This window comes from Castor canadensis, chromosome 7 (assembly GCF_047511655.1).
Source record: "Castor canadensis chromosome 7, mCasCan1.hap1v2, whole genome shotgun sequence".
In the NCBI taxonomy this organism is placed as follows: domain Eukaryota; kingdom Metazoa; phylum Chordata; class Mammalia; order Rodentia; family Castoridae; genus Castor; species Castor canadensis.
The window spans coordinates 148,211,801-148,282,656 of NC_133392.1; the positions used below are offsets into that span (position 1 = coordinate 148,211,801).

At 49.2% G+C, this 70,856-nt stretch overlaps 1 protein-coding gene across 1 annotated transcript; it reads right to left on the reverse strand.

Annotated features, from left to right (window-relative positions):
- Window positions 1-3,447: 3,447 nt before the first annotated feature.
- Window positions 3,448-58,506, reverse strand: Vwa5b1 (von Willebrand factor A domain containing 5B1). The gene is made up of 22 exons (XM_074081141.1): window positions 57,646-58,506; window positions 42,336-42,498; window positions 40,539-40,691; window positions 39,231-39,501; window positions 37,467-37,612; window positions 36,459-36,590; window positions 35,555-35,679; window positions 31,653-31,829; window positions 27,713-27,823; window positions 25,918-26,120; window positions 25,406-25,520; window positions 23,949-24,134; window positions 19,955-20,138; window positions 19,035-19,225; window positions 15,228-15,429; window positions 14,528-14,842; window positions 12,471-12,608; window positions 8,388-8,519; window positions 6,473-6,547; window positions 5,881-5,950; window positions 5,308-5,425; window positions 3,448-3,955 (listed from the first exon to the last, which is right to left on the reverse strand). Exons 2-22 carry the CDS (start codon window positions 42,472-42,474, stop codon window positions 3,449-3,451), a joined length of 3,690 nt encoding a protein of 1,229 aa, XP_073937242.1. The 5' UTR covers window positions 42,475-42,498; window positions 57,646-58,506; the 3' UTR covers window position 3,448.
- Window positions 58,507-70,856: the final 12,350 nt, after the last annotated feature.

Consider the following 70,856-nt stretch of genomic DNA (forward strand, 5'->3'; position numbering starts at 1 on the left):
AAGTGTGGTGTGCACCTGCTTTGAGTGTGGGGAGGTCAGCTTTCTTGGGATCTGAAGTTGGTCTTTTCAGCTGAGGGATCTCGGAGACAGACTCTGCATCTGTTGGGGGGTGGGCAGGAGGTAGATCCCTCAGGGCACCCTGTTGCAGGGAGTCCTGGACCTGGACCAGGTAGCACAATTCCATGAGCTACTGTGGCCAGTTGTAGACAGGCCATCAATGAGCATCCAAGAGCTCAGGAGTGGCTGTTAGAGTCAATGGTGCTCAGGTAGTGCTGATCTCAGGCCACACCCACACATGACAGGACCGCGGGGTTGGGACCGTAGCCAGTCAAGACAAACCCACCTGCCAACCAGGGAGTGAGAAAATGGTTCGTGGAAGACTCTTCAAATGTCTGGTGCCATGCTTCAGAGGGATTGGGTAGCACCTCTGGTATATTCTCAGCAGTACCCCATATGCCTGAAAGGTTTTTGGATGCTAGTGCCCAAAGAACCCTGGGGAAAATGCTAGACCAACATTTTCTTACTGAATAAACCAGGAAGAGTTGCATGCTGGTCACCTTCTTGGAGGGCGACAGTACACGTTAACATATTAATATCCTAACCCAGAGGAGTTTCCCCAACATACAGAACAGTTTCTCATGGGTGGCTTATTCACATCTCACCCGCCACATGGTTAGAAATGCTGATCTAGTGTAAGCCCTTCATTTTGCAAAAGATGAGCCAACCTCAGAGGAAGCAAGTGATTTGCCAAAAGTCACACAGCACACTTCTGGTGGGGTTGGGACCAACTGGGGCTCCCCAACTCTTGGGGAGTTTTTTTTGTTTTCTTTTTTTGGCCACTGAAGGCAGCTTAGAAGCTGGTTGGCTGGTACTGCACACATTTCTTCAGTTAGTGTAGGGTCCCTTCGGATGACTGGGAACACAAGGGCTGGTTTAACAAATAAAGCCAGATTAATCCAAATTCACCTGGATCACAGGAGCAGCATTTTACCCATGAGGACCTTTGCATAACCTTAGCTTGGGTGCAAGTGCTCATTACCTAAGGCTCTTATCTTTTCCTCAAAACTAGTCTATCCCCTGGTCCTCTGCTTGGCAACCTTGATGCCAGGTTTCTCAGGCTGTGAGTCAACTCAGTATCACTGGGGTTCTTTTACAAATATCTCTTGTCCAGATGTGCCCTCCAGCCCCTGGGTTATGAGAAACCAAGGGGGATTTGTTCCTTGGCACTATGGTGCTGGTAGGAGAGTCAGGAGTCGGTGGGGGTTGTGGAGAGCAGCACTTTGTATCAAATTTTTACAGAGCGAAGGGTTTTGGGACAAAGCATCTCATAGTTCTAGTTCTACACCAGGCAGGGGCTGGGTTGTTTTCAGCTCTGGTCATTGTCCATACCAAGGCCTGGAGGCCCAGAATCAGGGTGGACATCCCAATCCCACCTGATCATGTTAGAGGAAAGAGCCCCTGCGTGAACACGTGGGTTGTTCAAGGTAATACAGAGCATCAGAGTTGTTCACTAAAAGGGAAACATCTTGGAGACAAGTCTGGGAGTGTTCCCAAACACCCAGAGAGGGGGAGCCACTGCCCAAACCAGTATCAAGGCTGAGACCTGAGTCCAGGTGTTCTGACTTCAAACTCGACAATTTTCCCGTTGGTGGTGGGCCAGAAAGTGGACCATCCATGCCATCCTTGCCTCATTGGGCCTCAAGCAAGACAACCTAAAGTCCTTGTCCCCTTCAGTGGCCCTGATGTTGAACCAATGCCCTAGACCTCATCCTACCCCACACCTGGAGTCACGAGGGCCCAGTGTCAGGAACTGCTGGGCTGGGTCCCTCTCACAGGGTGACCGAAGCACAGCCAGCCAGTGACGCAGCAAAGGGACTTTACCTAAATATTTGAAAGATCTGCTTGGGCGGCAAGGGTCCCCCCTGGGAGATGGCAGATGGACAGGGCAGAGTAGGACAATGGATGAGGGCTGGGCTGGGAGCAGGGCACCACATTCTCTTAGGCCTCCTCTTCTTCCTTCTCACTGCAGGTTCTCTGTTCGAGTCCCTGCCTCCCTTCAGCCACTGCTGCAGACTGGACAAGAATTTCTTGACTCTTCATGAGTCTGGGCCTTTGGCCAGAGTCCTCAAGGTCCCCACTGGTTGGTTTGATCAAGGTTTTCCTGAAGAGGGACACATGTGGGGATCACACCAGGGTCCTGGGAACCATTCTTGGGAGAGGAATTTCATGAGGAGAGGCTAAGGCCTTGGAGAGAGGGGGTTTGGGGAGTGTATAGATTCAGCCTGGGGTCCCAAACTTGTGTGGCTCCTTGGTGAGGTCCAGACCCACCTCCAAGGAAGTCTGTGGAACAGTGGTGATTGGGCAGTTTGATACCAGCCATGAAGGAAACTGAGGCTGGGGCCCACCAATCCACAGGGTTTGTGTGGTGAGCTTGGGGTAGGGAAGTTTCAAGATGCTTTCATTTTAAGAAACAAATTGTGTACCGCCCCTCGCAAGTTACCATTCCCAAATGTACAGCAAGCAGTTTTCTGTTGCAAAGAAGTTCTCTCTTCCCTACAATGTGTGTGTTGGAGAGGGACACCGCTATCCCAGAATGCAATGCACAGAGGTGCCTCTCTAGCCCTTTACCATAGTGGGGAGAGTTGGCTTTATCCAACTTCTGAAAGTGTGTAAATTATTGCAGGCGTCATCTGGTTTCTCCACTGACTCCTGTGGGCATGTCAGTTTTCTGGATTATTCTGCACAGACTGCAGCTTCAGTCTAATACTTGGGCTCACAGGGTACCTATCTTCCCTGCTCCTGCCCTCCACCTCGTCTCAGGCCACAAATGCTCTGCAAACCAGTACTAAAATGTACTAAGGGTGCTAGAATGCCCAAAGAAAAGGCTCATTGGGAAGGAAGTTCTCCAGTTGGGTCCTAGACTGTCACCATGGAGACAAGAGTCTACCCCACAATGCAACAGGCAGAGGAGGTCTCTCAGTGCCTAGTACGAGCTTATGGATCTGGTTACTCATTGCTTGGTTCTCTCATCTACCCTTTTATTAGAGGGGGCATGGCTGTTTCTGCCCCATGCCCACAGTCTTCCTCCAGGGAAAACTTGGGCTCGATTCTATTTTCTCTGTCCCCCTCCCCGCCCCCCCCACCCCCAGTAGCAGTAAGCCTCAGGTCTGCCTTTTGGATCCAAAGCAGGATAAGAACCATTTAAAGATCTAGTCTGACTGCCTCACCTTACCCTCTTTTTTTATAGATAAGGAAACTGAGGCCCAGACAGGGGCTGAGACTGGCTTTAAGTTACACAGCTAGGCGGTAGCAAAGTTGGGATTGAATTCAGGCCTCCCGACTGCTAGTCCAGGGCTCTTTCTAGGAACCAGTATATTGTCTACAGTTTCAAAAAGTTTCCCCACCAGGCCAAAGCGGCCCCTCCCCTGCCCCCCACTCAGCCCTCCTTCTACACATAATTCGGGTTATAGCACAGCATGTTGAACTCTAAGTTCTCGTCCCAGTGCCGCAGGAGCACGAACAGCTGGCGGGCGGCAGCCTTGAGCGTGCCCCTCGTGCGGCCCTCGGGCACCTCCTGCTGCTCCAGCCACGAGTTGGCCTTGGCTGCCACCAGCTCCCACTCGATGAAGTAGGAGGCTGAGCTGTGCTCCAGCCAGGCCAGGGCCACCACAGTGGCCCACAGCTTGCCGGTGTGCTCCACCAGCACTCTGGGCTCCAAGCCTGACCTGCCCTCGGCTGCAGACTCCAGGGAGACGCTGTCACAGGATAGGTGCCGAGGCGAAGGGAGGATGCACAGCTGGGGACTCGAGGTCTTAGAATCAGGTTGGCGGGTGGTGAAGGACACTCGGTGGCAGGTGAAGGGTGAGGTCCACTTGAGCTTCTCCATGGGGATGTGGATAGCCTCGCAGAAGGCTTGGTTGAGCAGGAAGGCTCCGGAGGCCAGCTGCAGTGACACCTGTGTGTGTGGGAGCCCCTCAGTGCACCTCAAACTTCTCAGCCCCTGGAGCTCCAGGTCATGCAATAGTTCAGATTCACACAACCACGTGTTCATCTCCTCCTGCACACCTGGCCTGCCTGGGGGATTTTCAGGATACCCAGGCCAAATGAGCATCCCTATGCTCCAAAACTGACTTATCTGGACAAGCCCAGCTTGGCTACATGACTGTCCAGGGCTGCCCAGCACCCTGGCCTGCTCTCCCCCTCCCTGCGCACTTAAGTCCCAAAAGGTCTACTGGACAGCGTTCCACTGTCTGCCTCCTCATGCTCCCCTCGCCCTCTTCCTCCCTCTGCCCCTCTCCATCCATTGGCCCACACCCAGGGGTATCTCCGTACGGCATAGGTCACGTACTTTCCAAAAACTCACTTCTAGGACTTCACTTTTCTATTAGAGTAAGTCCAGAAAATGATTTATAAAGCCCTCTTTGTCCTGGCCTTTCACCCCCTCAAACTATTCTCCAGCCACCAAGCTGTCTTTCCTCACTAGGCCCTTGGCCATGACTCTTCATCCTTCAAGTCCTGGTTCACTCATTACCTTCCTTGGGAAGCTATCACCCCCAGTCCTGGGTTAAGTGTCACCCCTATATTCCCCCCCCAAACAGACCTCTCCTCTCACAACTCCCAAGGGTTCCAATCCTCTGGATTCCACTGGACACTTAGCAACTACATCTGTCTAGTTCAAGGTTGTCTTCTCAGGGTCTGGCACTGAGCCTGACTCAAATACGGGCTAAGTGAATCTGTGCACAGTGCTCTGCTGCCCTGGATATTTGCGGATCAAAGTGACACTGTGCACTCTTGTGCAGGGACAGGGATGTGCAGTGAAATGCAAACTGGGCCCCTCCTTCAAGCACCCTGTGTTCTCTACCAAGCCTGTCTGCCTTGCTCCTCAATTCAGAGGAGCCCACTCCAGCTCTGGGCTTCCCACCCCACCACAGTGTGCTGGGGTGCCTACAGGGCCACTTGCTAAACACAGTGCATGTCCTTGTGGTGTGAATTTTACTTGCTTGTGAGTCATTTCAAGGCTTATTTTTATGTACTGAAAACAGACATACAGAGATGGTGCCATAGAATACAAATTCCTGTGAATTTTTAAGGTAAAGACACCAGATTGCAGAGAAGTTTCCCAATGCTGGTGTTGACTTCTAGCCACACCCCAAGGTCCCTGGGCTCGTGCCAGCTCTCTCTGCCCTGCTGGGTTACTAGGGTGGGAAGCCCTAGGAAGCTCCAGACAAGATCTTTTTCCTTTTGGGAAGGGTGGGGTGGGCGGGGGCTGAGTTGGGTGGGAAGGGGTCTGAGGTCTAGGGCACTCACCAGTGGTAAGTAGTCCAAGTTCTGGCTCCCCGAGGTTGACTCAGGAGCCTTGACTAGTGGCTTGCTGAGGAAACCCTTGGCTGCTCGCGACAGCAGTCTGGACTTGCTGAGACTCAGCCTGTGAGGGTAGAGTCAGGAATCCCCGGTCATCCAGTGCCCCAGTGCCCACCAGAAGCCTCTGAAAGTCAGGGCCAGAAGGATCCAGCAGATGCCCTCCCAACCACCTCACTTGACATCTGGGGAGATGGAGGCCTGGAGAGATGGGGAAGTTTCTGCCCCCAGGTCCCTCTGTAAGTTAGCAGCACCAGGGCACAGAGCAGGCCAATGATCCTGTATGAACCTCTTGTGCTACAGTGTCCTGTTCCGTCCAGTGATCAGAGGAGTCCCAGGCCAGCCTACCCAAGGGCACTCCCACTTGAAAAGACATGAAAATGTGTTAGCTAACCACAAGAAAGGGACTTTAGGCAGCTTGAGACCCAGAAGACAGTGGTGCTTCTGGACAGGAGGACCTTCATTTCCTCAGGAAAATGGGAGGCAGCAGAGCACCATGTACTCATGGGAAATTCCACTTACCTGGATCCAAAGAGAGTCTCTGAAGCTTTCATGGAGGACAGGACATTGGTGGGCAGACTGCGCAGGGGACCTAGAGAGTCACAGAATGACAGATCGAGGTCTGACAGGTGACCTGTCCAATTGCTCACTGTCTAGCTGGGGAGAGAGAGGCCAGAGCAGGACAGGGGCTTGTCCTAGGGGTCCGAGCTAGCCACAAGGCGGAAGGCTGTTTCTGAGCCAGGTGGTATGGGCAAGGGTGAAATAGGTAAGGAACAGGTGAGGAATCCAAGGGTCCTCCAGCCAGCCTCATGCTCCCAAATGGAGACAATGAGTTGACCCCCGGGCACATTGTTGGAAGGCAGAATGGGTGGGACGATGGCCCAGTTGGAATCAGGAAGCCTGACTCTGGGCCTGACTTGCTGTGTGACCTTGACAAATCACTTGTCCCTTTTGAACCTTTAAATTGGGGATAATCCTCTTTACCTCTCACAGGCTGTTCTGGGGGATCGGTGAAGTCCTGAGCACTCTGCTGGTGCTGAGACAGCCCCTGGCCCCAGGACCACTCACTTATCTCCATTTTAATAAGAAAAGGACAGTCCTGCTGCCTGCTCACCTTCTGAGACAGCACGCTTCTCGTGGCCGAGGGACGGGACCTCACAGAAGGGCATGGTGGAACTTTCCTCCATGGCTACAACACAGGAAGTCAGTGAGGCCTGACCCATCCTGACCCTCCTTCCTCCCCTCCCATGCTTGCTTCAAATCCCAATTACTCTGCTGACTAGCTGTGGAATCTTGGTAATGTGGTTTCTTTATAAATACCATTTGCAAGTTGGAGTTAATGGCACCTATCTCACAGCATCACTGTAAGGATTCAGTACACAGGTAATCCAGCTAAGAGCTCAATAACCATAGACCTGTAGGGAAGCAGGAACAAGTCAGGGATTTCGGGTGAAGGGTGTGTGGAGAGGCATTTCATCCTCCTCAGGTCTGTGTTCAATGAGGAGGTGCTCCTGCCAGCTCTCTGAGGCACCAGGGCATGGCCCTGACCTATCAGAGGGTTCTGAGCTTCAGTTTTCCCATCTGTACAATGGGAATAATAATCTACATCTACCATGTTCAAAATTCTTAACCAAGGTGATTACTCTATGACTGCCTTTTCAAGAGTCAGACAGACAGGACAATCCACTATAAGGGACTATTCAGATTTTAGAAAAGACTTCATGTACAAATATATTCAGCAAAGTCTGTCTCCCAACAGGAGACCATTAGCTTTGGGAGGACCAAGATGCAGCTGAGCTTGTGGCCTTGAGTACAAGAGGGAACTATAGACTCAGTAATTGAACAACTGAGGCATCCAGGAGACACATGGGGAGGCTATATCTTGTGGCCTCTGAGCCAAACAAGGGGTTCAAACCTTGGCTCCATCACACATCAGCTGTGTGACTTTGACTGAGTCACTTGACCTCTCTGAGCCCCAGTTTCCTCATCTCTTAATCGGGAAACATAAACTCTCTCAAGATGGTTGTGAGGACTCCTGAGTCATTAGAACAGTGCTGAGCACAGAGAAAACAGTCAGGTTTAGCTATCTTTCGTCTTCCTGAGGGAGGGAAAGGGTGTGGGGTAGTGGGGAAGAGTAAGCGTTTAGAAGCAGGAGACACTTGAGCGTGAATATAGGGCAGTAGAAAGGAAATGATTTCCGTGGAAGCCATGGCCACTGACAGCCGAGCTGCAGAGAAGGACAGGACTGATGGGAAACCCCCTAGAAGGCAGAGCAGGTTCCCTGGGGCTGGAGGCCAAGGGGACAAGAGATTAGAGAGGCTTTAATTCTCTGTGTGACTCTGGGGGTCCACACCCCCATGATGTTTCTTTTTTTGACCCATCAATGACCATGAGCACATTCTTTCTTCTCAGATCGAACATTTTTACAGCCTGGTGGCCGCGTAGGACCTCTGCCATCCTCTGCATGCCCGGTGGCAGGCAGCGCATCTCCCTCTGCGCATGCAGGGCAGCAGGAAGGGGTTAGGACTAGTGCAGCTTTTATGCTGTCTGTAGAGAGCCGGCAAGACAGCCATCCTGTAAACCAGGGCAAGGTCACACAAGGCCACATCACGGCTCTTGGAGGTGACAGGCTGCAGGCGCAATGAAATCGGGTGAAGGTTGAAAGGAAGCTGGAGAGAAACAGATGGTGGGACCTGAACAGACGGAACAGCCCCTCTGCTCTTCCCTGTGCCCTGTGTATGAAGTTTCCTGGTATCTGGAGCCTGGGTGGACCCAGAGGCCAGAAGGGCGGCTGAGGGGGACAGGGCAGCCATGCGGGGAGGTCAGAAAGAGAAGCTACTCCCAGCCCCTCTGCAAAGGCTATGTTAATGACACTATGCTCGAGCATGGACACTATGTCCTCTTTAGGCTTCAGAGAGCCTGGGAGGCCTGGCCTCACCCTGTCCCTGCCTGAGGGCTTGGAGAGAAGGACATAAGGATGCCATCACATCAGGGGCCCAGGCTTCTGACCACACCAAAGTGACTCTTACTTAGGGTCTGAAATTTGCCATCTCCCGCAGCTGAGTCTTCTCTGAGCATGGTCTGCGGCCGTCCGAAGCCAGTAGAGGTGCCCCTCCACTGCCGGGTCAGAACCCGGGAGCTGAGCATCCGAAATGTGGCACCTTTATGGACACAAGGACAAGGGGTCAGATGGGTGCACACACCAGTCCTTGCCCCCTTCCCAAGGCTGATGGGAATGACTGACTTTCATTTTTCAATTAGCCCAAGACAGGAAAGCATGGTACAAGGTAAGACCATGAGGTTTGCAGTCAAAACAACCTCGATTCGTGTTCCAGTCCCAGCTCTTACAAACTGGATGAGAGGTAAACCACTCTGTGCCTCCGTTTCCCTATCTGGAGATGGGTAGATAGCACTGTGCAGGAAGCAGCAATATTTCCCAGTTGGACACTGCTTTTCTCAGAAACACCCTGCCCCCTGCTGCTCTGCCCCCTACTGTCACAGAGACCCATGTCCTGTGCTCCTCTCACAGGCAGAACCTAAAAGTCCTGGACATTGCCTGTGGAGGCTGGATGGAAGAAGGATAAGACCAGAGCCCCCGAGGGGGTTTAGGGAAGTCTGCTCTCAGAGAACACTAGTCTGCAAGTTGTTCCTTAAAAAAGTAAGTTTGGAGGAGCCTTGGGTCATAGTCATTCCCTTAGCTTCCTCACGTGTACATGTGTACTGACATCCGGGCCTCTGAGCACTCCTCAGCTTTATTTAATCCAGGGGTCCTAACCTTGTGTTTCCTGGTGTGTATGTGTGTTGGGACAGCCAGCCATTCACAGGACAGGAAACTAGAGTGGAGTTTCTTAGCATCCATGTGGGTCCGTTCTGGTCCAGATCACAGGGGCCTTTGGGACGAGGGGTGAGACATTGGCCAGGTCCTTGATGCCCACCCCAAGGCTGTGCTACAGATCCTGGCATTGTGGTCAAAGATGTGCAGGAGAGGGGGACATCCTGCGTCCTAGCAGTGGGAATGAGAACGTGCAGTAGTACATGGCTAGGGTTTGTGGACTGCTGGCCCAAGCTGGAAATGATGGCACTGGAGGTGGGGGGTGAGTGGCAGGATGAATGGTTGATCCTTTTGGTGCCACAAATAAAAAAGGGGGACAGGAGGATGAAGAAGGGCAGTATGTTTCTGGACACATTCTTTTTTTGAAAGCCTGATTTTTAAAAAAAGGAACTGTAAAGGACAAGAAAATGTAATTCAGACAAGGAAAAGCAGACTTCAAAAACATAAGTAGCTCACAAAAAAATTTAAAGAAATGCCCTCCAGGCACCGGTGGCTCACTCCGGTAATCCTAGCTAACCAGGAGGTGGAGATCAGTAGGATCATGGTTCAAAGCCAGCCCAGGCAAAATAGTTCGCAAGACCCTATCTCGGAAAAAAAAAATCACAAAAAAAATAGGACTGGCGGAGTGGCTCAAGGTGAAGACTCAGTTCAAACCTCAGTACCACAAAAAAAAAAAAAAAAAAGCCCCCATGAGATTCTTTCCTTCCTCGTCAGGATGAGCAGAGTTGAGAAAGACATAGAGTAATGGGTTGAGGGTGTAGCTCAGTGGTAGAGCTCTTGCCTAGAAAGAGAAACAATATTCAGTGTTGGGGAAGACAGGTGTGGACTAACCTTTGGGGTGGGGAAGTTTGGAATGTGCACCGCAATTTTAAAAGGGCACATCCTTGATATGGCAGTCCTACTTGTCAGATTTAATTAATTCAGCAGAAAACCAGGCAGGTGCACAGAGATAGATGTTTTTTACAGTGCAATTACCAATAAACAACTGGTAAAAAAACCTAAATGTCCAAAAGGCACAAATGGTTGCCATAAATATTGAGACTGAAGAAAGCTGGGAGAGAACTCAGGCTCCGGAGCCTGCCTGTCGACTATTTTCTGGACAGGCTTCCAAGAGCTCAGGAAACAAGAGCAAGAATTGACAAAAAGGATTGCTTCAAATGAAAAAGCTTCTGCACATCAAAAGAGACACTTATCAGAATAAAGGGACAGCCCACAGAATAGGAGGAAATCTTTGCAAACTATTCATCTGACAAGGGGTCAGTATCCAGAAAACATATAGAGCTCAGAAAAGTAAACACAAATTAATAAATGAGCAAGTGAATTAAACAGTTTTCAAAAAGGCCAATAAACACATGAAGAAGTGCTTATCATCCTTATCCATTAAGAAGTAGAAATCAAAACAACAGTGAGCTTCTACCTCACTGCAGTCAGAATCACTGTCCTCAAGAAAACAACAGGGCTTGCCTAGCAAGCTCAATGCCGTGAGTTCAAACCTCGGTATTGTCAAAAAAAAAAAAGAAGGAAGGGAGGGAGAGAGGAGGGAAGAAAGAAATGAATGAATGAATAAATAAATAAATGCTGGCAAGGATGGGGGCCAGGGGGAAGAGGGAAAGGAACTCATATACATCCTTATACACTGTTGGTGGGGATGTAAATTTGCCCAGCCATTATGGAAATCAGCATGGTGATTCCCCAAAAACTAAGACTAGAACTAGACCATACGGATCCTCCCACCCCACTCCTGGGTGTACATGCACCTGAAGGAATGCAAATCAGCATGCACTAGTGACACCTGCACATCCATGTTCACTGTGGCACAATTCACAATAGCCAAGTTACAGAATCAGGCCAGATATTATTCAGCAATAAAGAAGAACGAAATTGTGTTATATGCAGGGAAATGGATGGAGCTGGAGACCATAATATTAAGTGAAATAATCCAGACTCAGAAAGATATACAGCGCATGTTTCCTCTCATATGTGAAATCTAGATCTATAAATACAAACAAATAAAAGACATGAGCCTAAATAGAGGACTATTTGTGGGGGAAGGCAGTGGGAATGAGGGGAGAAGGACAAGAGAGGCTGCTGGGAGTGAATAAGATCAAAGTGCATTATATGCACGCGTGGAAATATTGTAACAAAAACCGTTATTTTGTATGATAAATGAATCTTTAAAAGCCTGCCTGTGCTTGACTTGCTGTGTGACCTTAGGCAAGTTACTTAACGCCCTCTGCTTCTGAGTTCCATCTGTAAAATGGAACGATGATATATCAACTTTGCAGAGCTGTTTTGAGGGTCAAATGATTTAAAATATAGACACAGTACTTTGGAACACCATTTGATTGGCTATTGTGAGGACGGACTCTCCTTGCACTGGAATACACCAGTGATTAAATTGTGCATATAATGCTCCTTGCTCCTTTGTGGATACATTTTTCATACCCATATTTTGAAAAGTATAGCACAGCTGGGCATGGTGGCACATGCCAGTAATCCCAGCTACTTGGGAGGCAGAAACAGAAGGATTGCTGTTGGAGACCAACCTGTAAAAAGTAAGTGAGAACCCTCCCCCGCCCGTATCAACGAACTGCACATGGTGGCCCTTGCCTGTGATCCCAGGTACATGGGAGGCCGTAAGTAGGAAGATCATGGTCCTAGGCTGTCCTAGGCAACTACAAGAACCTATCTGCAAAATGGCCTAAGACAAAAAGGGTTAGAGGTATGGTTCAAGCACAAGGCTCTGAATTCAAATCCTAGTTCCATCAAAAGAAAGAAAGAAGAAAAGAAGAAAAGGAGAAAAGAAAGAAAGAAAGGAAGGAAGGAAGGAAGGAAGGAAGGAAGGAAGGAAGAAAGAAAAAGAAAAGAAAGAAAGAAAGAAAAGAAAGAAAGAAAGAAAAGAAAGAAAGAAAGAAAGTAGACATCAAGAGAAATCTGGAAGGATGGACACACCAGTGTGGCACCTACTCCTCATTCCAGGGTGACTGTCAGTCCCAGTCATTCATATTTATTTTGTATCATTCTACATTTTGGAAATTTCTATAAGGAGCACATGTCATTGTCTCTCAGGGAAAAAATTCAGTAAAATCATTTTCTTTTGGTGAGGAAAAGGAACTGGGATGGGCACCCTATGGTGGTCAAACCTTCTGCCTGGGCCTTTCTGCTTCTAGGCCCTACCTTCACCTCTCCCTGCAGGGCTGAGCACCCTGTATCTCAGCCTCTCCCCCAGTCCATGGGCTGTGTGACCCTCAGGGGCAACCCAGCTACCTGCACGCCTTACCGGAGTTGGGGTATTCCACCACCATGGGCAAGTACCGGCTCTTTCTCATGTCCACAGGCACGAAGGCTGTGTACTTGCTTATGATGTTGCAGGCCTTGCTGGTGTGCACTGCGTTCACCTGGTAACGCCGACTGGACCCTGAGGGGTGGGAGTGGGAGGGGTACTGGGGTCACCATTTGGTCTTGGAAAGTCCTACTTTGATCCGGAAGCTCTGGAAGCTAAAAGCAGGGCTCAAACAGCTATCCTTATCTTTGGAATTAAATAGGCCTTAAAATCAAGGGACTGTTTTTTGCCAATTACAGACATTAAGAAAAAAAATCATCATTTGACATCATTATTTCCCAAAATAGAGGATATTTTAATGTAAAAAAGTTAGGGGAGGTAGAGGCAGGAGGCTCACAAGTGTGAGGCCAGCCCAGGCAAAATTATCAAGACCCTATCCCAAAGCAAAGTACAAACAAAGGGGTAGGGGGATAGAGCTCTTGCCTAGCATGAGCCACCAAAAAGAAAAAAAAAAGTTAAAAGTCATTATCTTAGAATAAAAGATAGCTAACTCCCTTAAATCACTTCAGTTTTTAAAAACTATGTTATGTGTATTTTATATTTTAATTTTGCAGATGTCTAATGGGAACCTTGCTGCAGGATTTCATAGGTTCCTTGACTGATCTGACCTATTAAACTGCCTACCATGAAGACTGAAAATCACAGAGGGAGAGTGGAAGTGCAGGAGTCACACAGCGAGTTGTAATGGACTTGAGATGAGGACTCAAAATGAGGGGACTCAAAGCCCAAGCCATTTTCACTGAATGGGGCAGGATCTGTGGCTTGCTGCCTCCAGAGAGGATAAGGTACTTTATAAACTAAAAGGGGAAGAAAAAAACCCCATGCATTCCTCCCAAATACAGATAAGATATAAACAATATAACATGTAAATAAAACATAAACCTAAAACAAAGACATCATATAGTGCTTCTCTATTTTTATCTCTACCTATTCTCCAAGATCTCACTATCGTTTTCTGGGGGAAGTCTGCCCCAATTCCTGGACTAAATTAGTTTCCCCAACATCTTTGTTATACAAGGATCCCTGTTTCTTCTTGACGGCTCTTAGGACAAATGCACTCAATTATGAGTAATTGTTTGATTAATCTGGCTTCTCTGTTAAGTCTGTGTCAAGACTCATGGATGAGGAAGGAGAGGATAGATGTTCAGTTACATCGGCTCCTAGCTGGGACCCCAGCCCGAAGTCAATGGCACTGATGAGAGTGGTGGATCTGTGACAGGTCTAGGTACCCGGGGGGGGGAAAGGTGCTGTCCCAGAGGAGCAATCGCCATTGTTCCATCTCTGGAGTCCTACATGGGAGAAGGGGAGAAGCACTGGCAAGTGGGCGTGGGGACCGTAGGAGAGGGGAAAAGAGGCTGGAGAGAGGATGGATCAGACCTTGGGGGTGGGAGAAGCGAGGAGACCAAGGGCTCGGGGAGGCAGGGAGACCCAGGCTGTGTCTAGGCGTGTAAGGGAGAAGGGTGCACCTGGGGGCAACGGTGATGGTAGTGGTGGGGGATGGAGCACTGGCCAAGGGATGGGCTGTGGGGAGGTGGGAGGGGCTGGAGGCAGGGGAGGAAGGACTGGGATCTTGAGCAAAATGGAGAGAAGGTGGGGCAGGAGGCGAGGCTAGTGGGCGGGGTCGTGAGAAGGGGGTGGGCCGGAAGGAGGCAGGTTTGGGGGCGGATGGATCATAGAGGAGAATAGGGGGGCAGGGCAGGGCTGGGGATGGTTCTTTAGAGTGGGCGGGGCACTAGCAGCACTGCGGGGAGGGCTTAGGGAGTGAGCAAGGACTGGCAGGGCCGCGGGGAGGGGCTGGGGATGGACTGAGGAGTGGGCGGGGCACCGGCAGGGCCGCGGGGAGGGGCTGGGGAATGGACTGAGGAGTGGGCGGGGCACTGGCAGGGCCGCGGGGAGGGGCTGGGGATGGACCTGAGGAGTGGGCGGGGCACCGGCAGGGCCGCGGGGAGGGGCTGGGGATGGACTGAGGAGTGGGCGGGGCAGGTGGCGCTCACCTTGCTCTATCTCCCCCTCGCGCTCCGCCAGCTGCTCGAAGTCTCGGATGATGGCGCGGGCCGCCAGATGGTGGAAGGTCTCACTCCACAGGTCGACATCGCGCGCGCTGCCTTGCTCCGGTCCGGGGGGCCCCAGCTCGAAGCTCACCTCCCACTGCAGGTGCTGGCTGTCGCGCAGGCCTTTCACCAGGGCCTTGCCCAGCACAGGGCCTGGGGTGGTAGGCCTCCCCGGACTGGCCCCCGCCTCGGACTCGGCCATGGGCTCCCAGTCTGAGGATGTCTCTGTCTCGAAGACGGACGGGTGATGGGATGGCTCTGTGGATGGAGGAACAAGAGCCAAGCCCTGAGCTGGGGGACAGATGACCACTCCCCATAATCATCCCTCCCCAGGGCGCAGTCACCCCTAGCAAGTACTAGCCCTTCTTTCCGAGGATAGCTGGGGTGACATGGGCTTGTCCCCAAGGGAGGGACAGATCCACATTCTAGGAAGCCTGTACCTGAAGGGTCCAGATAGAATGGAATGGGGCACTTGGGCAGGAAGGATGGAGATGCTGCCCAGGGGCCAGGTTGAGTGGAAGATGGTGGGATTGGCAGGTCCTCAGGGAAAGGACGCAAACACAGGCATTAACCCTCTGGGTCTGTCGTCTGAAGTTAGGTTACATCCAAGGATTCCTCCTTGTCGTGGACCTCTGGCACTTACCCAGGTCCCCAGGGCTGCGGCTGTCCAGAGCAGGCTTCAGGCTGGACCCAGGCTCTAACTCCCTCATGGAGCTCCAGGTCTGGGTCTCCTGGCCAGAAAGCAGGAAGGGCTGGCAGCCTTGAGGCAGTAGGGAGGGTCTGCGGGCCCCTGGGCCATGGAGTTTGGGACCCTGGCACGGGTCCTGGCCACTGTTCACCAAGGGCTAGTGGTACAAGAAGAGGAGGAGGAAAAGGAGGAGGAGGAGGAGGAGGAGGCAGAGCCCATGGTGACAGGAACTTCCTTCCCCTGTCCCAGCCATAACTCCTTCTGGGTCACTGCCCCTCCTGATCTAGTCTCCCTTACCCAGGAGAAATTTCAACAAGAATAATCCCAAAACCATGGGTAAATTCCAAGCCATGACAAACCATGGAAAATTCACACACCATGAAGAATTCTAAACCTACTTTTTTTTTTTGGCTTAAAGTTTAAAACTTTTTTGTGTGTAGTTAAAATTATCAACCTTTTTCCTTATGTCTTCCCATATGTTGTGCTTAAAAGGTCTTTCCCACTCAAAAATATTCTAGAATTTTTGTGATTTTATTTTTGTTTGTGTGTTTAAATCTTTGATTCACATGAAATTTATTTTACTGTAAGGAGATAGGAAGCAGCTTTTCTTTGATTTTCCAAATGTTACAGACCTCAACATTTTTTATTGGATACAGTTTATCCATTTGGCTTTGTCTATGGACTTTCTGTTGATTCAATCTATCTGTACTTGGGCTGGTGCAAACAAACATCAAAAGACAAGGGATAAACTGGGAATTATATTTGCAACATGCAGGGCACTGGAGGGAAAAGATCAAATTAGTAGAATAGTCCATTAAGGATATTCACAAGCAGTCTATAGCAAAAGTATTCAATAAACCCATGAAAAAAAAAGCTCAGTCTCAGGAAAAATTAGAGCAATGAAAATTAAAACAAACTACATTCCCCCCCCACCCCATTTTTCAGACTGGCAAATATTTAAATATTTGATGACATCGATTCTGGTCAATGAGGAGACAGGGTCTCTCACGGACTATAGGTGGGAGTGTAAACTGGCACATGTTTGTGGGAAAATAATTTAGCAATGCACTATCTAGTTACAATTACAATTCACAAGCCCCTTTGATCCAGCAGTTCTATTTTTAGAAATTCAACTCTGTAGAAGCCCATGGGAGAGGGGAGGGGAGTGCAACCCCTGTACTCTTGTTGCAGTATTATTTGTAAAGTAAAAATCTGGAAATTGTACATTTGTCAGTAGGGGAGGGTGAATAAGTTATGGTATATCCATACAATGGAACATTAAACAACACTGAACAGAAAGATTTATTTAAACCAATACAAGAAGATGTCCAAGATAAAACTTTTTTTTTAAATCAGCCATGACTTCTGCATCTTAACTGTAGCAAAGATTGCATGACTATATAGGCATTTGTCAAATCCTATAGAGCTGTTCACCAGAATACTGAGTGAGGTGATGCCTGTATGCAATCCCAGTGCTCAGGAGGCAGAGGCGGGAGGATCGTGAGTTCAAGACCAGTTTGTGTTATATAGCAATACCTTGTCTCAAACAAAACAAAATGAAGTGAAACAAAACCATTTGCCAGAAAGAGTAATTTTACTGAATATAAAAAGTGAATTAAAGAGATGTTAAGAGAGTTGGAGAGCAGCTCATATATTCAATTATTTAAAAATAGGTGTGCACACGTGTGTGTTTATGTGTAGTATTTTTAGAAAGAAACACTCAAAATCAAGTGGGCTTTGGCACAGGGGAGGAGAACTTTTATTTGTACTTTGTACCCAACTGAACTGTATGAGAGGTTTACTGCAAACACTAAGTATGTATTCTTCTCTACCTGAAGAATATTAAATTACTTAAAAATGAATTTCAAGCTCCTGGGACCACATACATTCCTTGATGGGGAAGGGATAAGGAAACAAAGGCAGGTATGAGGTGTAGCAGAATTTTTAGGCCAACAGCTAACCTTGGGGGCTTTGAAAATCCCTATTTATTGGGAGGGGGAGTGTGTCTCTGCATTGATGAGGTCTACTACCTTCCTGTCTCTGGGCCAGAGGTCCTAGGAATGAGACAAGGGTGTGGGAGGAGACTTGTCACTTTTAGTAAGGCCTCCAAAGGAGCTGGTATGCAACCATGGCTGCTGGGTCCCAGGCAATCATTAACAGCTCCCCCCTCATCAGAGACTAGGATTCCCTCAACTCTGACCTTACATCACCATACTATGTCAGAGAGAGAGAGAGAGAGAGAGAGAAACTGAAGCTGCTACAGTTTCCATGGTAACAGATGAGTCTAAGATCCATCTCTTCATCCATGAAGAGGCTCCAGGGGGTGGGAGGTGGGAGGGGAGGGAGAGAGAGAGAGAGAGAGAGAGAGAATGAATAGTGTATTTTGGACTTTTGGGTACAAGTATGTTGGGAGAACCAGGGCAGGAAGCCAGGCAGGAGACAGGGAAGAGATGCACAAAGATGGGCAGGAAGGGTTGAGAAGCAAGCAGAAGAGAAGGGGAACCAGTGTGCCAAGCAGAGCTGCCACTGAAGGACACCTGCTGTGCTGTGTCAGGGAACTGGGCCAGCACTTTGTCTCCCATCACCCAAAACTTGGAAGAATCCTCCCCTAGAGCTGGATCCCAATATATATCCACTGATGGACAGCAGCTCAACTGCCGCATATGCTGTATTCCCCATAGATGGGGTGGCTGGGGCTCAGAGAGATTAAGAAACAGGGTGAGGAACAGTCTGCATCACTCCAAGGCTAATACCTTCCAATTACATCAGAGGATCCATGGCTAAATGCAGAGGAGCGCCCCAGGGTCAAGGTGGCCATACTGGCCTGTGTGCGTGTGTGTGTGAGTGTGTGTGTGTGCATGTAGGCAGATCGGAATGAGGTTGGGGGAGGGGTATTGGGGAGAGGAAAAAAGCCCTTTCTTAACAAATGAGTTAAATCACAAACTACTTTAGGATCATGGCTTGCAATTGAGTGATTTTGCCTCTTGTGGGACATTTGGCCATGTCTGAGAACATTTTGGTTGTCATTACTAGGGATCTTGACACGATTGGCCTCCAGTGGACAGGGGCCAGGAGTGCTGTCAAAATCGATGATGCCCAGGACAGACCCCCTGCGGGGAGGAATGATCAGGGCATGGCACTGGGTCTGAGAAGCCCTGGTTGGCAGAACGCTGGTGACCCTTCTGTTGTGGCTCTGGTTCTCACATCATCCTATCGACTGGCAGGAAAAGCAGTGTGATAGAGAAGAAGCAAGGGCTTTGAAGGCAGAGGATCCTGGTCACAGCCCCCTGACTCACTCTGTGACTCTTGGGTACATTGCTTTTGTTTTCTGGTCCCCAGTTTCCAAATCTGTACCAAGTGGGGATCATGGTCCCTAAACTCCCTCCTCTCTCAGGGTGCTGTAAAGTCTAATGACAGTAGATACAGATGCTCCTTTCCAATTGGGAAGTGTGATGTTCAGGCAGTGGTGACCTCATGGACCAGTGAGTATCATGATTAGGAAGGTGTCACTGGGGTCAGGCACTTGAAGGCACAGAAAAGGGAGGAGGGAGTGGTTTACTTTTGTGATCTAGGGCTACCTACAATGGAAACCAGAAGCATCTAGAGGCCTGGCATCATCACACAGGCCTGGACTCTGTGTCTTACCTAGTACTCAGCCTACCTGCATAAGTGGTGGACAGGCCTGTCCTCATTGTTGACACATGAAATGCAGCTTCCCCCACCTCTCAGCTCTTCCCCAACTGATTGGCTCTGCTTCAGTACCTGCAAGTCAATCTGCCACGGTGGGCTGTCCAGGCTGGTGTGATTGGTGAGGTCCTGCAGCCTGGCTTTTCGCAGTGGGTGTCTCCTAGCAGACACAGTAGGGTCGCTGGCTGTGGTGGTCCATGGGCAGGGCTTGTGGTTGGTGATCTGGTTGGTACTGTATGCCCTTCGTCTCTGGGAGAGGTCCAGACCTGGGCAGGGGAAGTGAGAGGAGAGTTGTCAGGTGGAGGATAGTGGGGCAAGAGAGAGGAGTGCATACCCTCTTCCTGCTTGGAATTTTGCCTGCTAAAATATGTGCAGGTGCCTCCCCTGGCATCAGATGCCTTGCCAGACCTGGCCCTAGTTTGTCTTCCCAGCCATCCTCCCTTCTCCCCTTTTAAAAGGTCCGGGGTGCTCCAAACAAACTAGTGCAGCCAATTGTGCAGGTGCTGCCTAAGTGTCACACATCCACTCCTTTGCCTGGGTGCTTTCTGCTGCCTGGAACTCCTCTCCCTTTCCAGTTCTAAGAATCAGACCCTGTGTGAAGTCTGTTGATATTCTCAAGCAGACATCACAGTGTGGCCTCCATCACCCTGCTTCTAACAGACTTAAGATCAATTGTATCTTTCCCACCAGATGGAAAGCTCCTGAAGGGCAGGTGCCAGGTAGGCCTCATCTTTGCTTCCCACACGGTACTCAGTACCTAGCCTTACTGAGTAATCAGTGGGTGCCCTTTGAAGATGGAAAGGAACACTGTAAAGAGGCAGATAGGTCTAGACTCTTCATGTGTACTCTACCTCTTTCAGGAATATAGCTCCAAGAACATAGACAGTTGCTTAAATTCTCTGAGTCTCAGTTTCCTCATCTGTACAATGGGTATAATAGCATTCACCATGGCTTCCTTGCAAAAGGGAGCAGAACTAAAAGCTCAGAGGACCAACCGTGATTGGTGGTGGAGTCACCGCTCAACAGCCGGGCATCTTTGGCCTGCCCCAGGCTGAAGGACGCTCCCATGCTCTTGGTACAGTCCCCACTGTCTGGGCCAAGTTCCTTGTCCTGAGAGGGGTAGAAGACAGAACTGCCAGACTCCTGAGATTGCAGCATGCCGTACCTTCGCCTCTTGTCCTGGAGGGAGAAGAGGAAAGTGTTGGAGTGAAGCCTGATGTCAGCAAGGACTTCCATGGGGCAGTGGGGGTGGTGGGTGTTCCACCCTGAAGAACTAGCAGAGTAAGAAAGTGTTATTGTTTGCCTAGGGAATTTAGGCAAACTTCTGTTCAAGAGATGGTGGATGCAAGAGGCCACGAAAGCCAAGGCAATACTCAGTCAAAAGAACAATGCAGGAGGTATCACAATGCCTGACTTCAAACTATATTACAAAGCAGTAACAATAAAAACAGCATGGTACTGGCACAAAAACAGACATGAAGACCAGTGGAACAGAATAGAGGACCCAGATATGAAGCCACACAACTATAAGCAACTTATCTTTGACAAAGGAGCTAAAAATATACGATGGAGAAATAGCAGCCTCTTCAACAAAAACTGCTGGGAAAACTGGTTAGCAGTCTGCACAAAACTGAAACTAGATCCATGTATATCACCCTATATACCAAGATTAACTCAAAATGGATCAAGGATCTTAATATCAGACCCCAAACTCTAAAGTTGATACAGGAAAGAGTAGGAAATACTCTGGAGTTAATAGGTATAGGTAAGAACTTTCTCAATGAAACCCCAGCAGCACAGCAAGTAAGAGATAGCATAGATAAATGGGACCTCATAAAGCTAAAAAGCTTCTGTTCATCAAAAGAAATGGTCTCTAAACTGAAGAGAACACCCACAGAGTGGGAGAAAATATTTGCCAACTATACATCAGACAAAGGACTGATAACCAGAATATATAGGGAACTTAAAAAACTAAATTCTCCCAAAACTAATGAACCAATAAAGAAATGGGCACGTGAACTAAACAGAACTTTCTCAAAAGAAGAAATTCAAATGGCCAAAAAACACATGAAAAAATGCTCACCATCTCTAGCAATAAAGGAAATGCAAATTAAAACCACACTAAGATTCCACCTCACCCCTGTTAGAATAGCCATCATCAGCAACACCACCACCAACAGGTGTTGGCAAGGATGCGGGGAAAAAGGAACCCTCTTACACTGCTGGTGGGAATGTAGACTAGTACAACCACTCTGGAAAAAAATTTGGAGGCTACTTAAAAAGCTAGACATCGATCTACCATTTGATCCAGCAATACCACTCTTGGGGATATACCCAAAAGACTGTACTCTAGAGGCACCTGCACATCCATGTTTATTGTGACACTATTCACAATAGCCAAGTTATGGAAACAGCCAAGATGCCCCACCACCAACAAATGGATTAAGAAAATGTGGTATCTATACACAATGGAATTCTATGCAGCCATGAAGAAGAACGAAATGTTATCATTCGCTGGTAAATGGATGGAATTGGGGGACATCATTCTGAGTGAGGTTAGCCTGGCCCAAAAGACCAAAAATCGTATGTTCTCCCTCATATGTGGACATTAGATCAAGGGCAAGCACAACAAGGGGATTGGACTATGAGCACATGATAAAAGCGAGAGCACACAAGGGAGGGGTGAGGATAGGTAAGACACCTAAAAAATTAGCTAGCATTTGTTGCCCTCAACACAGAGAAACTAAAGCAGATACCTTAAAAGCAACTGAGGCCAATAGGAAAAGGGAAACAGGTGCTAGAGAAAAGGTTAGATCAAAAAGAATTAACCTAGAAGATAACACCCACGCACAGGAAATCAATGTGAGTCAATTCCCTGTATAGCTATCCTTATCTCAACCAGCAAAAACCCTTGTTCCTTCCTATTATTGCTTATACTCTCGCTACAACAAAATTAGAAATAAGGGCAAAATAGTTTCTGCTGGGTATTGGGGGGGGGAGAGGGAGGGGGCAGACTGGGTGGTAAGGGAGGGGGTGGGGGCAGGGGGGAGAAATGAACCAAGCCTTGTATGCACATATGAATAATAAAAGAAAAAGGAAAAAAAAAAGAGATGGTGGATGGAAATTTCTTATCACTTAACGTTGATATTTTTAATCATTGACCTCATTCATTAAAATTTTTTTAAAAAATGTAATTCTACTTGCCATTTCTGTCTCCAAATAGGTAACCAGAATGAACTAGCTGTGCCTTCGTTTCATTCCTCATGTTATGCCACACACACTAGACACCTTGGAATCCTGCGTGTCAGCCATTCTCTTTAACACTCGACCTTACAGTGTTCCACAACCTCTTACTGCTAAGCACTCTCTCTGTGGCTGTTGATTTTTGCCACCACAAAATGTTTGGTAATAAATCTATTACTTTTATTTCTCTGGGTCAGAGTCCTAGAAGTGGGATTTCTGGGTTGAAAGATTTATGCATCTCTAATTTTATTGGTTATTTCTAGATTGCTTTCTAGGAGGGCAGTGGAAAGTCATGTTTGCACCAACAATATATAAAGGTGCTATTTATCCAACACCTCTGCCAGTAGCAGGAGAAAACTGGCCAGTCTTGTGGGTAAGAAAGGGAGAATGCATCTGATGACTTCTTGGGTCCCTTCTAGTGGGAAGGTCTGTTGATGACCTGGTAGCTTCCATACCTTCAAGGGGGGGGGGAATCTGTGCTGAAGAAAGATCTGGTCAGTATTTTGTTTAGCTTTTCTCCCACTCTACCCCCCGCCCAGTTGAGCAATCCTCTCTCCACAATATATTAACATTACTCTGACCATGGTTCTTAAGAAATTCCATAGCTTAAAAAATTTGGAGATTTCACATATAATTCCAGTTTGTTTGGAAACATTTAACTCAGGGCCACAGCCCTGCATGGTGACAGTTTGTTAGTGCTGAGTAAGGGCTGCCAGCTTAGCTAGGGCAATTTGCCGTATTCCCCACTACTCCTAATTGCCTCTCCAACTCTGAGCTCAGTGATGGCTGCTATCCATCATGGCTTTTGCTTTTTTTTTTTTTTTTTGGTGGGACTGGGGTTTGAACTCAGGGTTTCATGCTTGCAAAGCAGGTGCTCTACTGCTTGAGCCACATGTCCTGGCCATTTTGCTGTGGTTATTTTGGAGATGGAGTCTTGCCCACTGTTTGCCTGGGCTGGATGTGAACCATGATCTTCCCGATCTCAGCCTCACAAGTAGCTAGGATTATTAGGCATGAGCCACCGGCGCCCGGCCCTTTTCATTTTTATAGCAAGTCTACTTATTCCTGCCCGGTCACTTTAGGCAGAGTTTGTGACTCTTGCTTAGAAACAAGATAGGGCTGGAGGTGTGGCTGAAGTGGTAGAGTATTTGTTAGCAAGGCCTTGTGTTCAAACCCCACGTGAAACAAGATGAGAACTCATTAAAGAGGAAACAGAGAGCCACACTGAGGAGGAAGGAGGGGTGAAACAGATCCTAGGCCATCTCCTACATTTTATCATGAATTTCACCTTCCTTTGAGAGGTTCTCTGCTTTATCCCACTTCTGCCACCAAGTATGAGGAAATTATCCATGTAAATAAATAAAACACAAACTCAAGGAGATATGGTTGACAAGAGTGTTCAGAGAAAGAAGTCTGAATTCAATTGTGCATTTTATCATTCAGGGGAAATTACACAAAAGGCAGATTCCTGGGGCGTATCCTCAGGGACTCTTGTTCAACAGACTTGGGTTGAAGCTATGGCTCCACATTTAAAATAAGAGTCCTGAGAGGCTCTTCTGCAGAAGATGGTGGCATCCACACCGTAGTGTCACCATTATCAAATGCCCATGGCCTGGCCACTCTATCCACAACTGTAACCCAGTTCCAATGAGTTCCTGGCTGCCATGAGCAGTCGTTCCAGCTAAGGATGACTTTTAGGTGTGGATCTGGACCCTCACTGGCTCCTGGGGTTTCCAGGATACTTACAGATCTAGGATTGGAGATGTACAAGGAGGCATCACACACAATACCATATCCCACCAGCCGTTCTCCAGGGAAGAGGGAGCTGGTGCTGACTGGTGAGATCAGGACCTCGGTGGTCTCTGGGAAGACCCACTCCACAGTCACATCGCTCAGGACTGGGGCCATGGCCTTCTTCAAGGATTTGACCATCTGTTGGGGAGTTAGATGGGTGTGTGAGCAGGGGTGTTTAGAGGAGGCACATAAAGACTTTACGGGTATGAACTTAAGGGGTATGAGCAGGAAGGAAGAGAATACAGGCCTTAGGTGGCTTCTCCAGCAGTGGACACACCTCTGTTTCTTCAACTCCTGGACTATCAGAGTTGGAATGGGTCTTTGCTGTCATCTTCTCTAAGCATAGCATTTTATACATATGACTGTGGCTAGCTCAAGGGCACATGGAGGGTTTGGGTCAAAGAGTAGTGCATGCCTATGATCTGAGCACTTAGAAAATGCTGAGGGAGGAGGATAGTGAGTTTAAGGCCAGTTTGGGCTACATAGCAAGACCCTGCCTCAAAAAAAGATTGAAGATTTGTGAAGGTTAATTTGCCTTTCTGGGCCTCAGTTTCCCCTTCTGTTAAAGTGAGAGGGTGTAGTTGGAGGAGTATATGAGACACAAATTTGAAGTATCAGCCATGTGATTGGTGTTCAATAAATCCCAGCCGTGGGTTACCATCTTCTTGACTGACCGTACACTTGGATGTACGTGAAGCCTGTGAAAAGGATCTGGGGATTGTGGGGCCGGCCATAGAGATACACTTTTGAATCTTTCAAGAAAGACCATGCCTTTTTGCTGCAAAGGACACAGCTGGGTGACAGCTTCCAGAGGCAGAGCCCAGCTTTGGAGCCAAGACCATTCCTCTCCCTGGACACCTGCAGCCACTGAAGAACATGGCTGAGGTCCCAGTGCTTACCATGTCAGCCCAATGCAGACTCTCTTGCAGGCCATCTTTGTGTCAGTTGAGACTTTGCTGGGCATTGAAGTTGGAGGCTCCCTGCAAAATCTGCTTCCTTTTCTTTCACAGGGGTTGGACCCGCCTCATGGCCTGAAGAGCTTTCCTTCTGCTTCTTCCTCTTCTCTTTCCCAGATGCTTCCCCTCCCCCAGAAACCTCTTGCCTCTAACCCCAGGCCTGTTTCTCTCCTAGAAGGCCTGGAATTTCTAAGGATTGGGTTATTTTGTCAATTGTGCGGGAAGGGAGAGAAGACAGTCTGTGATCCAGCAGCTGGAGAGCGGGAGCTGAAGTGTCCTGGCATTGCTCCAAGAGTTGCCTGCTCAGGGGCCTCCTCCTCTCTGGTTCCAGCTGCAGCCCAGTGCAGAGCTCACACGTGGGATAAAATCTCAGCTCTGCCGCTGAGTTGCTGCCTGACCTGACTGGGCTTCTGAGGCTCCAGCACGAAGAGAATGGGAGGCCCTTCCACCTACCTTGGGTTGCAGCCGTTCTCCCTCCACCAGGAACTCAGCGCTACCCTTGGACACAGATGCCAGCCCTTTCACCAGTCGGTGGCAGACATTGGGTCCAATTCCAAAGCTATAGCACCTGAGGGATGGCGACAGAGAGGCTGCTGTTTGCCAGTGTCTCTACAACTTTGCCTGGGTTAGGGAAAGAGAGCATGGTCCAGCAGAGACAGCTCAGAGCTGGCTCTGTGTTTAGGCACAGGGTTGGGGAGAAGGAGGAAGGGCCATCTATGGGGCTCTCTTTGTCTCTGTCCCTGTCTCTCTCTCTCTCTCTTACACACACACATACACACACACACACAATCATAGCCTCTCAGCCAGCACAGAGTCACAGCCACCTGGGCTGGAAGCATAGCCCTCTGGGAATTGGTGGTGCTGTACTCTCCCTGTGGCATTTTGCACATATTGCTCTGATTCTGGTGTCCCCAGTCCTGGGCATCTTGGGACAGCCAGGCTCTATATCTCCAACTTGGGCTGACCTGGTAGAGAAGGCATGGTTCCGCAGTATCTCCAGCACCTTCCCGGTGTTGCCTACGGCACCATCTGTGATCAGGAAGAGGAGACGTGGGTGGCCCTGGTGAACTGGCTGCCTGACGATCCACTTGAGAGGGGAGAGGATGTTAGTGCTACCCATGTCAGCCCGCATTCTCTGGATGTTATCACAGGCCACGGCCAAGCTCTCCTGCAGGGAAGGACAGTGGCAGGGATAGACAGTCCCTCAGGGTGAGCCCTTTGTTTCTCTGGCTGTTAGTTCAGCCCCATCCCTGACCTCACCCAAGGGAAGACTAGGTGGCTAGTAGTAATTGATCCCCTACAGATGCCTGGAATACTAACATCTGCAGTATAGTGACTTAATGCTATTCTTCCTGGGTTCCTGTAAAAACAACAAACAAAAAGAAACAAAACCAAAACCAAAAAACCAAGCACTCCTGGAAAAGATGGCATGTTAAACCCTTAATCCCTCAGCACAGATGCCATTCCCTTTTCTTATGGGGAGACAGGGGATGTGGAAGAAAGACACTAGGCTGGGGATCTTAAATGTGAGCCCCAAGCCTGATTCTGGCACCAACTCCCTGTGACACTTTGAAAAAGAGATTGTTTCCCCAGTCTGGGCTTCAGATTTCCTCCCTCTTGGACCATCAACTCTGTGGGACTCCACTGGTCAAGGATTACTGGCATCGGGTGAATGTCATTGTAACAAGAGTTGGTTCCTTCTGCACACAGTCCTCCTGCCCCTGACATCCATGCGTGGAGGGGACTTAGAAGTAATGGCCTATATCAGAAGTCTTATGATGCATATGTAGCTTTTGAACCATCAGGACCAGGAATTTACCCCAAGGGAACAAGTAAGGATGCACGCAAAATCTATTATACAAAGATGGCTAAATAAGAAAAAAATGGCAACAGCTTAAATGTGTAACTGTGAAGGGTTATGAAATAAACCCCAATCTATCTGAGTGGTAAAATACTAGGCAGCCATTAAAATTATGATATGGATTAATATTCTAATCCTGTCTTGATTGAAAATGTGTATAATGCGTAAAGTCTGGACCAATTTATACCAAGCTCTTAACAGGGATTTTTTTTTTTTCTTCTTCTTCTTTTGCCTGACTGATGTGATTATGGGAGATTTAATTTTTTTCTTTATGATTAACTAGATTTAAAATTTATGGGGCAGTAAATGTTTATTACTCTTGCATTATAAAAATTCTTAAATTTACTTTTAGTAGAAAAGTAGGCAACATGTCCTTCTCTCCCTCCCTTCTTCCTTGCCTTCCTCTTCTTAGATGTGGTTAGGATGCTCTAATTTTGAATGTGCTGCTGGGACCACAGCCCTCCTGTTTCAAACTGCAGATTAGCCTTGAGCTCCTCTGTGGCCGCTTCCATTACCACTAATACGTATCCTCTGTCCTGCTCCTCATCATCCATTTCTTTACCTCTACCTTGTATGAGTCCATAGTCCTTGTGAGACAGAGGCTACAGTGAGTGGCAGGCCATGGACATGTCCCCTCTCCCCTCTCCCTGTTCCTTATTTATCTCTTGCACTCACATACTTCACCCAATGTATTATTTTATTGTCAAGAGGGAAGATGTCAGAAGACTGAGATATCAGGAGCTGCCTAAGAAAACATGGCTTCTCTTTAGTTTTCAGCTCCCCAGGGGTGGACAGCTTCTTAGGTGAGCCCCAGGGTCATCCCTTCTTTTCTTTTTCCTTCTTTCCTCTACTATCCACTGCCTACTACCCTCCTGGTCCCAGACTTGCTCTCTCCTTACCTCATTGTAGGTCTGGCTGGAAGGGAAGAGAGTCTTAAACGTGGACCCAAAACCAATGATGTTGAAGAGGCAGGCTGGCATGAGGCTCTTAAGGACCACTAGCATGGCATCCTGGCAGACGAGAAACGCACTTTCAGGATTCAGGCACCTGCCACCACACACCACTATTATCACTCCAGCAAGAAGCCACTTCCGAAAGGACCTGGCACCCTCCATCTTTAGCCAGCACTACTTTCTCCCTTCACTCACAGATCACAAAATCTGTGGAGGCTAGACCAAAGCCATCATCCTAAGACTTGTCATCCATACAAAAAGTTTGACTTGTCAAAGCCACTCTATGATGGCTAGCCAGTTCCATTTCACTTCTTGCCTACCCCAAGAGGCAGAGAGAGCAGGGAACACCCATCACTCCCTTATAGCCAAAGCAAAATAGACATCTAGGGGAGGAAAGTGGCAGGTCCAGGTCACATTACTGCCAACAGAGTGGGTTCTGACCCTCATCTAGGGCTTCTGCATTAGACTCAACCTCAGATCCCTAGGGACAGTCTCTTTAGCTCTTATTTTTTGGGTGCAAAGGAAGTACTTAATGTACGTTACCTCACTAATCTTCACAGATTCACTGTCCAGGAGGCAGATAGGTAGGGCTGCATTTATTATCCCATTTTAAAGAAGAGAAGATTGAGGCATAGAGAGGTAAGCTGAATTGTTGGTGAGCCTGAGGTTAGTAAGTAGCAGATCCAGAATTCAGACGTGTGTCACTTTACCTCCAAAGTCTGTGAAAGTTAGTGTCTTAACCTACGTAATTAGATGCCACCAGGGGTCCTTGGCAAAAGTATATTGAAAAATAATAGAAAAAAAACAAGGTGGTGGGGTTGAGCAAAAGTAATGATAATGATGGTGCAATGATAGATATCAAGCAATTACTGTCAATCGTCGTGCACTTTAAATGAATAAGCTCCTTGCTCTCCATAGTACATATTATAGTACAGGGGGTAAGATGGTACACCTTGAAATTAAATCTATCCGGGTATAAGTGCAACCTTTACTAACTCGACCTTGGGCTAGTATGACATGTCTCTGAGCTTCAGCCTAGACAAAGGAAACAGTCAGTAAATGGTTATTATTACCAACCAAATGAGGTGTATATTAGCATTAATATCCCTATTTTACAGGTAAGGAAACGAGGCTCAGGAGAACTAAGGAATTGCACTGGATGACAAAACTGAAGAACCTTGACTTTCAAAAGACAGCTCGGAAGTCTTTATTTATGTTGGCTCTGCCTTGGCACAGAGCTCAGGATTGAAGATCTCCTCTTCACCCCCCATATAGTTTATTGATGGCACCCTTGGGATCTCAGCATGGTTTCAGGGAAACAAACTGTCATCTCTAAATCAAGAAGGAAAGAGTTGCCAGTGGATTGCAGCAATTTCATACCATATGACCTTCCAGGTTCCGCAGAGCCACGGCCCCCTCCCATCCCCCACACACATTAACATGAAACATTCACATCAGCTATTCTCTGTCTCTCTCCATTGCTTGTGTCAATACATTCTGTGCCTTCACAAAAGAAGTCAATATCTGCTTTTTTCATTAGCCACTAATGCATATTCCCGCTGGCAGGAGACTCTGTTGGTCCATCCAGGTCCTCTCTGCTCACACCTATTAGAATTTTTAAAGACATGTTTTTGGCAGCAGAAGAATGAGACCAGCTGCAGGAAATTAAATTGGCTGCACTTTCCCCTCTGGCATGGGCTGTTTGGATTTCTATTCTCTCCCTCCTCTCTCAGCCTAATTTTTCCTAAAACTTCAACCCAATGAACCATAATGAATAACTCAAGCAATCTCTGCAGTTGCCTTATTGCCAGCAGGGGAAAGGTGCGTAAGAGGACTGAGTAATTTTTCTGTCCTGTTCTCTGAAAAGGTCCTGTTCAGCAGGATGGATTGCACCTATGCAAAGCCATTTGTGAAGGGATGACCTTGAGCTCAATGAGCTGAACTGGAGAAGAGCAAAGGAGACTCCAAAGGAAAGGTGGAGAGACTTACTGTCAGAGAATTCTAGAGTGCAAAGGTTGGAGAGCACTTTAGTTCAGGAAGTGAATTTTCACTCAATTCCATTTAACTGATAGGAACTGCCTGTAAGACTAGCATGAGAAGGATATAGGCTGAGTTCAGGCTTAGCAGGAAAAGCTGCCTGTGCTTGGAAGAAAGTAGTAGAGGGACAGGTGACATATATTTGCCCTCCCTGAATTAATCCTTCTTTTTCATTTTACAGAAAGGACAAATGACACCCAGAATGGAGAATCAATTTGTTCAAAGCCACAAGGCAATTCAATGGCAGAATTGATCCTGGACCCCAGGACTGCTCTTTCTACAATGCCATGCTGCAGAAACGACATAAACAGAAAATGGGAGTGTATGCATAATTCCCCATAAGTAATGTGAAGAAAATGAACACTGAGGCCAGACATGGAAGGCCCAGGCTCCCTCGCCAGCCCTGCGATGCTGGGGAAGGCATGTAGCCTCTTGGGGGCTCAGGTTCCTTACCTGGGAAATGGAGGGAAAATGGATGAAATGCTTCCTAAGGGATATTTTAGGTTTATGATCCTATGATGTTCTAGAGTAACTGAGGGGAAGTTTTACAGATCAATATGGCTGTGAAATGGAACATGGAGACTCCATAGGCGTGGGGTATTCTTCGCACTCCAGCACCACGGACAGCTGCCCACTCTCCTCACCTTTGGTGGTGGGCAGGGGTGGAAGAAGGTAACAAACAGCCCTGCATCCCAGGATCAAGGTGTCTCATGTACGATCTTGGGACTCGTCTCTGTTTACTATGTTGTGCTTCAAGACAGAACCCCGTCCCAGCATGCCTGAGGAGATACCTGGCCTCTCAGATCCCCTTGCTGAGCTTGTTGCCCTGGAAACAAGAGCTTGCTCCAAGGACAAACTGGAGGTGGGGGGTTGTGAAACTTCAGGTGACAGAGGAGCCTCATTTACTTCTTGTTCCCTCACCTCTCATTCTCCTGAACTCTAACCTGTTACCCAGTTCAATCAACAGACTGTCATTTCTTATAAGAGTCCATAACTCCAGAGGGGAGACACACACCTGCAGAAGTCAAAATACAAGGGAGCATTGGATAATATCATGATCAAGATGGGGAGGAATGGTCTGGATGGGCGGGGAGGGTTTCATTGCTCTTTCTTCCACGCTCATGGAGCACTCTCCTTGGAAGGGAGCCTACCCCTCGGCATTCTGATTGGCCAGCAGGCCTGTGTCCCACACTTGACTGTGAGCTCTTTGAAGGGAGCAACTGCCTTTGCATCCTGTTGTTTCACCAAAGGCCACACACAGGGCTCTGCTCACATTAGGCATTTAGGAAGAAGAACCAAATCTTTTCTACTAGATTCTATCCATCCCTTGAGGGCAGGGGACATGTCCAGTGAATCTCTGATGTCAGGTAGTGGGGGCAGTCAGGAAGACATGGGTTCAACTATATACCACCCTAGTTGTGTGACCTTGGGTGACTGCAACTCTCAGGATCAGGTTGCCTATATAAGAAGTGGTGACAATAAGAGGAACCTCCTCAGATAAATGTGCACACTGAGTGGCTGGCACCATATCTGGCACATACCAGCCTCTCAGCACAAGCTAGTCTCCTCCCTCTCTCCTTTGCACTCCTTTCCACTCAGGACCCAGTGAGGTGCTTAAGGAGAGCAGGCAGGCAACAAAAGTTTGTGGAACGCCAAGGATGGCTACTGATAACTTCCTCCCTTGTAAATGGTCCACTGTCCTGCCTCTGCTCCCATCACTTGAAGGTTTTATTTTGGGAGCAAACTGAGTTTGGGTGTCTCTGCTTAAATTGATTTTTTGAAAAGTTGTTTCTTGGAACAGATTTACACTGGATCCCCGGCCCATGGGGAGGGGCTCCTCAGCAGGTACCTTGACACGGTGGATGTTGGTCCCACTCATGCTGCCGCTTCTGTCGATGAGGAAGATGAACTCCCCATGGGTCTTTCTCAAGTTCGGCTGCACAGACTGGAGGTCAGGACAGAAGTTGAGCATGATGACCGAATGGTGGGGAATGTCTTTGTGGAGGCGTTTCCGGATGATTTCTGTCTGGAGGAGAAAGGAAGACTCTTTGACTTGGGCAATGGAGGAGTTCTGAGATACCTCTGGAGGCTCGTGCTGGTCTCCTGCCACTCACCAAGCATTATCTAGATCCCACTTGTACTCTGTACCAAGGACTTCCAGGCTGCCTGTCCTTGGCTTCTGTTGGCTAGATATTCACAGATTGCAAAATAAATACGACTTTGCAGGCAGCAAGACCTGGGTTTGAATTCCAGCTCTGTCACCATGCAACTGTGTTATCTTGGACAAGTCCCTCCTCTTTGTGCAATGGCACAAAACTCTCCACTTCTCAGGGTAGCTGTGAAGATGGACTACATAGTGCACAGATGGCAATTCCCCCACCAGTTGAATAAAATTTCCCTTTCACATTCGGTGTGCAAGCCATTCTCTGGCTCATCTTGGCCATGAACTTGGTTTTCCTGGTTCACTAATTCTCTCTTACTGACAAATTTCTACTCATCCTTCAAAATTTACCTGTTTGGGAAGCCTTCCCCAGCCTTCCAGGTGGACTTACTCACTTAGTTTCCTCATTCTTGACATGAAGTCAAGAGTGTCTACATCATGGAGTTGTTGTATGGGTTAAATGCATACTTATGAGGACCACTGCCTGACAGGGAGTCATTGTTGACTTTGCTGTTGCTTTGGATGCTATTGATGGTTATGGGGCCCAGGCACTTTTCATACCAAATGCAGCTTGTGCTCCTGGCTCTGCTTGCCCTTCGGCTACTTGAAGGTGGGCCATGCCTTAGTCTCTTCTGCTTCTCCAGGACTAATTTGGAGATGGATCAGTAAATGTTAAAGGAAGGACAATGCTTTTGTCATCTTATGTGGCATCATGAGGGGCTCTGAGGTCACATGCTGCTGCAGACCCCTCTCACCGTCACTCCACTCCCAATCTCATCTCCTCTTAGTCTATCTATCTATCTTCTATCTATCATCTATCATCTATGTGTCTATCTATCATCTATGCATGTATGTATGTATCTATATCTACTATCTATCTCTGTCTTCCATCACTATCTATCTGGCTGAATCTGTGGGTGCACACGTCTGCCTTGTCTCCTCTCAGCTTCTGTCTGTTTGGGTCCCCTCCTCATCTCCACCAATGACATCACCCACTGGGTTGCTCAAATCAAAGGCCTAGCAGTTGTCCTTGATGTTTTCTCTTCCTCATCCCCACATCCAGCCTTAAGCAAAGGACAACAGTCCTGCAGCTAAAAGACATCTGAATTTGTCCACTGCTTGCTGTCTCCCTGCACCACCCACGTTCAGGACGGCTCGTCTCTTGTTGGACCTTTGCAATCGTTTCTTATTACTTGCCTGTTTCTTCTACTGTTACCTCCCTGTGGCCCATTGTGCACACAGCAGCCAGTGATCATTCCTGCCATCTTCTTGTTTAAGCAATAGCTTCCCTTTGTCCTCTGCACCATGCTTTACGAAGCCCTAGCTGGTCTGTCCCTTCCCACCTGTCCACCTCATCTCTACCACACAACTCCAAACATTTCAGCCACATTAGCCTTCTGTTTTCCAAACAGCTCACTATTAGTCTGCCAACAGTTCTTTGCCATATCGTGCTCTCTGCCGACTCCTCTCAAGGTGAGTTCTTTGCCATTTGCCAGGTCTCATTCGCAGTCAGGCATTTGAAAAACTTCATTATCATATCATTCTGTTCTCCTATTTCCCATCCTTTTAAAAAAACTGATTTTGCTCACTTGTTGACTTCTGGTCTATCTCTCAGTTCTAAAATATAAGGTCCACGAGGATAAGGGATGTGTCATTTTCAGTGTGGTTCCTCTAAGGCCTAGAGCCGAGCTGACATTTGTTGAATGAATAAAGGAGAGAATGAATCTGAGTGTCTTTTTTTTTTTTTGTCTACCATTGACCCCATTTGCATCTTTCTGGTTTTTGTTTTCAGTCTCTGTTTTTCTCTGTACATCTGTCTCAGGGATATTTCTCCCTCTTTGCAAGATCAGTCTTTGCCTGCTTATTCCACCCACACTTCCTAAATGATGTTTTCCCTCTGGCTGCCCCCAACCTGACTTCCTTTCTGCCTAGGGAAGGAAGGGGAAAGCCAGTCCCCCCTCCCTTCACATGGAGCCCTTTTGTTAAAGGCCTCTGCTCAGTCTGGCTTTTTTTTTTTTTTTTGATAACACAGGCCAAGGTAGGACAGCCACATCTGGCAGTAAGAGAAGACATGTCCAGGAACCTTGCTTCTTCCTTTCAGAGGAAGAGTGGGTGCTTTGGCTCAGGATAACCAGTGTCTCTTCAAGCTGCCATTACCCAATTACAATAAACTCATCACTTCTTAGCAGCTGCTGGTTGATTGCTGTCATCCTGGAGCTCATGAGAATACAGGGTATTTGCATAACCAACCCAAGGTGGCAAATTAATTCTCATTTGTTGCAGCCATCCCAGAACTAATTGATTTTAGGTTTGGCAGGCAGGACAGCCAGCCCCAGGCCTGGGAAGCCCACTGTCTCCTCCCTACCCCACCTACATGCTGCGGTCCTCAGAGCTTGGTAGCACCCCTGGTGTTACCACCCCCACCGCCGCCGAGAACTTGGCCCAGCTTTTTCCCAGTGGATTCTGGGAGGGCAGGTGTTTCCAGAGGAAGGGGGTGATGGCCATTGGGCCACCTACTCTTTCCTCTTGCCATGTCTCCTGTCCTCCACCCAGCAGGTGCTTCCAGTGGGGGAGGTATCTGACCTTTGGAATTGAATAAGCAATGGGTCATCCAGGCTTTCCATCCACTTTCCTCCTCACTACCCTGGTGCCAGCTAGGCCATCAGAGGATTGGAGGGGCTGTTAAGTCCAGCTAGGCCATCAGAGGATTGGAGGGGCTGTTAAGTCCGGCTAGCCCATCAGAGGATTGGAGGGGCTGTTAAGTCCGGCTAGCCCATCAGAGGATTGGAGGGGCTAAGTCCAGCTAAACACCCCCACATGATTGGTTCCAACTCCTTAGCCTCGCTGTCACCAAATCTAAGTCTTGAAATAACAATCCTCTCGACTTCCTCTAACTTGCTGATTATCTTTGGGTGCCAGACCTCAATCTTCTCATCTACAAAGTGGGCCAATAGAACAAGGAGTGCCGTTGTTCTTAGACTTGGCATTTAGGTTGTGGCTCGGTGTGCAGGGCCTTCTGTGGAAGAGACTACTGGGTGCAACTTGTGGCAGGCAGCTCAGCCTCCACCATCTCCCCTCTCCCTGCCAGTCTTCTAGATCCTTTAGCTTCCTGAGTGGGGTAGGGCAGAGGGAAAGGGTTGCTTTTATTCTTTATGTAATAGAGAGTGAGGAACCTAGAGGGAGAAAGAGCAAGGAGCTCATTTGGCAGATGGGAAAAGGGAGGCCTGCCAGGTCAAGAGACAGCTGAGAGGGCCCTCAGCCATAGGGCTGAGTGGCCTGGAGAAGGCCAAGGCTGTTTCTGTCATTGGCTGTGAGTTTGCCTGGCTTAGGAACTTTGGAGGTTGTAGGAGAAGGTGACCTGGCAGGAGGACAGACCAGAGTGACTGCTTCATTTGGAAGTCCATTTCCACCTGCCCTGCAGTGCCCCAGCCCCGGTGAGGGAACACTTCTTGTCCAGGATCTACCACTAGCTTCCTGTGTGACCTCAGGACCTGAGGTGATCCCCCTCACTCCCACCAAGGCTCAGTGTTCTTATTGGCTCCATGGAGATCAAGCTTCTGATGTTACCCAACTCCACCACTGAAGCTCACCTTCCGCTCCGCACTGCTGTCCTTCTTGGTCCCTTTAATGAAATCCATTCTTCCCTTCAAGTGCTGGTCAAACTCTCCCAGGGTCATGTCCCCTTTCTCCATCAGGACATGTGGCGTGTGGGGCTCTGCAGAGATGAGGTGGACTCTCAGCCCTCGTCCGGGGTGTGAGGGAGAGGCCAGGGATCTTGGTTTGGAAACAACGTCTTCATAGGGGTGGATTCCTCATTGGAAGAGGAGGTGGGATCCCTGGTTCCCTGAAGCAGTGGGGGTGGGAGAGGTAGGAGAGTCTGGTGGCCATGAATACCACACTGTCCCTCTCTTGGCTTCAGTTTACCCATCTGTAACAGGAGATTAGGACTGGGCCAAGTGATTTGGAGATCTTTTCTGATCCAGACATTCTGTGAATTCTTTGTTTTATTTATTTATTGGTAGAATTGAAGATTGAACCCAGGGCCTTGCACTTGCTAGTTAAGTGCTCTACCACTTGAGGTTGTTGCTGAGATAGGGTCTTGCTATGTAGCCCAGGCTGGCCTGGAATTCATGATCCTCCTAACTATAATCTGGAGTGCTGGGATTACAGGTGTGTAGTACTATGCCCAGTTTATAAAGTAAAAGGATGGGATGCAGAACCCAATTCTGTGAATTCTTAAAGGAGACAGAGGGTCTCCTTGAGGGTGCAGAGCTTCCAGGGTCTCACTGAGCTTAGGGTTTCAAAGCGCCTCTGCTCAGCTGGCCTAGAGGCAAATGAGTCTCAGTTCTCTGGAGCTGGAGACTCTTGACTGCCTCCTAGAGCCAAATTTCCCAGGAAGCAAGTAGCTGGTCTCCTCCCCTCTGCCCCACATGCTCCTGACCCTTCCCCTGAGTCCACAAGGGTTGCATCTCCTCCCTCCCACAGGCACCGTACCGCTGGGGTGGACGAGGATCTCCACGGGCCGGTCGAAAGTGTGTTTGTTGGCCAAGGTGATAAGGATGCTTTTGGCTGACCGGGCAGATGGGGCAGCATCCGCGCGGATCTCATGCGTGGGACTCTCCACCCCTGAGCACCACAGAAAGGCAGGGTGTGGGGCAGGAGAGACAGAGTCAGCAGCTCTATAGAGCAAGAAGCTCAGTGGGGGACATGGCAACTCAGGCCAGAGATGACCGATGTGCCAGCCCCATGGGGGGTTCCTGACTTACTATGCGGCTTCCTCAATGTCCCCACATATAAAACCTATAGGCTTAGGTAGGTGGTGTGTAATGGCTCTTCCTGCCCTGACTGTAGGATCCAGTAGTGGTCAGGAGAGCTGCTTTCTCCTGGTGGCACACAAAGAGCCCTACATGCGCTGAGCAGATAGAGACAGCCCATGGTGGTTGCTTTTTTTGGTAGATGCCACATAAATATGTCTTGCACTGAGATGAACACTTGCTGATAAGAAACCACAGCCTAGCATCCTGTAGAGCCCTGAGTGGGCTGGGAAGAGAACATCAGAGCGATGGTTCCCAGTCCTGGATGCAAGGTAGAATCACTTGGGGAGCTTTATATATTCATTCCCAGGGTGTACCCAAGAATCTTTGGGGTGGTAGCCAGGCTTCAGTAGATTTGAAGAGCCCCAGTGAGATCCAGGTAGCAACTTTGTAACTGTGGCCACCAGAAGAGGACCAAGAACCATCATTCCCTGATGGACATTTCCCAGGGAAGCCACAGGGATGGGAGTGAGGGGCTTTGGAAGGGGCTTGTCTGTGGGCAGCTTGTTGGGGGAGTGGGATATGGGAGTCCACTTAGCTCTGTGTGCTTTAGCTTGTCTTCTGTCTGGGATAATTGGCTTCCTTGCCAGCCTCTTCTTTCCTCTCCCAGGGGGTCTTTGGGTCTGAAGCCCTCTCTCTACCTTGGGGCTTCTTTGGGCCCCTGCTAATCTGAGTAGCTCCTTCTCACCTGCCAGCAGACATGGCCCTCGGATCTCCAGCTGGAAGGTGAAGTCATACTCCATGGGGTTGGACACCTCAGTGTCCAGGAGAGTCGCCAGGCACAGTCTGTTCCAGGAGTCCACAGCTCGGGTGCCAAAGCAGTGCCGGTCTTTGCTGGGAAGGTGCAAGAAGGAGGGGAGTGACAGGCAGCCCAGGCAGAGGTGGCACAGGTGCAAGAAGACACAGAGAGGGTGGAAGCCTTCCCAGGAAGCTAGGGACACTATGGGGGCCAAGAGGCTTCCTCCCACCCTGGGACTTGTCTCCCACTCAGCCTGACCCCAAGGAGGGTCCGATGTAGAGAGAGGCCACAGGCGTTCAGAGGAGCAGCTATGATGGGCCAAGCTCCAGGCACAGGGCTCTGGCTCCTCGGCTCCCATCATATTCTCACCATGACCCTAAGAGGAGGACATCAGGGCCCCATTTCCCACAGGAGGTGCCAAGACTCGGCAAGCTGAGGACACTCACCCAAGTGCCCACAGTTGGGACTTGGCATCCTGGCCCAGTCTGCCTGGCTCCATGGTGAAATGGTTTGTGCCATGTCATTCTGCCTCTTGGGTCTGTCTGTGTGGGCTGGGAGTCCTTGAACCAGTCACTTCTCCTCTATGTGATGCTTTTCCTATCCACTCAATGGGGACAATACTTATCCAGTTGTCTTAAGGACTTGACGAGTGGCCACTCAGCAAAGAGTCTATCACCCACTGGGATGCTCACATTTCTGGTTATCCTCCACCCATCTCTGACCTTGCTCCGTTCCCCTCCTTTTTCCAGGCACAGCTGCTAAGTCTTTGGTGTGTGTCCTTAAACGTGCACAAATCCTTGTAAAATAAGTGCTGCTATTTGAGCATGATTGTGTTTTACAGGGACCTGATTGCATTCTAGCAGGAATCCTAGTCACTCTTTTTTAAATTTCCACTCATTGCTATGTTTTTAAGCTTTGTCCAGGTGGCTGTTAGCCAAAGTCCTGGCCGTTGGGGCATCTGATCCCTGTTCTCATTTGCCCTGCCTTCACCTTCCTGTACTCACAAATAATACCACCATGAATATCTTTGCCAGTGTCCCCTTCGACCTTGTGAAAGAATTTCTCTGGGGTTGCAGGGTCACGGGTGCATGCTGGGAAATGCAGATTGCTTTCTAAGCTGGCAGTCCCAGTTTCATCTGGGCAGAGAACAAGAGTTCCCCCACCCCCCTGCCCCTTTTCATGGCCTCCCTAACACTCCCATCAAGTGACTTGCTTATTTGTCCTGTGTTCCTCTGTTGGAGCAGCTTTGAGATCCACTGGGACTTGACACAGGCTTTCTCAAGAGCTTCACTATTGGCTCTGCCTGCCCGATGGGCGGGAATAAACTCATGAGGGGCTGCATAGTTAATTGTGTGGAAGATACACAATGGAAAATGCACTCTCTTCTTCCCCCAGGTTCCTTAACAGCAGGGGTCATCCCTCTCTATCCCCAACACCCAGCCCCGTGTTTGGCGCATAAAATGCCATCAGAAAATAACTCATAAGTGACTTAAACAATAAATCCTGGAAATTCTGATCCCACATTGTCCAAACCCCAGTACCCACTTCTGCCAGTCCCAACCCAGGAACATTTCTGGGAGGTTCTACAGTGCCCTGAAAGCAAAGGCCTCACCTTCTGCTCACTGTCTACCCCATTGCACCCTGCTGCTTTCACATGAAGGACCCTCTGTTTCCCCACTACTCTTGGCTTCGGTCTAGGTGGGGCCTCCTTACCTCTGAGCCTGCTGGTGGGAGGAGCCAGCACTCTTGGTGCAGAACTGAGGCACAGTGGGGGCACAGACAGAAGGCAGAAGGACCCTCACGGCCCCGCTGGGCAGCGTTGGGAGCTCCGAGGAGGTGCTGATGAAGATGGTGACGTTCTCCATGGGGGCGATGGTCCCCAGGTTGACCACGAACAGGATCCGCTCCAAATCCTCATCCAAGGCCACCTTTCCCGGTGTGCAGGAATGAGGGGTGATGGAAACCCCCTCTTGCAGAATGTTCCCTAAGTGCCAGGCTGGCGTCAGGGGCTGTGCATGTATTATCTCTGATCCCTGCTACACTTGCTGTGTGCTGGGTTCAAGCAGTGGGCTTTGCTGATAGGAAAACAGGCTGAGCAGGGTTTGTGGTGATGTGACTTGCCTAAGTTACTCAGCCAATAACTAACTCATTGGCTGGGTCTGAAGCCACATGTGCCAACCATGCTTCTGCTCACGCTGTCCCATTTCATCTAAAAGGCCCACTGTCCTGCCCACCGGGCCAGTCTTACTCATCCACCCCATGGAGACCTTTCAGGGTCTTAATCTAGACCCTGCTTCCCCTCCTCTAACATACCGAGACCTTTCTTAGCACAGCCACTTTCAACTTTGCATCCTGGCTACTCCCAGACACTTTCTAGCTCTTCTTTCAGGTCATGAGAAATCACAGTTCAAAGACAACTTTGCATCTGACCATGATGAGTGCTCACTGAAAGATTCTCGACAATCTTACTGATCAGGAGAATCAACTTCACCTTGATCACAGAGCCAATGGTCAGAGTCTCTACATCACGTGATAACTGGTCTGCCTCTGTCACTCACATGCTGTGTGACTTTGAGCCAGTCAGTGTCTCTCTCTGATCCTCAGCTTCTTCAGTAACAGAAATCAGTAGCAATGCCTGGAGTACCTACTGTGGCAGAAGTGCTCTGTGCACACTGGGTGGGATGGTGGTGTAATTACTCCATTTTACAGATGAGTTCATTTCTCATCTTAGCTCACAGCCCTTGTGGGCAACAGGCTATGGAGTCAGGCTCTTGTGTGACTCATATGACCTTGAACTTGGATGATTTGCTCATCTGTTCTCTAGAGGCGTCTTGAAACCCCTTTTTCTGCCTTCCCTCCTTTGATCCTCACCATGCTTTGGTGAGAACAGAAGCAATGAAATATTTTCAGACAAGTAAGTGAGGTTCAGAGAAATTCACGATTGGCCCAAGGTCATGGATGCCATCTCAGGACTCCTGAGTCCAGTTGGATGCCCTTCCATGGCCCTTTGGATCTCCTTACCTGTGACAGTGGCAGGTTGGACACGGGAGACCTCCGAGTGGCCGCTCTCCAGCTTGGCTTTGTCTTTGATCTGTACTGTCACGATGCGGTCAGCAATTACAGCCTCAAAGCCAATCACTGTGGTGTACTCATCAAGGGGATACACGAAGAGTCCTGTAGGAGTGGGGCCCAGGATTGTGGGGTGCTCAGCCCAACCCTGAACACCCCACTCCTGGAAAGGAATTGAGCCTTGGGCCTGCCAGATGGCTGGAACTCTCTGCTCCTGAGAGGAGGCTAAGAGGCTCAGCAGAATCCTGGCACTGGGCAGGACAGCTAAGTCCGGCTCCCACCAGCTCCTACTCTGCAGGTGTTCAAGCCTGGTGTGGCCAGAACTTCTGGTTTTCAAAGAAAGTAGAAACCTGGATGGTCATGTGGCCTGCTGCACAGGACTAATATAACATATCTGGTGGTAAGTCTGGTCCATGGCTACCAGTTGGCCACCTGTGGCACTGAGAGCTGGGGATGGGTCAGAGCTAGACTAGGGTTTGAATCCAGGCCCTGCCTCATTCCCTAGTCTTGAATAGGACATTTAGCTTCTCTAAGCCACACAGCAACATCTGTAAGAAAGGGACAATAAAGCCACAAGTGTAAGGCCTGTTGTGAGAATTTTAAGTGGCCGCTCAGCAAGGTGCTCATCGTATGTAGCACATATTGCTATATCTTGTCCAACTTGAAAAGCACATAGTTTCCCACCCTCCACCTCCAGGTCTTATTAATGTGCAGATTCAAACTCAGGGGATCCCAGGCAGGGCCTGAGTCTGCATTTCTCAGCAGCTTCCAAGTGATGCTGAGTTTGCAGTGTGGAGGCCTCATTTGATCTACTGTTTAATGCAGGTACAGCACAAGACTGAGTCCATGGTGAGGCCTCCATGAGCCCTACCCCGCAGTCCCGGTTTTCTCGTCTGTACAATGGGAGCACTTGTTCCTCCTGCTTTGAGAGGGCTGTGTCAAAGTTGTCCAGTAATTTAGTCTGCTGGGCCCCACTGGGTCCTGCTTTAAGTCTCTTCCCCTACACCCCCCCAGATGAGAAGAGCCGTTTGCTCTGTCCAGATTTCCCAGGGGAAGAAAGTTCCCTGCAAGTTTTGTTCAGGCAGTGACAGCCCCCTGGACAGCACTGGACATTGGTTTAGGGATCAGGAGGCTCTGTAGCTGCTAACAACAAAAAGGGAGTCCTGGCCCTACTGAGCTTTCTGACTAGTGTTCTGGGAGAGGTGATTTACAAAGGACTCTGATGGCCAGCGCCTTTCCACACTCTGACTGCCCCCCACTGCTGAGTCATATTCACAGGCTGCTTTCAGTGCACACTGTCCTTCCTCCTGCATTACCTCATCTACCCCTCCCCAGGCGTCTGACAGAGAGAGAGGAGCATCCTGACTTTGAGGGAGACTGAGGTTTTCCCAAGGTCATAGGAGCCAGAGCAGAGCCTGGAATGAGGGGAGGTGGGTGCCTGGCTTCAGCTGACTCGGTTCTTCCTCTGTTGGAAAGCTCCTTTAAGCACATATGGGATTGATTGTCTGATAAGGATGAACCTTGTGGAACGTGGGCAGTGCTGGGACAGTTAGCTAGAAGAGAGGGGCTGGGGCTGGGGCTGGGGCTGGACTCAAACCTTAGCTCAAAAACTCACCCTCCTTGCTATTTGCCTGGATTCCTTTTTACAAAAAAGAAAACTGAAACTCAGAGAGATCACCTGACTTACCCAATGTCGACAGGACAGGGACTCAACATTGGAGGTGGGGGGAGCCCCACAGGGGTTCTTACCCTGAAAGGGCTGAGCCTCCAGGTTGCCATAGGTGAGAGAGGCAGTCAGCCCCAGGGCGTAACCACTGACGAAGGAGGTGACATCAGACGCAGTGAGGGGCAGGGCTGCCCCTGTGATGCGGTTCAGGAGGCCAGGCATCCTGTTGGGTACTCAGCTCAGGGCCTGCAGGAGACAGAGCAGGCAAGAGATGGGGAGAGGCCCTGCACTCTCCAACCTGGGTTTCCCACTTCCGAGCCCCTAGACAATTGGAGTGTCCCCGTTAGTGATCCCATGGTAAGTACCATCCTCCCTGAGATGGCTGTCTCTCCTGGTCCATTCCGCAGGTAGAAAACCTGAGGCCTTTTGGGACTCACGCACAGTCAGGGGTAATGCCGAAGCTGCCAGTCCAACCTGGATTTCGGCCTACGGTCTGCACTGGGAGTGGGGCTGGGCACTTGGGCTCCCAATTGCCCCTTTGTGAGTCACATGATCTCTCAGTCTTAGATTTTCCTCTGCAAATGAAGGCTCTGGAGCATCTCAGCCAGTCCCTACCTTTGACTGTGTGGATGTCCCCACCAGTCAATGCTTGGGTTGTGAGGGGTGTGAGGAGCACCCCTAAAGGCAATAAAATGAAGATAGCTACCATCCCTCTAGGTGTGTAGACCAAAAACCTAGAAGTCATTCCTGGTACCTCTTTCTTGCCATCCTACCCCCAAACCCAGTCCTTCGCTAGAGTTGTGATTTTTCTGGAAAAGCCCCCACTTCCCTGCATGTCTTTCCTTCTCTGTCACTAGCATCCTGGTCCCAAGCCACCACCATCTCTACCTGGACCTCAGCTCCTACCGGTCTCTTGAATTTACTCTTCTGGACTGGAGGAACATTCCAACACACACAGTGAACACATCGATACCACTCTGCTGCTCTCTTTTACCCACCAATGGCTCCCATTGCTCTTCGAACAGAGACTAAAAGCCTTACGGTGGCCCATGACCCAGTGTGGCTATTCCTTGCCTGCTCCCAAGCTGCTATCAGCACAATTCCCAAACATGCTAGGTGGGTCTCAGCAGCTCCTCAAGCGAGTCTCACTCTCTCTACCTCTGTGTTTGCTGCTCTACCTAGAAGACTGGCCCTACACCTGTCTTTTGTCTAGTAGCCTTCTCCTCCTTCTTCAGTGTCAACAAGTGTCCCCTCCACAGGGAGGGAGGCCAGGCCACTCATGCCAGCATCCTTGGGCATCCTTCTTCCAGAACCTCTTTTCTTACCCACTGCATATTTCTATCAGATTGTGTGCTACAGTTTGCTCTGTGAGATTATTTTGTCATTGTCTGTCCCGGCCTTTACAGCACATAGTCTCCATATGTGGATGTGAATCAAGTCTAATTTTGGGGCTCATAGACCCCTCTGTGCTGATCAAGTGAATAAAAGAACCACAAGCTTTCATCCTTTCAACACAAAGGCCTTTGGAGCATGTCTCAGGACAGTGTATCATATTTACTGGGTCCCTGGAGCCCCTCCTAAGTAGTCAGATGCCTTTGAGGGGTGGGGATGGGAAGCAAAGTGTATGAAATTCAAGTTCAAGGCCAGGTCTCTCTGAGTTTTCCTGTGTCTGAGCCAGGCAAAGCTGCCATGGGTTGGTGGCCTGTTGCCATCTATTTGCAAGACTGCTCAATGAGTGCTGATTACTCTGCCCTTTTTCCAGGAAGGACATTTCCCTGCTAGGTCCTCTTTGTGTCCCTGCTAAGACCCCCCAGGTGCTCCCCCACCCTCCAGGCCAGCAGTGACTTTTTAATTATGTTCTCCCTTGTGGCTCAGGCCCAGACAGCTCTCTGCCTGGCTTATCTCCTGTCAGGCTGTCTGATAACTGATAGAGAGCCAGGAGGGGGGTGCAGGATCCACAGTGTCTTCTTGGGAATTTTCTGTCCTGGTGGCCAGGGCAGAGCCTGACTCTGGCGGTGGGGAGGGGCAGCAAGATGGCAGAGTTCATTTCCTGACTGAGCCGCATCTCCCACTACCTACCCTGCCTCCTTCCTCATTCTCACCCTGGTTTGTTCCTGTCTAGAGTGCAGATTGGGGAATTCAGTTCCAGGAACCAGGACTCAGATGTGCAGTGAACTTGGACTTAAGCTTCAGTGTATGGTGGAGTGGAGTCTTGCCAAGGGCCTCTTGTCTGACCCAGCCCTCCCACACTGCCCCTCGCCCAGGGGGTGGGGCTTAGATGAAAGATGTCTGATAACAAAGGCCAGACTCATTCCACCATGACCCACTCTGTGCTGCTCTTCATTTTGAGAATACCAGAACCTTTTGGAAGGGGTAAGCTTAGCTTTAAATCCTGTGTGTGGGGGGGAACCTTGACCACAAGTATTTTTCAGCAATTCATCCAGCACTGATAAGCACCTATTGTATTCCAGGCCCCGAATTAACCACTGGGGATACCAAGATAAGACAGATTCATCCTCTGGGAGTTTATAATCTAGCAGCAGAGGAAATTTGGAAGTCAGAGAAGCTATAGTGACGACAGCTGGAATTCATCAAACAATGAAAATGAGCCAGGCACATATATTGTCTCATTTGATCCTCCAAGAACTTTATAAGGCATTACTTTTCTGCAGATGAGGACATTGAGGCCTCAAGAGAGATGGGTTTGGTTCTGGATGTGACCTTGGTGTGCCTAAAGGATATATGGGCACAGAGGTGTTTCCGTAGGATTCCCCCCTAGGATAGCAATTATGCAGTGTCCTTCCTCCTTGATCCTTCCTTATCCAGTCTTTAAGCAGGCATCAGGCCTTAAATGAAACACCCAGGGACAGAGATGAAGCCACTAATGCACCCCCAGGTCACTGCATAAGAGACCATGACCTGACCTTAGGGTCAGTGCCTGGTGTAAGCTGGTGGTTTGGTGTGCCAGGGGCAGTGGTAAGTGTTTGTTTTCACTACCTCTTTCCTCATCTCCTTCCCCTACCTAACACACAATCTGTCTGCCCGGTTCCTTGTCTTTTATGATGCTGAGTCTGGAAGCTGGGAGGAGAGGTGAGAGAAGACAGAAAGGGAATTAATGGTGTTGGGACTGGGAGAAGAGAGAGGACAGACTTAAAGAGCCAGTTGTCTTTCAGCAGTCCCAGGGAGGACTGAGGTGGGCAGGAAGGGGGATTCTTAGAAGGAGGCAGTCCTGAGTTATCAACTGGGTCCCATTTCATATTCCCTGAGAGGCACATCGGAAGATGGGAGTGATTTTTGGGGCTGGATTGTATTTCTTTGGTGAAACATTGGCCTGGCAGACACAAATTCTGCGTGGCTTCCTGGTGTGTCTGTTAAATACCAGAACTGTCTCTTCATTGTCTAGAAATTATAAATCACAAATGATTGCTGTCTGTCTGTCTGGGACATTATTTATATTTATGCCTGGCTCAATAAATATTTATAAATGAATGAATGAATGAATGAATGTCAGCTGCTCCCATGGACACTAAAGGGCACTTAGTGCTGGGGATGGCATGGGGAGTAAGGCAGGTGTGAGTACAGAAACTGATGAAGAGACAGATAGTAAATTAAGCTGCAGGTTCAGAAGCCGACCCATTTTTATCACCTCCACAGCTGTCACCCCATCTATTCCCAGAGGAGCAGCCAGAGCCCTCCTTTGAAAACAAGGATCTGGTCATGTGATTCCATAGCTCAAATCCTCTGATGTTCCCCCATTGACTGGTTTTCCCTTTGATCTCCTTCTGATGGCTTCACTCCAGCCCTTCTGTCTCAGGTCTTTTGCACTGGCCTTTCCCAGTCCTGGGAATGCCCTTCCCCTAGATATCCCCATGGCTCCCTCACCCTTCAGGTCTTTGCTCAGATGGCCCATTCTCACAGAGGCCTGTCTTTAATAACTTACTCACTCTTCCCCGACTTTCACCTCCAGCCCTGCTCTTTTCACCTTCTCCACAGTACATGTCACCAGTATATCTGTGACGCTTGTCACTTACCATCAGCTTCCCCTCCGCTAGGGCAGGGTTGGAGCCTGAATTTCCTCACTGATGAATCCTGAGCACTGTGAATTGTGCTTGCGTTGGCAACAGGTGTTGAAGAAATGAATCCATTTCTATCCACAATGCCAAGCTAGCCATTTCTGAGTTCCCCATCAGTCCAGTTGAGGGAGAGAAGTCCTCTGGCCACCAGGCCCGGGGACTCCTTAGAGGAACTTGGAGGCTGAGGTCATTAGGTTCTCATTCCAGCATTTACCAATCAGAGCACCAAGCCTCCCTTCCTCTCCTCCACCCAGTCCTGCCCTTCCTGTAACCGACACTAGTCCACAAGAGATGCCCTGTCCTGGCCCCTGGGCCATCTCCTGACCTTCACTCATTTTGCCCAATCTCCCACTGTGCCCCCTGCAACACTCCCTGCATTCTGAGTGGCTTCTGGGATCCTCTGCGTCCTGGCCTGGCTGCCTGCTCCTTGCATCCTCTCCACGATGAGTCCTTGTCACTCCTAGAGTCAGAAGGGGTGGACACCCCCTTTTGTCCCTGTCATTGCTCTGAGACCACCCCTACTCCTCCTGAAAAACCCTTCTCCCCAGGGCCCTGGTACGTGTTGCCTACCCTCCCATCTTTAAGGTTCTGATTACACCTTTCTTTCAGTGAACGCTCGGCCTTGGATCCCTCTGGATCCCTCTGTTCCCAAACCCTAGCATCATCCTGGTTCTGTTTGCATCCCTGGGGACAGGAACAGTGCATCAGCTCCTGGGCGCTTGTCCCTCGGATGCTTGCATATCAGTAACTTTTGTGTCTTTCCAGCGTTTCCTTTCTCAGGGCTTGGGCCTCAGACCCCATTAGCAATGGCTCTTTTTCTCCAGATCTACTCAGCAGCTCTTACTCCACAACCTCCCAACATTCTCCAGTCACCATCTGGTTGTTTTGTTTGCTTTTCTTGTTCAGTGTGTCTCCCACCTTCTAGAGTATAATTCCACAAGGGCAGGAGTTTTGTCTTACTTTATCCACTACTACGTCTGCTACGCACAGAATAGTGTCAGGCACAGAACAAAGGCTCAGTAAATATTGGGATGGAATCCCACTCTTAAGTGCTTTGTACATACGACTGTGCAACATGTCTCAGAGGTGGGCACCCTCATTCGTCATAGATAAAACACCAAGGCTCAGAGAGGTAAGGGAACTGATCCAAGGCCACACAGCCAGTAAGTGGTTGGGCATTGGACCCATGCAGCAGAGCCGTAGAGCCCATGTGGCTTAATCACGAGGCTATACTACTTTCGGCAGTAGGCTTTTCCCTCAAGCTTGATGCTTCTTCCCGAGGGCTCTCTTGAAATCAGCCCTCCCTCCGAAACTTGTTCCTTCCTCTCCTGGGCTGCTTCCCAGTCTTACTGAGCCCAGGGGAGGTGAAGGTGTGTGGCAAGGAGCAGTGAGAGGAGTCCTGGAGCCTTCAGCCATCATAGCAGGAGTGAGGAATGCCTGTGTCACAGATCCTGGGGCCAAGGACAAGGGAAGGGCTCCATGCCCTACTGCAGGGGACTTTTGCTTTTCAGAACGAGATTAGCAAGGCAGGAGCTTTCTGAGTAGTGGCTAAGTCCCCGTCCCTGGAATGTAGCCTGGGGTTAGAGTCCCAGATGGCTACTTCCAGAGTAATTGGCCAAATTGCTCTTCTGGGCTCTGCCACCCACTTACATTGTGGCCTGATCAAGGTTTTCAGCTTCCTGGGCCTTAGCTCCCTTCAGGTCTACAGATCCAGGAAGGCCCCATGGGCCTCTGACTAACAGTCATTCTCAGTGACTCCTCTGACTTGGACTCTGATCTTGAGACTGGAATCTGCTTGTTTGCTTGCAACCCAGTTCACTACTGTCCAGATACAGCATGGCAGCTTGGCTCCCTTCACCTGGAAAGCCATTCTGGAAGCTTCTGGCCCCTCACTCTGGCCAGATACCCTTAGATCATGGAATTCCTTGGCCAAGTTGGCTCAATCAGACTTGGGCTAGACACAGACCATGACCCTCCAACCAGGCAAGTCTGGGCTCACCCCCTGCCCACTCACCTCAGGCTGGGGATCCTTGTCCTTATCCCCATCTCTGATCTCTCTGGAGTCCCTCCTTTAATGGCCCTGTTGGGAGAACAAGCCCTACCCACAGACTGGCACCTATACCCCCATCAAAGTGGGGCAGAGGCTGTAGGCTCCCTGGTTCTGCTCTGATTGTTCTAAGCTTCTAGAATTCTGGGGTTCTCACATTCTGGTCTCCTTCCTCTAAACCTCCTCACCCTGGGCCCACATTCCTGTCAATGTGGATGACAAATCCATGCTTCTGACCTCTACCCCATCACATTTATTCCATGTTCCAGCCAGTCAACATCTCTTGCTGTTCCTCCAAATTCCTCTTCTGCTTCTGCTGGCCTGACAGGGGGTGCGGCCCCATGGCCCCCCTCCCCACACTTCAAGGCCCAGCTCAAATGACACCACCTCCATGGAGCCTTCTCAGGCTTCTACATTGCATAAGCTTGCCCCTCCCCTGCACTAGGCAGTCACTGCCTCATAGCATTATCCATGCACTGCGTATCTGGTCAATAGAGTACCTACTGTGTCCCAAACCCTATGCCAGGCCCAGGCTAAAGCAGGAGACAAGATGGACAGGACCCTGCTCTCAGGCCTTGTGTCCTGTTTCCCACCCAACAAGAAACTAATTGTTAGCATTCAGAACTCAGAACAAGAACTCTGTCTCTCTCCTTAGGGTCAGGTCCACAACTGATGCTCAGTAGTGAATGGGTGCCTAGCATGTCTGAGGCCCTGGTTCAATCGCAGTGAGACATGAGACAGACAGACAGACACACACACACACACACATTGACACACATATGTTTGCTGGGTGTACTGGCTCATGCCTGTAATCCCAGTTACTTGGGAGGCAGAGATAAGAGGATCATGGTTTGAGGCCAGTTTTGGTGAAAAGTGAGTAAGATCCTATCTGAAAAATAGCTAAAAAAACAAAACCAAACCAAACCAGTGAGTGGGCCAGGTATTGTGGCACATGCCTATAATCCCTGTACTAGGGAGGCTGAGGCAGGACAGCAAGTTTGAAGCCAGCCAGAGCTGCTCAGGGAGACCCTGTCTCAAACAACAAACAAGCAAACAAAAAAATGAATGGATGTCATGTGCTCTTTTTGTTGAATGAGTGATTAGGAATGGAATGTGTTGGGGGTGGGGCTAGGCCTTGGGTATGGGTTCATTTAAAGAATCTAATAGCAGGATAATCCCTTGCTTTCAGCCCAAAGCCCTTAGGATTCCATCCCAGAGGCAGCTGCCGTCTCCTTTGGGGGGTGGAGGTGGGGATGGAGGAATCATCAGAACAGAAGATGCCCAAGCTTCCTAGTGCTCAGTGTCCCCACTGCCTAAGAGCCTGGAGTCCAGCCAGTGTGGATGTCCAGAACAGTCAGCCCCAGGAGGCTTCCAGCTAAGAGACTGCATCTGACCTGCTGAAGAAAGGAGAAACGACACACACGTCCATATCAGAAAACTCCAGACGAATCAGGGCTGTCTGGAGGCCTTTTGCCAAGATTCCTGTTTGTAAGATCCAGAAGAGAGTGGCTTAAATACACAGGAATGGTGTGACCAGTAGGTGGATGGGCACCAGTTCCCTGGGGGTCCAGCGAGTTTCCAGCACTGGAGACTCTGCCTGTGAAGGTCCTTCAGAAATGAGCCCACACGTCGCTGGGAAAATTGGATTCCATTTCACAAATTCAGTATACACCACCTTTCAGTGTTGTTAAAGGTGAGCTCACCCTCTTGAGCTGCCAGCAGCCCCATCAAAAGGCACTAAATGGATTCCTTGGTGGCTTCCAGCCTTGTCCCTGTCCCTGTCCCTGTCTCCAGCTCATCTTTGCTTTGCCTGGCTGTGGAAGAGCTCAGGCTTCGGAACACCTTCTAGAAAACTGCCTTCTTAAGCTGGGGGCCCTCAGAGAAGTGAAGAGTGACCCTTGACCTGTGCCCTCCCCAAACTTCTCTAAGTGGGGAAATGACAGACAAGGGAGCTAATTTCTTTTTTTTTTTTTTTCTTTGGTGGTACTGGGGTTTGAACTTAGAGCCTTGTGCTTGCTAGGCAGGTATTTACCACTTAAGCCACACCTTTAGCACTTTTTACTTTGGTAATTTTTGAGGTAGGGTCTAGGCTGCTGTTGACTAATCTACCCTCAGTGGGAGCCTTGTCTCATTTAGTTCCCATAAGACTCCCCCACTTTACAGGGAAGGAAACCAAGACCCAGAATGGTTAAGTAAATCTCACAGTCAGGTGGTGGTAGAGTCAGGACCTGGCTCCGGGCATCCTGGCCCCAGCACCTGGCTTGTGGACTGTGCCTAGCCAGAGCGAGTCCCTGGAAACTGGCTGGAACAACCCCCAGGATTCCACACCCCCTGCCCCTCCTCCTGCGGTGCCTGGCTGGAATAGAAGTTCCAGCAGACATGGAAGACCCCTCCATTGCTCTCCCTCCTGTGGAGTCAGTACCTGAGAGGTGACCTCTTCTGGGAGAGAAACAGCTGAATAAAGAGGCCAACAGAACACAGTGGACACACAGAGAGCCCTTAAAATGGGTCTCCTGGGCACCATGCTGCAGAAGTTTGGATGAGGTCTGCAGTGTCCCCATGCTGGCCTGATGAACGTTAATGAAGAAAAGGAAATGTCTGGAGAAGCTGACTTTAGGATGCTGAGTTCCCTGTAGCCAACCCTATTTAAAGAGAGAGGATTTGGAGATTTTGAGGTTTCTGATACTTACAGCAGACTCCTTAGCTTTGAGTCAGGCACTGTGCAATTTATATGGATAAGCACACTGATTCCTAGGACCTTCTGAGAGCAAGGTTTTTTTTTTCTCTCTGTCTTGTTGTTTTTTGTTTGTTTTTGTTTTTACAGTACTAAGGATTGAGCCCAGGTCTTCCAGCATGCTAGGCAAGCACTGTAATCTAACACTTGAGTCATACCTTTAGCTCCCCCATCCTTTTTGTGGTACTAGGGTTTGAACAGAGGGCCTCTTGCTTGATAGGCAGGCTCTCTACCTCTTAAGCCACTCTGTCAGCCCACTATATTTTGTTTTTAGATAGGGGCTTACTAACTTTGCCTAGGCTAGCCTTGAACTCAAGGTCCTCTGGTCTCTGCCTCTGGGTAGCAGGTATCATAGGCACATATTACCATGCTTGGATAGTGGAAGTTTTTGCTATTGCTGTTTTTAACAGATGCTCTAAGTGAACACAAGAGAGGTTAAGAAATCTGCCCAAGGTCAGAAAGCTAGCAAGTGACGGTCTGGGAATTGAACCCTGGCAAGTGTCATTCTGCTGCCTCTGCATTTACCACTGTGCCACAGCAAATCCAGAGTGATAGTGTCTCTTATCCACACACGCAGTAGAACAGCCAGGTACAAATTGGGGTCAGTGGTGGCAAATACTAAACCAAGCGAGGGTGAGGAGGCAGCTGCAGAGGCCACTGCTCAGCCAACTGGGCATAGGCTTGACGGCAGGCTCAGATGTATGCCCCTGAGTGACATGGCATGTATGTCACCTAACAGAGCTTCTGTTTTCTGATCTGTGCAGAGCCTGGTAGCAGAAGTGTGGGAAGCTCTATGCACAGTGCTCTGCTGACATTCGAAGGGGCTTTGTCCTGTGTTGGGGAGATGGAATGAGGGCACGGAGTTGGTCAAGAGACGCGTGAGGAATCCCCTAGAAATGGATGTCTTCAGTGTTCGAAGGATGAAAGTGATGGAATTAAAACCTGTGAGGGAAATTCTAGCCTCTGATCCATTAGTGCTTTCAAATTTGTAAGTCATCCAAGTAACAATGGGCATTCATGCATTATTTACACTCAGAGCACTTTCACACCTGTGGCTGAATTTGAGGTCTAGAGAAGAGGCAAAATAAAAACTATTGTTCCTATTTTAAGAATTAGGAGACTGAGGCTCAGATGGGAAGCAACACAAGGGCAGAGCTTTCTCTGTTAAAACTAACCTGTTGCTTTGCTAAGCTTGGACTTCAGAGAGGCAGAAGCTGGTTCTACTGGCCACAGGGGATTCCATCTTGCTGGTCAGAGCTGAGTGCTAGTGGCCAGGGTTAGGGGCTAAGATCCTGGAAAGGTCTTAACCCAGGATGACTTTCCTCTCTGTTCTGTTTCCTGTAATGTTCTGACAGAGGCTTTGATGCCCCTCTCTTGGATAAGGCTGCCTATAATCTCCATGCTACTGGGCAGCTTCCCAGTTCTCCTCCTCTGAGAAGGCAGCAGCCAATGAAATGTGTACAAGTGAAGTGCGTCACTTCCTGGTGGAAGTTTGAAAAACTAGTGTGTGGTTGGCCCTGTCCTGTTTCCTGCCACAGTGCTCATGAAGGCATCTACCCATGAGGAGCATCTGTTAGCCTGGATCTAGGGGTGTTGGCATTACGAGGTGACACACATGAGCTGCTTTTGGACATGCAGCACGAGCAGGACATTAAAACGTTGCTTCTTGTTACTGCAGCATAATTCAACTTGGCCAGCAAAGCTCTGATTTAAGATGATGGTCCCAAGGACAGAGGCCACAATGCTGGGAAAAGAGTAACAGATGGAGGAAGGGGAATTGGCCAGTGAACCCACTAAACAGAATTTCCATGAAGGCAGAGATTTTTGTGTATTTTATCAGTTGAATCCCCAGTGCTTAGGAAAGTGACTGGCAACCAGCTGGTACTCAGTAAGTATTGACTAAATGAATGAATGACTTGAGGTGAGGTGGGCAACACAGAAGAAAGAGACCTGAAAGGTGAAAGTGCAAGATTCTGGAAGGGGTTCTATCACCCTTCACTCATCCATTCATTCTTTCATAACTTACAACTACTCGTACAGACTACAGAAGGTCTCCACATTCCCTCCCAAACTGAACCAGAAAAGGGCACTCAAGGTGACTCCACTTAAGATAGGGACTAGGGTTTCACGTGAAATGGTGAAGAAAAGTTTTCCCTGGGGTTTTATTTCGAAAAATGAAACTAAAAACAAGAAAACAGAATCTTACTTTGGACCAGGATAAGATGATAATCGTGACTATATGGTAAACCTTTCAATGAACAAAGAACAAATCGAGGATTGGTTGACTTGGGGGACATCTTTTTTCTGAGCAGAGTTACATGCTAGCATGAGATGACCGTTAAGGTCACATTTTGCTGTCACACATAATGATTAAACTCATATTGTCTCCTTCTCCTTCTCCTGCTACTCACTGGCCTAACTTCCAGGTGCTTGTTTGTCTGTAACATTGGATGGGATAAGAAGAGCCCCGTTTGATTGGTCTCATTAAATCCCACAACTTTCACAAGGTTTCAGTTCTTTTTTTTGGCTTTATATGGTCAGCTGCTTCCCCTACCCAGCAACCACAGAGAAACCAAGTGATGTAGAGGGTGAGTGATGGGCAGGCATTGACATTGGTCTTGAACAAAGGACAGGCGTTTATGCAGGGACCACTTTTTTTTTTTCCCATACTGGGGATCGAATTGAAGGTCTTGCACTTGCCAGGCAAGCCCTCTACCACTTAAGCTATGCCCCCCCATCTCTTTTTGCTTTAGTTTGTTTTTCAGATAGGGTCTTACACTTTTGCCTAGGTCAACCTCCTGAGATCCTCCTACCTCCACCTCCTGAGTTGCTAGGATTACATGCATGCACCACCACACCTAACCCCAAGAGTCACTTTTAGAAGCAGCCATTTCATTCATGTTCTTCTATCATGGTGATTAAAAAAAAAAAAAAGAACTACAACCTCACATCTGTGTGGTCTCGGTGTCCATTAGACAGAACTTGCATGGGGCCTGAACAAGGAAAGGACCATTCAATGGCAAGCCAGGCAGACCCATCCCCGCCCTGTATCAGTCCTCACCTGTGGCTCCATTCTAAGCAGTGCTCCAGGTCCCTATTCAGGCCTCAGGTCTGTCACTGTCTCCAGAGTGGTCCCATGGAAGCAACACCTTAGCAGTGTCCCAACCCCTCAGGACATTTTGATCCCCAGTGTGGTAACAGGAAGGCAGGAAGACCTTGTACTGAGACCCCTGGGACTTTTGGGAGCAGCTGCAGGCCATCATCTAGGAATGGGTTTCAGACTGGAGATGGCTGGGCTCCCTCCACATCGCAGTCAGGATTCAGGAGGCGACGTTTCAGTTCCTCAGGTTAATTGTCTTCCTGATATCCCAAGCACTTCCCTCTCCGGGAATGTAGGTGCCCTTAACAGAAGCCCGACTTCTTCCTGACAGACTCACCCCTCTCTGCCTTTGCAGCCTGGCTGCATGTGACCCTTCCACTCTTACTTTGTATTCCAGGCAAACCAGAAATCTGCTCTTCCCAGACCTGCTGTGAGTCCAACTCCATGCCCTGGCCGAAGTTCCTTCCTCAACCCTGAGCACTGTCACCCAGCTCTGTGTTTCTAAATCCCACCCGTGCTGCCAGGTCCGTCATGTGCACTGATGTGGCATCAAATGGTACTCAGTGACCACATGGCTTTCATTCCTTTCCCCTTTTCCACCCTAGCCTGTGTGTTCATTCAAACTGACTGACTTGACACCAGTCTTGCCTTCTCCATGAAGCCTATCCAGATCCCTCCGGCTGAGCCCTTGGGTACAGCCTCACTCTGCTGTACTCTGCTCTAATTGTTGCCACCCACGGAGTGGCCCTAAGTCTCCTCTGGAGGTTGCACAAAGGCCCTTGTTTCTATTTCTCGCTTATGCTCAGGAAATGCTGGGCTACCGTCCTGGTGAAATGACTCTGCTGTTTGCTTTGTGCTTTCCGGGCCTTCAAGACCCTTTCTTATCACCTGTAAAGTGAGGCTATAATCAGGCACCATGGGAAGGGCACTTGGTGGGGGCATGGCACAGGCAGGGAGCTCACTACGTACTGGTCCCCTGTGCAGCTGTCCCTTCTCTGATGCTCTTGCAAGCTCATCCTCAGAACATGGACTTCAGTGAGCAAGTGATGGGACACTGGAGGCAAATGTCCTTCAAGCTTCCACCTCAGGACCCCTCCTCTGCCAGAGCATTCTCTCTCTCTCTCCACCCCCACCCCCAGACTGGTTTACCTTCACCCTGCCTCAGTGCTTGAGCAGGGGACTCATGAGTGTGTACCCCGGCATGGTCCTCACCTGTGCGCCCCAGACCATCTCTCAGCACCGGCCTCTTGCCTAGTTCAATGGTCTCAAGTTCACCAGCCCTTCCTGTGGACACTGTTGACATAAGCTTGATAAATCCTCTTACTGTGCTCTCCTCACTTGAGACCTGACACCCAGCCCAGTGCCTGGCATCAAGTGGCACTTGGTGACCGAGTGGCTTTCAATCCTTTCCCTTTTCCACCCTAGCCTGCTTGTTCATTCAGACGGACTGACTTGACACAGGTTGAAGACCCCTTGCCCCTCCTAGTCCTGTTTGTGCTCACACCCCAGCCACACGTGATGCCCCTGCCCATTCCTCCTCGTCCATCAGCATAGACACATCCCACCACTGCTTTCTCTGAGTCCCCACAGTAACATCACCTCCTTCAGGAAGCTTCTCAGTCCCACCTGGATTACCCCTGATCCTGATCCCTTCCTCGAAAGGAAACCAGGAGCATCAAGGTTTTCGTGGGTCAGCCATGCTGCTCGCCAAGAGAGCTGGGAAGAGAAAAATTCCCTTCTTGGTTTCCAGGAGGGAATCAATGGGATGAAAGGATTTGTGCACCCTTGTGAACTGGAGCCACACTTGGTCTACAGACTAGACTGGGTTTTCCCATTCGTCACCCCAAAGATCTGCTGACTTTCTGCTTGGTCTTGTCCAACCTCCCTTCCCAGTCTGGCTGGGAGCCGTAGGGCCTGCACAGCCCAGCCATTGGCTACTCGAGGCTGTATAGTCAGAGGGAATTGGCAGGGAGGAGCTGAGACAAACCCAAGTGCCCAGCAGAGAGGACAACCTGAACCTGAGCAAGAGCCTACGGCCAGAGTCTTGACCCAGGGCCCCGGGGCCACTTCCACAGACCCTTTTCCCTAGGGTGTCCCTTCTCCCCCTAAAGTCAGCCTGGCATGGAGCCACAGTCAGCATGATTTGTCAGTCAGCCACTGAAGGTGCTTTCTGAGAGCAGAACAGCGATGAGGGGAAAAGGAGGGACTGAGACTCTTCCCTGCGGGCCAGGGGTAAGCAGGTTAGTTGGAGGCGGGGGTCTAAGTGGAAGTCCCAGCCTCTCTGACCAGGGCACTGTGTTATCCTGGTAGGTCTTCCTGTCTCCTACCACCCTACCCTCAACCCCAACAACTTGACCTCCACCCTGATGACCAAAGGCTAGAGGATCTTCTGAGAGCATTACCTGGTTCATATTTGGGACCAGTTGTCACATCTGAGAGGCCACAGATGCCTGAGTTTCCTGAAACTAGGGTTGGGGAGGATGCTCGGAGCCCCGGCCACCCCCATTCCAGGAGCTTTGGCTCATATCATGCCAGAAAATCAAGGGGGTCTGCAGGTCACCCACAATGCTCAGTGCCTACTTCCCTTGGGCTGTGGACCATCACCTGGGCTGGATTTGAAATGACCCAAGCACTGTCCCTGGAGATGGAAGGGTAACAGGCCTTGGGGATCCTGCCTAGCAACCTCTGGGTCAGGCTCAACCCACACTTCTCTGAATATGCACACACATGTGCACACGTGCTCTTAAACCACCAGTAGGTAAAGGGCACCCCACAATGCACCCCTAAACATGTAACATCTTCATATACATGCCCCACAGCCCCCCTTTCCAACTCATGTGGCTACTCCATACACATCACCAAGTTCCTCCAGGGACATACTCCTGACTAGACTGGGTTTTCCCATACCTCACCCCAAAGATCTGCTGACTCGCTGCTTGGTCTTGTCCGAGCCCCTTTCCCTTTGGCCTCTGTCCAGTTCCATGACCTGGCTAGGTTCAGATAGGTGGCTCCAGGGAATAGGTTTACGTCCCAGCAGAGAAAGTGAAGATGGGCTCTAGCTGCTAAGTCTCCAAAAATGGGGGGAAGGAGGGAGGGGGAGAGAGGAAGAGAGAAAGGAGAGAGGGAAGGAGAGAGAGAGAGAGAGAGAGAGAGAGAGAGAGAGAGAGCGCGAGCAGGAGCGGGCAGGCAGGAAGATGCCTGTTGCTTTCCAGAGGGGAGGGAAGGTTCTGGCCCCCGCCCCCCATGCCTCTCTGCTGCTGTGGCACGGACGGGAGCATTGGGATGGAACGGTTGGGGCTGCGGCAGGAGACCCTATACCTGGACTTTTAGCGGGGGACTTGATGTGTTAGCAGATGCCACACTGTGTCCTGTACCAAGCCCCCCTCCCCTGACTGCCTCCCACCACCTCTGGACCCCTCTCTGTCGAGAGCCCTCTTACCTCGCAGGAGTCCAGGGATGCAGGACTCAGAGAAGAGTGCGTGCTCTGCCAGTGGCCTTGGAGAATGTCACAAGCCGGGCACCCAGAGGGCAGCTGCACGAGCCCCGCAGCCGGGGGTGGACAGCTCGCAGAGCGCCTGACTGCCCTGGGGCCCTAGAGGACAGAGCAGCGGAGATGACAGGGACAGGGAGGTGGTGGAAACAGGTGGCAGGGATAGGAGGCTGAGAGAGGGAAGCAGAGGGAAGCACAGACAGAAGAGAGAGAGGAGGGGAGGGAGGAAGAGAGAGAGAGAGAGATTGAAAATCACACACAGAAAACAGACAGAGAAATAGACACCCAGAGAGAAGAAAGAGCAGGAGGAGGGGGAGAGGCAAGAGGGAGGAAGGGAGGGAGAGAGGGAGGGAGGGAGAGAGAGACAGAGAGAGAAATACAGCAGGAGGAGCAACAAGTGGTTGTGCCCTCACTTCTAATGCTGAAGCTCCTGAGCCCCTCCCCTCACTCCCCTCCCCACTGTGTGAGCCCACAGTGTCCACACCCCGATTCTACCCACGGATACACACTTTCACAAAACTCCGCATGCACACACACACTCATGCGCACCCCTGCACTGGCCCCTCCTCCTTGCTCAGCTTGATCTGGGCAGGCCCTCCTTATCTTGCCCCAGAAGCAACACATGTCCATGTCAGAGCAAGTACTCCTTCTAGCCATAGCTGCCAGGCCACCTCCCTGTGCCCAGAGCTGCTGGAGGGCACGCCCAGGCCAGGCTTCAGTACCCAAGCCCAGTGCCTGCTGCCCTGGCGGCCGGCTTGATGAATGCCCACATTGCCAAGGCTGTTTAGGTGGCCTGCAGGAAGCAGAGCCATTTGTTTTGTCAGAGCGTAACCATGACAATCACCCCTTGCGTGCACCGCTGTGCTTCCTCCTCCCCAACCCGTGCCCTCCCCTCCCCCTTCTCCTGAGCTCTGAAGGCAGGGAGGCCACTTAGCGGCCTTGGCTAACTCCCTTGGGATTGACCAGAAAGTTCTTACCCGGTGATATCAGGCTGGGGTGGGGGGAAGGGGGCAGTCCCTCCCTGGGGAATAGCTCTGCCTCCAGTCAATTCAGCCGTGTGCAGGGCCCTCTGGGTCCTGTCCCTGCAAGCTGGCTCTTCTGGATCCCCCTGTGCCTCAGCAAGCCCATTTTGAGCCAAGTGATACAAGCTGGCACTCTATGTTCCCCCAAGAGGCCATGATGCAACCAAACAGATGGTTTTGGTTACTGTGGTCCTAGGCAGCTTGTCTTGCGGAGACCTTTGGCCACGACTGTCCAGCCTTAGTGTTCCAAGCCAACGCTGGCTGTCCCTAGCCATGCCAAAGTCACAAGAGAAATTTCTAGGCTTTTAAGTACAGCTCCTACAAGTATGGCCTCTGAGGGACAAAGCTGGACTATCCGGAGAGCCAAGGGCTTCTCATGACCAAAACCAAGTCGATCTGGAAGCCAAGTAGCCAGCCAGGTAGAACTGCAAAGGGTCCAGAGTTGAGAAGACAAATGCCCAGAGGTACAGGATGCAGTTAATGACTGTGTGCTTATATCTCGCTTAATCCGTTTTAAAAGAAGAGGCGGGGAGGGAGGCTCTATCCCAATTTTATAGAGAAATTCAAGATTAGAGAGGTGGAGTGACTTTTCCAAGGCAGAGGGCTGCAAAATGGCAGAGCAGGGATTCAAACTTACACCCCTTGGATTCCAATGATGGAAATGCTCCATTGTACGCCAGCTACACAGTGGTTACTGTGTGCCAGGCACTTTGCACAGGCCTGGGAGATGATCATTCTCACTTGTTCTGTACAAAACACTGGGAGATAGTTGCTATATTCCTTTCATAAATGTGCTCAGAGAGGTAAAACCACTTGTCCAAGGGCACACAGCAAGTAGAAGACCAAGATTTAAAACCAAGGCCTGTCTGACTTTACCGCTCTACTCTGTTTCCTTCACTGCAACCAGGCTACATCCAGAATAGATGACCTGTCCTTGTTCTGAACTGTGCCTAAGGAGAGTAGAGTCTGAGGGCACACTATGGATACAACGTGGATGCTATGGTGATCGTGAGGAGTTCAAGGACTCTCTCCCAGGGTAACATGTACTTAGCCAGAAGTCCGTGAACCAATGATTCTCCCATTAGGGAGTCACACTTTAGAATTCTTAAAATATTTTAAGTTGTCCCAGACCTTCGTTACATGTGTGACCTGAAGCTCCAGGTCTTGTCCATCTTGGCAGGTGTTGGCCAGCTGAGAGGAATGCCCCAGCAAGAGAACTTTGGGGAACAGTCTGGAGGGAGGACTTGGGGGGACTGCTGGGTGGAGGGAATGGAGTGGGCAGAGAGGGAAGAGGAGCTAGATGTTTGACACAAACTTCTCAGACTTGGCTGTCTTACCTGGACATCTCTGAGTGCTCCCTGACTGGGAGGTGGGGGGATCAGCTTCCAGAGAGAAACAAAACCACTGTTGGGTTTGGGTTTGAGTCTTCTGAGGACTGGCCAAGGGACAAGGCTAAGTTCACTTTGGTTTTGTTCTTATATTTGCCCACCAGAAGCCAGCTTGGGGCTGGTGCTTGGAGACAGTGAAAATGAGCCGGACAGGGACTACCAGGAACTTGGGTAAAGTGAGGGCTTGTTCTACTTGGCAGCTCTCGGAAGCATCTCCACACAGGTGATATTATTTAACTCTCATCACCACCCAGGGCAGTAGGTAGGAGCAGGGCATGGGGACTGAAGCTGACAAGTAAAGTGACTGACCCAGAGTTATAACCAAGAAGGGACAATGCTAAGATGCAAACCTCTGTGACTCATGAGCCCAGTGCCTTGCAACAACCAAGAGTGGCCATGAGCCCCTTTTCAGCTTAGCAGGTCCTAGTTTCCTGTAGGTAGACCAGGGCTTAGGGACATAGCCACTTAGAATCCTAAGCCCCAGCCCACCCTGAAGTTCCCAGAGTCCAAGTCTCAGCCCCCATGAAATTCAAGTTCATCCTTTCTACTCAGTGACCCCAAGCACAGAGTTTCCATCTCAGAATCAAAGCTGTATGGGAACAGGGCCACATGGGAATAGCCACTGGCTGAGTGGATACAAGCCCTTATAGAGGGGACACAGGAGGTAGGTTAGTGACAAGATCTGAGGCATGAGCTGGGTGGGGACAGAACTTGCAAGCTTGGGGGTATTTTGCAGAGCCACCTCTCTAGAAGGTTTCAAAATTTGTTCCCCCATTGTACTTGTTTCCTGCGACTGCCATAGCAAATTTCCACTGACTGAATGACTCCAAACAACACACATTTCTTTTACAGTTCTGGAGATGGGAAGTCTGGCATCCAAACATGAGCAGGCATGCTCCCTCTGAAGCCCTCCAAAGAATCCTTTCTTGCCAGGGCAGGTGGCTCACACCTGCAATCCCAGCTACTTGGGAGACTGAAATAAGGGGGATTGTAGTTCAAGACCAGTCCAGGCAATTAGTTCTCCAAAATAACCAGAGCAAAATGGACTGGAGGTGTGGCTCAAGTGGTAGAGTGCCAGCTTTCCAAGTGTGAAACCCCAAGTTCAAACCCCAGTCCCACCAAAAAAAGAATCCTTTCTTGCTTCCTTGTTTTTCTGTCAGCAGCCCCTGCCATTCCCTGGCTCAGAGTTCTATCCCTCCAATTTCTGCCTTTATTGTCACACGTGTCTTCCCTCCGTGTCTCTGATTCTCTTTATCTGTCTCTTATAAAGATGGCATGACTTCATTTCACTGGATGTCTTCCAAAAAGACCCTATTTCCAAATTCCACATTCAAGGGGACTCGGGGTTAGGGCTTAAACATCCCTTTGGGGCAATGTGATTCAACACACAGCACACATTCAGAGGAAATAAGGGGCATGGGACAGGTATGACTCCAAGACACCAGGTTGCTGGACTTCTAGACGTTTAGAGAGGACAGGAAAACAAGTGGCAGTGATATATGATGGTTAAATGTGGATTCCAGTGCCAGGCTGCTTGAGTACAAATGCTGACTTTATCACTCCCTAGCTGTATGCCCTTGGGGACATGACTTAACCTGTCTGTGCTTCAGCCTCCTTTCTGTAAAATGGTGATATTTTAAGCATTGTTATGATAATGATATGATTTGATATTTGCAAGGCACTTGAGATGGAAGGGCATATTATTAAGCACCATATGAGTGTTAGTTAAAATAAACATTAAATGTTCCCTAGAGTATGGTCCTGTTTTATAGGTATGAAAAACGAAATCCAGAAAGGGGAGTGTATACTTAGGTCACCCAGTCAGGCTGGTAGGGTACACACTGTTTCTGTCCCCCTTGGCAGAGATTAAATCTCCTTCCCGTTCTGCAGTTGGAGAAATCTTGAGAAATTCAGGGAGATGGTGTAGAGGAGAAGCAAGAGAGGAGATGGGCACAGAGGGGAAGTGGGGATTCTTGAAGACAGACAAGTTCCTCCTGCTTGCAAACACATACCTCTTTCCCCACCCGCACTCTGTTTGCAGGAATGAAGCAGTGTGTGACTGTCTCTGCCCACACGGAAGAAAACAAGTGATGGAAATATGTAATCAACACAGGCGGAGTGAGAAGTCGCAGCTCCTCCCCAGGGACACTATCTGGGGGGCCAGGGCGGGGCTGGCGGGAAGATCAGGGAAGACGTGGATTGGCACTGGGTCTGGGGGTGGGCTCTTTCCCAGACCATTCTGAGCAGGGGTTGGCCACATGGGCATTGCACCTGAGAGGGCCCCTGTCTCACGCTCTGTTCCTGAAGGGGGTGCTCAGCTGAGTACAGCCGTGGTGGTGTGTGTGTAGTGGGGGAGCATAGGGTCCCAGTTTGCAGAGAGCTGAGCTGATAAAAATAACATTTTTGGTAAAAACAAACAAACAAACAACACTTATGAATTCTCCTTGACTTTTTATCCTTCTTTCCAATCTCTCATCTGGATTTCCTCAGCAGGAAATTGTATAAAAGGTCCCAATTCCTCACCCCTCCCTGTACCAGTACCCTTTGCCATGTCTTCCTCTAAAGGGGCAAAGTATCCTCTTTGCAATGGGTTCAGCCACTTGACTTAACCATGGGAGTTTTGGCAGGTGTGACATAACCAAAGGCTTACAAAGTGCTCACCTGATCCAGTTCGTTTTCTTATCCCTCTGACCCTCTTGCCATAAGAACTATGCCTAGATTGGCCTCTGGTCCCAGGAGGAGGATAAGAGATGGCAGAACAGCTGAAATCAGCTAACTGCAGATGCACAAGCAAGTCCAGCCCCTCCCAGTGCAGCACAGCCACCCTGCAGAGCCCAGCCAAGATCCAGTATCATTTAGCTGGTCTAGAGAGCCAGACACCGGTGGCTCACACCTGTAATCCTAGCTACTCAGGAGGCAGAGATCAGGAGGATTGCAGTTTGAAGCCAGCCTGGGCAAATAGTTCTTGAGACCCTATCTTGAAAAACCCTTTACAAAAAAAGGGCTGGTGGAGTGGCTTAAGGTGTAGGCCCTGAGTTCAAACCTCAGCAATAAATGATTGCTGTTTTAAGTCACTGAATTTGGAGTGGTTTGGTTTGCAGCATTTTCTGTCAATAAATAACTGCTACACCACCTCACCTTCCAGTGTCTTTTGGGTACGTCTTCCTTTCTGTTCCCTGGGCTCAATTCTAGCCTGCTAACATCTTCCTGCCTGATGTCCTCCCTGTCTCTAGTCTTATGGACTCCAATCCATTCTCCATTTATCCATCATTATCCATGATGATGGCAGTGATCCCCATCTCTTATCCCTTTTCTCAACCCAGCCTAAAACTCTTTGATGGCTCTCTTCTGGCTTTTCATGCAAAGTTCCACTTCTTAGCATAGCATTCAGGGCCCTTCATGTCCTGCCCTGCCCTCTCTCTGTCCCTCTTATGGGCCCTTCCCTCCAGCCACACAGAGCTACATGGGACTCCTGGGCCTCTAGTTGCCTCATACCTCTGGCATTTTACCATGTTGATCCCTCTGACTTGGAGATAACCTTCCCTCCTCCATCTGATTATTGTCCACATGTCCTGCAAAGGGCAGCTGAAGTACTGGCTCCTCAAGGAAGCTGGATCTCCAGTTAGACAAGTTGACGGAGGTATCCAACACAGGGCTGGGCATACAGTAGGTGCTCAACTAATACAATATTAGATGAGTATGCAAATTAGAAAGGGAATGACTGAGCCTCTCTAAAGGGCAGCCTCATATCTAACGTACACCTATTTTGACAGGTGTGTTGATCCAGACACACAGTGAGGCTTCATAAGTGTGTTGAATAAGTGAATAAATAAACACAGGATCATATTACCTCAATTTCCCCAAAGAACAAGATACTCCCCCCACCCTCCCAGAGAGAAGGTGCGGCTTGATGCCTGACACAGTTGGGACAAGGTGGGAGAGAGGCTGTGGCAAGTGATTTGGGGTGGGAGTTGGAAGCAGCTTCCTCTGGATCCCGGCAGTAAGAGTTGCACTGTCTGTTGAGAACACGGAAACAATCAAACTGACTAAAAGCTAGTATGTGTTTTATTATTACCATTCAGTGGTAAATTAAAACAATGTCAATGAGCCAAGCATGGTAGCTTATGCCTGTAATCCCAGCTACTTGGGAGACAGAGATCAGGAGGATTGCCATTCCAGGCCAGCCTGGGATAAAAGCTAGTGAGACCCCATTTCAACAAACAAGCCAGGCATGGTGTTCATGCCTGTGATCCCAGCTATGTGAGAGGCATAGTTAAGACTGTGGTCCAGGTTTCTCCCTGCCCACTCCAGCAAAAAGAGAGACCCTATCTGAAAAACAACTAAAGCAAAAAGGGATGGAGGTGTGGCTCAAGTGGTAGAGCCCCTGTCTAGCAAGTACAAGGTCCTGGGTTCAAAATGTACCACCACCAAAACAAACAAAAAAAGTTGCTGAGAAAATAACCCCACCCACCATCTTTGTTTTGATGGCCCTGCACAGATGACACACTCCATTCTGTCCCTGACACTCACCTCCTCCATGGGAGTTTGACCCACTAAAAGACATGCTGGGGAGATAAGGCAGCTAAGTCTCTGGTTAAAGGGACAGCAGCACCCTCAGTGCTCGTGGCCCTCTGAGGGCTGCACCCTTGTTGTCACGCCACCTAATTGGATGCCAGGAAGTCACCGGTGGGACCATGGGAACATCGCTAGTAGGCAGCAAAGGTAGGATTTGGAGCCAGGTCTGCACTGCCAAACTCACATACTTTCCCTCTTCCAGGTCCTGTCTCCAGATCGCCCTTGAGCTTGGTCTCCTCCTGGCCACATCTGGCACCTTTAAGGCTTTGACTGAGGACTCAGATATGCCAAGGGACAACTGGTCAGGTGGGGTGTGGGAAGGGACTTACCACTCTGGTCACCAGCTTTGGCAGCCAGAACCTTAGAAAAGAAGCCAGTACTAGCCTCCGGGGCCAGTCTTCTGACTGACTGACTCTATCACTCAGCTAAATAGTGATACCTGTCTGACATGGTCCCCTGGGGGTGGACACTTTGCATCACAAGGCTGAATGTGAATCCCGGTTCCATCCCTGGATATGCATGGGGACCACTGATCCTTTCTGAGGCTGATTCTCTTATCTTTAGCATAAGAGGGACAGTACCTGATTACCCTGGCCAACGGCAGCCCTCTCCACCCAGCTGTGTGGCCAGCTGCCCAGCTACCTGGATACTCTTTCCAGTTCTTTGGCCTCCACCTTCATCAAACACCCTCACCTCCCTCTGGAACAATTACAGAAGCCTGTGGTCCCCTGTGTCCCCTTGGGCACCTTCATCCTCCTCTCCAGGCAGCAGCCAGAGTGAACCTTACAAAGCATCAAATATAATCTGATGACACCTGGACGACACCTGTAAATGGCTTCCTGTTGCTCTCAGGAGAATGACACCATTCCTCTTAACCTCAGCCAACGAGGACCGCAGGTCTGGTCCCTGTTGACTTTCCCCAGCCTTCCACACCACACCTTCTGGAAACACTGGTTTCTTCTCAGGCCCTCATGGTCTTTGGGCTTTCTCCTGACTCAAGGTTTTGTCTAAACTGTTCCCTGTCCCCAAAATGTCCTTCCCTTCTCTCTTCAGTTAACACCTCTAGTTTGGAATGTGTCAGCTTAAGCGTTAGATCCTCTGGAGACCTCGTGTTCACAGTCCCTGTTCCAGGGTCTCTTGCCCTCAGTACTGGTCCTTTGTGGAATTCCTAGAGTTTATCACAACTGCAATTTAACATTTCTTTATTTCTTTGATTAATGTCTTTCTTTCCTGCTAAATGCAAGCTTGATGAAGACCAATGCCTTATCTCTTTGGTCATGCCCAGCTTGGGGCCTGGCACAAGGTAGGCACTCTGTAGATACACACTGAACAACTGCATAAGTGAAATACAATGCTAGGAAAGAACTTTGTCAAAAATAAAAGGTGCCCATTTAGAATAATTATCATACCCACTTTACAGATGAGGAAAACAAGGGACAGAGAAGCTAATGGACTTACCTGTCTCCCGTTAGTGGCTGAGGCAGGGCTGGAACCCAGGCATAGTTTCTGGAACACCAAGGGGACTTGATCCATGCCTACTGAGCAGAAACGGGTTCTGCCTCCAACTCCAGTGCCCTGTTGCCCGCACCCCACTCCACTACTCCAGGAGGCGGGCTGCCTGAGGTGCACAGATGGCTGCGGGCTGGAGTCAGGTCACTCTGCCATCAGGTGTCTATTTCTTATTCATGATCTGTTACCATGCATTGTGCTCTGGTACAAACAAACAACCAGTGACAGCTCTGGGCTTCAAAGCTGTCCTGGGGGTGAGAACACAGCTAGCCTGGTCAGGGGTCCTGTGCAGCTCCCTGATGACGAGAGGAGATGGGAGCAGGGACAGAGACAGGTGTCTCAGAACAGGTGGACGCTCAAGAGCTATTGGAGTGAGGCAAGGAAGGCTGCTCTCTGAGCTATCCATCTTGTACTGAGCTCCTCCAGCTCTATAAAAATAGACATCTTACAAAAGGGGAGAGAAGGAAAACGCAGGGGAACAGATTTTTTCCAGGGCGGCCGAAGCACTTTCCTGTGCCTTTTGCCCTCCTCTCTCTCTCTTCCCAGTGAAATGGATAGCATACTTCTAGATGCTGAGGTCTTCAGATCAGCACAGAGTGTGATTGTGCTGAAGATCAACAATGTGCCCAGTATTGTGTCAGGGGCTTTTATACACACCGACTGACACTATCCTCAAAACAGCCCTGGATAGGTTTCGTTGTTTGTTTTATTTCACCAAATATTTGGCTGTTCCCTTTGTGCTAGACACTGGGCCACCAATGAGATAGACACTGTCCCTACCATCACGAATCCTACACTGTACATCAGAGAGACCACTAAAGAGTTAATAAATGCTACAGAAGGTGTCATTTGAGTGAAATGCTACAGAGTCACTGGGGAGAGGGATAGTAAGCCAGAGGAGGTGACATCCAAGATGAAACATGAAGGATGAGGGGAGTCCCAGCTCCCAGTTATTCAAAGAGCAGGGCAAGAGAGGAGCATCTGAGACAGAGAGAGAAGCAGGTGCAAAGGATGGGAAGAGGCTCTGCAGACTCCAGAAGAGCAGTGAGATAACATTGGCTGGAACAAAGGGAGAATGGCCCATGAAGGAGAGGCAGACAAGAGGTCACAATGAGGAGTGTTCACTAAGAAACTTGGAACTTTGCTCTGGAAACAATGGACAGTCAGTGAAAAGATATAAGGAGAGAAATATGCTTTTGTTTTTATTTTATGAGGTCACCTGGCCACTGTAGAGAGTAGGTTAGAGTCGGGGAAGGTCCATGGGGAAGACACTGTAGTAACAAATATAAGATAGCAGTATCCAGGTGCCAGTGGCTCACATCTATAATCCTAGCTACTCAGGAGGCCAAGATCAGGAGGATCACAGTTTGAAGCCAGCCCAGGGAAAGAGTTTGAGAATAGAAGATCTGGCAGAGTGGCTCAAGAGCGCCTGCCTGGGAAGCATGAGGCCCTGAGTTCAAAGCCCCGTACTGCCAAAAAGAAAAAAAGATGGCGGTAGTGATGATGGCGGGAGTGGTGGTAAAGATGGATAGCAGTGGATGATTGGATGGGAGGTGGGGAGGGAAGAATCGAGGATGCTTCCTAGAATATGGGTTTGTGCAATTACATGGTATTGGTGCCATTCAGAGAGATAGGAAGGTGGGAGGAGGACCAGGCTGGGTAGGGGCATTTGTGAGACTCTAAAAATCCGTTTTGGATATCATGAGTTTATGGCAAAGCATAGATCCAGGTAGAGTTCATAGTTGGATGACATTGAGCTGCAAACAAAATTTAGGAGTCATGAGGCTATGCAGCAGGACTCCCTGTGAGCTGAGATTTGGCTGAGCACTAGCTGTAAATGCCACAAGACAGGGGGCCTTGCCTGCCTTGTTCATCACCAGCACCTGCAATCCAGCCCATGTTGGCACTCATGAAACCTTATGAAAGACCAAGGGAGAGATGCAAAGCAAGCTAAAGGCATGATCCCTTTCTTAAGGAGCTCACATTAATCCTAGGCTACCATGAAACAAACATAGAAGAGAGTCATGTGACCAGTTTGAGATCAGAGTCAACTTGGATGAGACAGAGTTGACATTTACCTTGGCCTCACAGAACCTGCCATGGTTAAGCGTGCTTATGAGGAGTACATTTAAGGAGTCTGAGAAAAAGTATTTTCAAGGCCTAAAGGCATCTCTATGATACTCTCCATCAGATCCACATCCAGTGGGTGTTCACACATTTGCTTCACTTCCCTGTAGCACATTTTGGGTGTCTTTGTTACTGTCTCGATCTCCTTGCATTGCAGTCCCTGCCCATCCATCCACCACACTTTGAAGTTTGTGAGTGTAGGGGCTTTATCTAATTTTTAAATTTTATTCTTGAATTACCATTAATAATATGAGGGATTTTGCCTAATTTTGTCTTCCTAACTCCAGAGGCGGGCTGGGTGCTTTGCACACAACAGATACTAGACGACTAATGCCTATAAGTAGATAGCAGACACTTGACGGTTTTCTTGAATAACTGAATTCTTAGCTATTTACTGAAATAAATTCTCTAAGGATACCTCATAAGTAATGCTTCTTGGAATGACTGCACAAAATCCAACAACTATAAAACTACATTTGTGGCTTTAAGACTCACTACATGGAAGCTGTGAGACCTGGATCTCTCTGGGCCCTGATTTCTTCCAAATGTGGGCCAGAAATGGCCTGCAGTGCCTGAGTCTTGCTGCCTGTGGCATGCGTTCCTGCAGGGCAGGGAGGCAGGTCTATCTTCTGTTTGGGGGTGGGGTGGCGGTTAGGAGGAAGTCTTGGGTGTCAGTGCCCAGGGCCAGAGGGGGAGCAATTTATATAGCACCTGTCCTGAGTATAGACACAGGGGCCAGGTCTGGACTTGGTTGAGAAGGGCACTGAACAAATGAGTGTGCATTATTTTTTTTTCTTTTATTATTCATATGTGCATACAAGGCTTGGGTCATTTCTCCCCCCTGCCCCCACCCCCTCCCTTACCACCCACTCCGCCCCATCCCTCTCCCCCCACCCCCTCAATACCCAGCAGAAACTATTTTTCCCTTATTTCTAATTTTGTTGTAGAGAGAGTATAAGCAATAACAGGAAGGGACAAGGGTTTTTGCTGGTTGAGATAAGGATAGCTATACAGGGCATTGACTCACATTTATTTCCTGTGCGTGGGTGTTACCTTCTAGGTTAATTCTTTTCGATCTAACCTTTTCTCTAGAACCTCTTCCCCTTTTCCTATTGGCCTCAGTTGCTTTAAGGTATCTGCTTTAGTTTCTCTGCATTAAGGGCAACAAATGCTAGCTAGTTTTTTAGGTGTCTCACCTATCCTCACCCCTCCCTTGTGTGCTCTCGCTTTTATCATGTGCTCATAGTCCAATCCCCTTGTTGTGTTTGCCCTTGATCTAACGTCCACATATGAGGGAGAACATACGATTTTTGGTCTTTTGGGCCAGGCTAACCTCACTCAGAATGATGTTCTCCAATTCCATCCATTTACCAGCGAATGATAACATTTCGTTCTTCTTCATGGCTGCATAAAATTCCATTGTGTATAGATACCATATTTTCTTAATCCATTTGTTGGTGGTGGGGCATCTTGGCTGTTTCCATAACTTGGCTATTGTGAATAGTGCCGCAATAAACATGGATGTGCAGGTGCCTCTGGAGTAACAGTCTTTTGGGTATATCCCCAAGAGTGGTATTGCTGGATCAAATGGTAGATTGATGTCTAGCTTTTTAAGTAGCCTCCAAATTTTTTTCCAGAGTGGTTGTACTAGTCTACATTCCCACCAACAGTGTAAGAGGGTTCCCTTTTCCCCGCATCCTCGCCAACACCTGTTGGTGGTGGTGTTGCTGATGATGGCTATTCTAACAGGGGTGAGGTGGAATCTTAGTGTGGTTTTAATTTGCATTTCCTTTATTGCTAGAGATGGTGAGCATTTTTTCATGTGTTTTCTGGCCATTTGAATTTCTTCTTTTGAGAAAGTTCTGTTTAGTTCACGTGCCCATTTCTTTATTGGTTCATTAGTTTTGGGAGAATTTAGTTTTTTAAGTTCCCTGTATATTCTGGTTATCAGTCCTTTGTCTGATGTATAGTTGGCAAATATTTTCTCCCACTCTGTGGGTGTTCTCTTCAGTTTAAGGACCATTTCTTTTGATGAACAGAAGCTTTTTAGCTTTATGAGGTCCCATTTATCTATGCTATCTCTTAGTTGCTGTGCTGCTGGGGTTTCATTGAGAAAGTTCTTACCTATACCTACTAACTCCAGAGTATTTCCTACTCTTTCTTGTATCAACTTAAGAGTTTGGGGTCTGATATTAAGATCCTTGATCCATTTTGAGTTAATATTGGTATAGGGTGATATACATGGATCTAGTTTCAGTTTTGTGCAGACTGCTAACCAGTTTTCCCAGCAGTTTTTGTTGAAGAGGCTGCTATTTCTCCATCGTATATTTTTAGCTCCTTTGTCAAAGACAAGTTGGTTATAGTTGTGTGGCTTCATATCTGGATCCTCTATTCTGTTCCACTGGTCTTCATGTCTGTTTTTGTGCCAGTACCATGCTGTTTTTATTGTTATTGCTTTGTAATATAGTTTGAAGTCAGGTATTGAGATACCTCCAGCATTGTTCTTTTGACTGAGAATTGCCTTGGCTATTCGTGGACT

What these genes read in the sequence shown, in the direction of transcription:
- Vwa5b1 (XM_074081141.1), bottom strand. Translation starts at nt 42,474, where the DNA reads ATGCCTGGCCTCCTGAACCGCATCACAGGGGCAGCCCTGCCCCTCACT. An exon ending in CCGCAGCCCTGGGGACCTGG is followed by an intron (nt 14,843 to 15,227) that starts GTAAGTGCCAGA and finishes CTCCATCCACAG; the next exon opens with AGCCATCCCATCACCCGTCC. An exon ending in GGTGGAATACCCCAACTCCG is followed by an intron (nt 8,520 to 12,470) that starts GTAAGGCGTGCA and finishes GTGTCCATAAAG; the next exon opens with GTGCCACATTTCGGATGCTC.